Here is a 72,089-nt window from a genome sequence, read left to right on the forward strand (position 1 = left end):
ATTACCATTATGAAAATATTTATTAATTATCATTTCGAATTAATAATGAGAAATATTGTCATTAATAAATTATCAGTAATTAAGTATTAGCAGTAATTATTATAAGAAATTATTTTTCTGATTTAATAATGAACAATATTGTCACTAATTAATTATTATCAATGAGTAATTATTATTAATAATTAGTAGCTGTAATTAATTAATTAGATTAGTAGTTAACAGTAATTAATAGCACAACTTTTTTTTAGGAAATGATTGAAAGTAGGAGCTTACCACTTTTCACAACTCTATATGGTGGTGGGCTCCACTCTGCATGTTAGTGGGCTCTTTTCTTGACCTACCACTAATCAGAATTTGACACATGTCTAGTGGGCTCTATTCTTAAACTACCACTATTCAGATTTTGACAAGTATCTATTTTATTTAAATCTTTGAAATGACAGGTGTTTGAATGTAAGTGGGCCACATGTCTGACTGGGGGAGACTTTGGCCTGATTTCATTATTTTAATATATATATATATTAGATGTCAGATATCCCAAGTACCCAACAAGTTTGGGCCCTAACTGAGGGCATCATAGTTCAAAAGTTGTTGGGTCCATGATGGAACCTAAAAAGTTGGAATTAAGGATATGATGGAGGAGAAGATGGATCATCAAGCATTCAAGCCCAATTATTTTGGGAATATTTTACTGTTATTGCACAAATACAATGAATGAGCTCAGGGTCTGTTATGCGGTGGATATGAGATGGACTCCGCTCCTCCCTTAAATGGAATTAAGATAAATTTTGATGCCTCAATGAAGATGGTGTGCGGTGCGTATGGCTGCTGCTGCATCATGAGAGATTTTACAGGCAAAATCTTGATGGCAAAGATGGGCCAAATTGATAATAGTGGCACAAAAGTGGGCAGCTCTACAAGCCCACAAACTTGATCTCCAAGTCCCTCATGCCCACCACATTATATCATTGAAGGCAATAGATTAGTAGTCATGGAAGCCCTCCAAGATAAAAGTTGAGCATCCATGCAAATGCTTTAAGATTGCAAGTCCATATATATTGCCATTAATTTCATCATATCTGTGCAAATTGCCCTATCCATTCTTGAACCCGTTTATGTATCCCTGATTTCAAACCCAATTTAAACCCGTCTAACTTTTTCTATCAATTTCCCAAACCCGTCCCGTCCCAAACCTGTTAAGCCCGTCCCACCCATTAAACCCCTTGACCAAAGGGTTTTCTACTAAAAAAAAAGTTTCTTAATGCTTATGGTATGACTTAAACCATTAAGCCATCTCACATCTCGTGTTATTTAATGGAATAAAATAGATGTTATTAACTTTTGTGTTCATCAAAACAATCAAAACATATATATGATTAGAAATTCCAACTAAAAATTAAAAGAAATAATATTTAAAATTAGAATTTTATAACTAAATGAAATAAACAATCTATCAAATCCAAATTTACATAAAATGATGATTTTAATCCTAAGAAATTTATGCAAATAAAATATTAATAATAGAATAATTATCTAAGTACTTAAAATTTATAAATTTGCGCATAATGTATAATATAATAGGTTCATATTTATGCATTCCGGGTATTGGATATCGGATACCCTAAAGTCAAAACCCAAACCCTATAGAGTTTTAATCTAAAATCCTAAACCTGTTCCAAACCCTATAGAATTTTGATAAACAGGTCCTATTAGGGTTGGGACGGATCGAATACCCAAAAATTTACATGGAATTGCCATCCCTACCTAGAGAGAAGGGAACTGCGGTGGTGATTGATTTTGCTGGGATGGGTTTTTTTTTTTGAGAGCTGTTGCTTGAGGAATTCCCCGGACCCGGAGACCTTAGTCTTATTCTCTCTCGCGTGTAATTTAATTGGTATTTTTTTTTCTTTGGTTCGGGTTTTGCTTCTTTCCTTGTTTTTTACCACTTATCAAAATATATATTTAAATGCCAAATGCAGGAGGTATATATCTGTACTTAATTCACCACTCCCAAAACCCAGATATTAGGGCTAGAATTGGGTATCGCCTTTTTCTATTTGAAAATACAAAATAACATCCATCTACTAGAGGGAGTTTTAACGCCCTCCCACTTGGGTATCGCCCAAGTTAGCATTTTATACTGGTTTAGGCTTGGGCATTCGGGCTGGGCCAATTCAAAATTTTAACAAAAGTCCGACCCGAGACCACCAAATTGTATCCCTAATAATAGTAAATCTATGGGCCGCCCATGGCACCCTCTGTCGGAATACGTAGCTACGGTTGGTATGTGGAAGAGGTACCTCGCCAAAGACTTTTTTTTTTTCGTTGACAATTCTTAGTTCTTGCCTTCTTGGCAAAAACACAGCAGTAATGAGCTCAAGTATGAAAAGAAGATAGAAGACGCTTTTGAAAGGGTGAGAGCCTCAGCCCGTGGGCCTTGGCCCGAGATGTATGAAAGCAATGTCTCTCTTTAAGAGAAAAATAGATGTTGATGAGGAAGGAGCTTTGGGATTTTGGTCATGAGGAATTTGAAGCAAAGTCATGGGATTAGATTGGATTTCGGGTCTTGGCCCGGGTGGGGGACGACCTTGCTCCAAAGGGCTGTCAGTGGGCTGAGTTCACCCGACAGACCGAATCCAACCCTATTGTGTAATTCTTGGGCGGTCCCAGCTCTATTTTGAGGCCCAATAACAAATTAATAATTGGGTTGATACTGGGTTTACTATGTCCGGATATGATGAGTGATTGAGGTACCCAACCAGCAACCACCAATAGGATACATAAACGATGAAGCTCCAAATATGATCACGTTCCTGCCCTGGAGAATTTAACGTTCTTTTAGTTTGTTTTGGGGGCGTTTGGGATGACATTTTTGGTGCTCCCGTTTACAGTCATTGTCTGTTGTGTAAGGCCTTTTGACTTCATTGTACCGAAATTATGTTTGAATTTTGATTGGACAGATTTGTTTTCAAGCATTTCTCCCCATGCCATCGGGTTATTTTCAAACATTTGTATCTTCCCAAATTTGATAACTTGCCATGTATAGCTTCAAGAAAGAGAAATTAAAGTGAGAAACCCAGTTGGATAACAAATGGTCAATAGATTGCGGTGGGGAAGTTATAAGATGCTGAGGCTAATATGGTCTGAGCATATATATACATAATTAACAAGGTAATTGGACTTCTTTTTTGAATTTCCGATTTCTAAATAGTTTTCACTTTTCACATGATAGGCTGATAGCATCATCAGAATTAAGTTTGCTGAGATAGAACTTTTACAGGGTCAGGGAGAAAAAATATCAATAATCTTATCTGTGAACAGGTTGAGCAATAAAAGAGCTAGCAGAGCTTATGAAAGATTCAAAACATGTGCTTCTACTTTATTAATAGCTTTGCAAATACACTTGTTTAATAGGCAGCTCTTCCACCACCACCAGCAGCCTGAATTGACCAGAGCTGCACTCTATTTATTACGGACATACAAATTTCTCAGTTCAAATTTAAAGCAAGACTACATCGATCTGCATGAGAGGAACTAACCATGTCACTAAGATATCTACTTAGAGAGCTTAATGAAAGCTATATGAGATGTATTGGACACTTTAGTGAGAGTGCCAAGTTCAGGAGCCAGCAAGCATTTGGAGGCTGTAGAAGAAACCTAAGCACCCACAGTCCTTGTTACACTTGTCCCTACACTCAGCCAGATTCATTGGACCATCTCCCTCTGTGTACTCATTCAGGAAATGCTCAACACCCACAATTTTGTAATAATTATTTACATTGGCTCTGGATTTGCAGGGAGGAAGAGCGGGGAGTGCACAAATTTTGCTCCACCATGTCAAGCCAAGAGGCGTGGGACAAGCTACACATTGATCATCCTCACAGACTCCGAGTGATCCACATCTGGTAGGCAGCTTACACTCGCTCATGCTCCCATCTCTGTCAAAGAGGGTGAATGTTACTTCCCAAGCACCCCAGTCGACCTTGTCACTGTAGGTGTAGATCTTAAGATTACCATCCGATTCCACTCGAAGCATTGAGTAGGTGGCATTGTATTTTGGTCTGGCCCAGATACGACTCGACACTGACGAGGAGTTGATCATGGCATAATCAAATTTTAAATCAAAAGCATAAGCTTCCTCTGTTTCAGGTTCACTGTTGAACTTTACATAGGCCAGGGGGTCATGCCCGTTCCCCAACTCATCGTAGTAGTAAAGCAACGGCTTTGGGGAGTTATTATTCTTGAGATACAGAGCAACTCTGTTCTGCTCCAGCACAAGGCTGTATGGTCCTTGGGATCCATCAACACTGGACACACGGCTAACAATCCTTGTGGATCCACCAAGTCGTAGCTCCTGGCCTACCAGAAGTGTATCAGTTGGATGGTCGAAGCTTTGCCATACAAACCTACCTTGCTTATCGTGTAGGACTATGTTGCCACTTGGGAGTAGCTTGAAGCCGACAACACCTTTGTTAGCGGTGGCAGTCTGCCAGACCACCCGGCCATCGGCATCGGCCAGGACGAGATTGCCGTCGCGGCCAAATGTAAGAGAAGCGTTTTCGCGTACAGGGTTGCCACGATTGGCTTCCCAGACCCAACGCATGATGGACTCAGAACGACGAGTACCCATTCGGAGAGCAAGGGTGAAGTCATCAGGGGTGGTGTTGTAGAAGCAAAGTTGAAAAGGAAACGTGAAGACATCTAATACACGATAGCTTGCGTCATATTCTACTACGTACTCACCAAATTCGCCTTGGTTGACATACTTGAAGGTCTTTGATGGGGAACAGTGGCTTGAACTTGAAGTAGGAAGAAGGGAAGGATGAGGAATAGGAAGAAGATGGAGAGAGGTGGGACTGAAACTGACGCTGATGAACACAGCATTCTCGCTTGCTTATCCTTGCATTGTTGCTCAATTTGCAGTGTTAGTAGTGTTAGAGAGGAGGACCAAGGAAGATGTATATATATATATAGGCCAACAAAAACTCAAAGTAAGCCTCTTGTGACGGGCCGCCGTCGGCTGCTTATGTGGGGACCGAATCCAGTAGGCACAACAAATTTGAAGGTGCTCTTGAAAAGTAAAAAAGGTGGGCCAGTAGGTGGCTCACCGAATTTACAATCGGTGACCCACCGAGCTGAGCCCGCCATATTGAACGGTGGCACACCGTTCTGTTCGGTGGCAACCATTTTATTGTTTGCTTAATTATGAAAGAAAAATTTTAAAAACCCCATTATACCCCTAAGCTCAAGTATAAATAGGGGTTAGTTAAAAATATACTCCATTTCATTTCAGTGTATGGTGAAGTGTGTTGAGAGTAGTATTGTGTTTTGGTGTATTGAGTGTCGAGTACGGGTGTGATTTCAGTGAAATTATTTTTATATTTTTTCCTGTTTATAGTAAGAAGGAAGCTCTGAGCTACTGGCCGTAGACGTAGGCATTTTGGCCGAATCACGTAAATCTGGTGTTCTCTCTTTCTTGTTCTATTTTTCTATTGCTATCTACTTTTTATTTTCTTTTTGTGCACGTACAGATTACATTATTTCCGCTGTGCAATACCAACAATTGCTATCAGAGCCACACGGTTCTGTTCTGGGATTTTGCCAAAATCTTTATTTGTTGTTCTGGTATTGCACGTGTTGAATATGGCGAGTTCGAGCTCTACCCGGTTCGACATATTGAAATTCAACGGATCCAACTATGCAATTTGGAAGCTGAAGATGCATGCTGTGTTGGTGAAAGAAGATTGTGCAATTGCCATAGAAGGAAAAAAGAAGAAGCCTGCTGATATGAAAGACGAAGATTTTGAGAAGAAAAACCAGATAGCCATGGCTGATATTCTTCTTGCTTTAGAAGATTCGGTTTTATTCAACGTGTCCAAGGAAACCACTACCAAAGGTTTATGGGACAAGTTGCAGAATCTCTACGAGGGAAAATCAATGTCCAACAAAATCTTTCTCCAACGACAACTCTACAATCTGAGGATGAAGAACGGAGCCTCTTTGCAAGTATACTTGAATGAGTTCAACACTCTACTAAGCATATTAGCAGTTGTAGAGGTACGTATTGATGACGAAGAAAATGTTGCTCTTTTGCTTTGTTCTATGCCACACTCTTGGGATAGTTTGATAATGAATTTGAGCAATACTAAAGATCTGTCATTAGAATTTACTATTTCTATGTTGCTTACAGAAGAATCTCGTAGAAAAGTTGGTGAGAATTCTTCAAGTGATGCAATGATGGTACGAGATAGATCGAATGAGAGAAACGACTCTATCAAAAATCAAACGAGATCCAAGTCAAGAGGCAACAAGAAAGGACTCAAGTGTTGGATTTGTGGTAAGAAGGGGCACCTTCGAAAAGATTGTTGGCAATCCAAAGTTGAGCAAAATCGGCCCAACTCTAACAAAGATCCGGCTTCAAATAATTCCCAAGGAAACATCGCAGAAGGAAGTAATTCATCAGAAGATGGTGAGGTACTGTCTATTGATTCTTGTGAAAATTTAAAGCATAACTGGATATTAGATTCTAGTGCTTCTTTCCATATGAAGCCATGCAGAGATTGGTTCTACACATACCAATCGTGCAATGGTGGGACTATTTACATGGGTGATAATAGCACATGCAAAATAGTGGGAATTGGAGATGTTAGAATTACTATGTTTGACGGCATCACTCGTACAATCTCTGGTGTACGGTATGTTCCTGAACTATGAAAGAGTCTCCTGTCACTAGGAAAGTTTGATGAAGACGGTTACAAGTTTTCTGGAGAAAATGGCCAATTGAAGATCAGTAAAGGAGCTATGGTAATTGCAAAAGGCAAATTACAAGAGAAGCTATACCACTTGATCAGGGATACCATGGTCGGCGATGCCATCGTTGCAAATGTTGTGCTCGATTCTATCATGATTTGGCACAAACGTTCGGGTCATATGAGCAAGTAAGGACGTAAGGTACTTCTTGATCAAAATCTACTTCTTGGTTTAAAATCTACTTATTTGAATTTTTGTGAAAATTGTTTATTTGGGAAACACCATAGAGCTAGTTTTCACAAGTCTAAAGCTAGGAGTAGAGAGGTATTAGATCTAATACGCTTTGATACGTGGGAAGCTACTACGGAATCTCTTGGAGGTTCATTATACTTTGTCTCTTTTATTGATGATTTCTCCAAGAAAGTATGGGTTTATTTACTCCAACGGAAGAGTGATACTTTTTCCTATTTCAAGAAGTTCAAAGCTCTAGTTGAAAATCAAAAGGGGAAAAGAATTAAGTGTCTAAGAACCGACAATGGGAAAGAATGTACCTTAAAAGAATTTGAAGGATTTTGCAATGAGCATGGCATTCTGAGATAGTATATGGTTCCACGAACTCTGTAACAAAATGGAGTTGCTGAACAGATGAATCGTACACTTATGGATCGAGCTAGAAGCATGTTGAGTGCAGCTGGGCAGAAGCAGTACTTTTGGGCAGAAGCAGTCAATACGGCATGTTACCTAGTAAATCACTCTCCCACTACGGCACTTGATTGCAAAATTCCAGAAGAGGTATGGTCAGGAAACCCTGTTGATTATTCTTTCCTACGTACATTTGGTTGTTATGCTTATGTTTGGATTTCTAAGGAGCAAAGGACCAAGCTAGAGGCAAGGTCCAAAAGTGTATTTTTATTGGCTATGCAGAAGGTACAAAGGGATACAGATTATGGGATCCTACTGCCCACAAGATAGTTATTAACCGAGATGTTGTCTTCAATGAAGATTCGATGCAGAAAGAATCAAGTTCTAAGACAACAGAGAAAGTTGAAGTGGAATCTTTTCAAAAGATTCAAAAGCAACAAATTGATACAATTGTTGATGTACCTGAAGAGCACATTGAAAATTTTGAAGGAGAGACTCACGATGATCAAGGTCGATCAAGGAGAGCTACAAGACCTCTTGTTTGGCTTCAGGATTATGTAACAGCTTATTCTTGCATTACAGAAGAGCATGAGCCTTGTTCATACCAGGAAGCATGCAAATGTCCAAATGCTCTTCATTGGCAAATGGCAATAGAGGAAAAAATGGAAGCTCTGAAGAAAAAATAAAACTTGGGACTTAGTCAAACTACCTAAGAATCGAAATGTTATTGGTTGTAGATGGGTGTACAAACTCAAAAAGGATACTAGCGGGAATATCAAAAGATACAAAGCTCGACTAGTTGTAAAAGGATATGCTTAGAGATCAGGTATCGACTTCAATGAAATATTTTCTTCGGTTGTTCGATTAAGTATTATTCGTATTCTTTTGAGTATGGCTGCAATACTTGACTTGGAGCTGGAGCAGTTAGATGTTAAAACTGCATTCTTGCATGGTAATCTTGAAGAAGAGATTTATATGACTCAACTTGAAGGCTTTGTCGAGAATGACAAAAAGAATCTGGTTTGTCAGCTAACCAAATCACTTTACGGTCTAAAACAGGCGTCAAAGTGTTGGTATAAGCGATTTGATTCCTTCATTGTGAGCTTGGGCTTTAGCAAATGTGGAGCAGATCATTGTGCCTACACATACTTTGGTAATGATCACTTCATCATTTTGTTATTATATGTTGATGACGTGCTAGTTGTAGGTACTAATAAAGGAAGTATCTCAACACTGAAAGCTCGTTTAGCTAGGGAGTTTGACATGAAGGACTTGGGGCTGGTTAATCAGATTCTTGGGATGATGTATATAGGGACAGAAAGAACAGGAAAGTCTGGATAACTCAAAAGAGTTGTGTTCAAAGGGTCTTACGGTGCTTCAACATGCAAGATTCCAAACCAGTCAGTATCCCATTTTCTGTTGGTTGCAAGTTGTCTTCAGAACAATCACCTAGCACAGAAGCTGAGAAGACAGAAATGTCCCACATACCACATTCATCAGCAGTAGGGAGCCTTATGTTTTCCATGGTGTACACCAGACCAGACATTGCACAAGTAGTGGGAGCAGTCAGTAAGTTTATGGAAAATCCAGGAAGAGATCATTGAACTGCGGTGAAGAGAGTCCTTCGGTATTTGAAGGGTACTTCTGAAATCTCTATTTGTTATAGTGGCCAAAGCTTAAAACTAATTGGTTATGTGGATGCAGACTATGCAGGAGATCGCGATAATAGAAAATCAACTACTGGTTATGTGTTTTCTTTAGCTAATGGTGTAGTGAGCTGGGCATCAAAATTACAATCTGTAGTAGCCTTATCTACAATAGAAGCAGAATATATGTCAGCTACACAAGCATGAAAAGAAAGTATTTGGCTAAAGAGATTGCTTGAAGAATTCCACATCAAGAAAGAAGTGGTGACTATTCATTGTGACAATCAAAGTGCATTACACTTAGCAAGAAATCTTGTCTTTCATGCATGGACTAAACACATTGATGTACAGTACCACTTTGTTCGTGAGGTAGTTGAAGATGGGCAGATCTCGTTACAGAAGATCCACACTAACAACAACGTTGCTGATATATTGACAAAGCCGGTGATGAGAGAGAAGTTCATCTGGTGCAGAACTTCTCTGGGACTTGAAGCCACATAGCAAGAGATGATCGGTAGCTATTCTCGAGCAAGTTTTTTCACTATGAAAATTGTCTTCAAGTGGGAAAATGTTGAAAAGTAAAAAAGGTGGGCCAATCGGTGGCCCATCGAGCTGAGCCCACCATTTTGAATGGTGGCACACCTTCTGTTCGGTGGCACATCATTTTATTGTTTTCTTAATTATGAAGAAAATAAAAAAAAACCCATTATACCCCTAAGCTCAAGTATAAATAGGGGTCCCTCCTATGTTAGTTAAAAACATACTCCATTTCATTTTGGTGTATAGTATATGCAGTGTGTTGAGAGGAGTATTGTGTTTGGGTGTATTGAGTGTCGGGTACGGGTGTGATTTCGGTGAAGTCATTTTTGTATTTTCTCCTGTTTATGGTAAGAAGGAAGCTCCGAACTGCTGCCCGTGGACGTAGGCATTTTGGCCGAACCACATAAATCTGGTGTTCTCTCTTTCTTGTTCTCTTTTTTTATTGCTATCTGCTTTTTATTTTCTTTCTATGCAGGGTACAGATTACATTATTTCCGATGTGCAATTCCAACACTCATTTACAACGTGAGTGCTTTGTTGCTCAATTTGCTTTGTCTTTAATCTTTTTCAACGATAGGCCGGGTAAAGGGATAAACAATACATGCTTGAATTGGCTAAACAATGAGCTGCTATGTAAGCTCTGATCTCTATTAATTCTTGCTAAATAAGCTCTGCAGCCAACAATAAAATTAAGTTGTGCAATCAATCGCCGAGGAAGGAGACGAATCTATCTCCGACAGAGCTTTTATGATTTATCCGTTCTCGGTTGGCGAAGCCTCATTCCCCATATTTTTTTTCTCTCGGCTACAATTTGCACCAACCAACCGGTTTGTAACAAGTGTTCTCTTCGCCGCGCCTTCAAGTGCCAATCACCATGCCTACAGCCGCCACTCCAGCGTCCAAATGTGTGCCATGGGTGGGCTATGCATGTACTTTTGTATGGGGTATTGCCAATGGCACTATTGTAATACTGTAGTATTCTTTTTCACATTTTTGATGTTTCTTATTGTTACTCCCCAAAAGCTTAACGTACTCTTTGAGGGGAGGTAGGTAGTCGAGTGAGTTCATAAGCGTGTAAAGGTTAAGCACGAGATCCCCTCAACATTGTATTGTGTGCTTGTGCTTGCCACTGATTATTGCAATACAAATAGCCTTTTGCTAATTCGTGTTCCATCTTATTGCCTTTTTCTGTGTGTTTGCTTTGTTGCGTAGGCTTACTCGCCCCTTTCGAGTGCCGCACGGGGCCCCAACAATTATCCCCGTGACAGTTGGTATCAGAGTAAGAGTTCCTCTTAAGCCATTCGACCCGCGACGTGAGTGACAACATGAAGCACAACAAGGACATTGTGGTGGAGATCGAGCATGGACTCTCCACAGCCCATGAGGCTGATGATGTACTTGCCGATGACATCGGCAAGGACAAGGAACCGAAGCCCAACAAACGTGAGAAATCTTCCAACAAGCATGCAGCCGTTGAGTTGCGCATGCTACATTACGAAGCCACCGTAGGTGAGATGCGAGACTCGATAGACGAGTTGCATCAAAACATGGAAGCCATGGACAACACACTGGTCGAGATTGAAGGTCGCTTGAGTGGAGTCGTGGACAAGGTCCGAGACATAATCAATGGCACGCTCAAGCAAATTTGCAACACTGTGCGCCAACAAGAAGCAAGCTCCTCCAACTCGCAGGTCCAAGACAGGCTTGATCATTTTCAAGCCTAGCTCGATGAGATGAAGAACGAGTGGGCAATGTGGAGAAGAAGCACCTCCACATCAATAGTCGTCCAGGCTCAGCTAGATGAAATGAAAGCGGAGTATGCCTCAATGAAGTCTGCCGCATGTTCCTCCTCCGACACCCAAGCTCAATTAGAGGAGCTCAAAGCAGAATGTGCAATCGTGAAGAGGGCCATCGCTAATCCAACTAGCACTTCCTTTACACATACCCCCTCCCACATCAAGATTAGGGAGCCAACCCCCTATTCGGGAACCCACAATGCAAGAGAGCTTGACAACTTCCTATGGCAAATGGAACAGTACCTTGTCGCCGTCAATGTGACTGATGAAATGACTAAGGTACGTATTGCTACTATGTATTTGACTGATGTCACTATGTTGTGGTGGCACAGAAGGTGTGTTGATATAGAACGTGGTACGTGTGTTATCCGTACCTGGGCTGACTTTAAAAGAGAGCTAAAGAGACAGTTCTACCTAGAGAATGTGGAATACCTTGCTCGTCACAAGATGATGACTCTCAAGCACGGCGACTCCCTCCATGACTATGTCAAAGAGTTTTTAGCCCTCACATTAGAAGTCACCGATATGTCAAACAATGACTTATTGTTCAACTTCATGGATGGTCTAAAGCCCTGAGCCGAGCTCGAGCTCCAACGACGCAATGTTCAGGACCTTGCCTCCGCCATGGCCGTGGCCAAACAACTTAGTGAACAAAGATTGTCGGATGACGAAGGATGCAGACCAGCCAGCCTGCGTACCACACATTTGAGTGGGGGAGATAGACAACCTAGTCCCCCGAAAGAGAAGCCACCCTTCAACCACAAACCAGTCGAGCACTACAAGGGGAAGTAGCCACAAGGAAGTCAAAACTACTACAACAACAGATATCAAGGGAGACCAAGCCGTCCTCCCATTTGCTACATTTGTGGGGAGGAGCACTTCACCAGGAATTGCCCAAAGTGAGCAAAGCTGAATGCCCTCATTGCCAAGCTAAGTGATGATGAGTAGAGTGATGGGGAACGGAGTACCCAGGCGCCAAGACTGGGTGCCCTCCAACTTTTCAATTCCATGAAAAAGAAAGGGGCTACCTCTAAACAGCCCTCCTCAGTCAAAAGAGGACTAAGGTATGTTGATGTAACCATTGGCGGGAGGCCAACCAGGGCCCTAGTTGACACAGGGGCCACTCACAATTTCATATCCATTGCAGAGGCCAAGAGACTAAACTTGGCCATTTCCAAAGAGCCTGGCTGGCTCAAAGCAATTAACACAGGTGCCAAACCTATTGAAGGCATGGCCCGCCGAGTAAGACTACAACTCGGTACCTGGGATGGAGAGATTGTCCTCTCTATCGTCCACATAGATGATTTCAATATTGTCCTTGGAATGGACTTCATGATACAGGCCAAAGCTGCACCGGCGCCTCACCTCGACACCCTGATGATCTTGGACGAGCAATCACCTTGCATGGTTAACATGATCGGCACCGCCAGCACCAAGAAGAAGCACGTCTCTGCCTTACAACTCCAACACCACCCTCCACCATTGTTGGCCGAGAGATCTACAACTACCACCATTGTAACAGGAAGTGATCGCAACAACTCTAGGAAGAAGTCAGCGTCAGTGCTAGTGCCGCCACAACAACAGCAGTGGAAGCCACCGTTGCAGCAGAAGCCGCACACACCCACAACTGGTGGGCCCAACAGAAGACCCAAGGCCGCATCAAACTTTGCCCACACCTACTACCACAACCATCAGGGAGAACGAGTACCACCCAAGCCATCTAGGGACCTCATTCACATCATCCCTCAAGATAAATTCCGTAGTAGACTTATGAGTCACCCTTAAAAATGCATGGGAACCAATACCCTAACAATCCAAAATACCATTTTGACCTAGCCTTGGCCACCAACTTTCCTACCACCATCAGGAACAAGTCAAAATCCTACCTTGAAGCAACCAAGCAGGGACAACTTAGGGATTGGCCATAGGTTTTCCCACCATCAAGAACATCCACTAGCAATCTACCCAACCTACTATCAGGGCCTTGGAAGAAACCCGGTTCGTAGAGCAGTCGAAGAACCTTCTTTCACCAACAACAAGTTCAAGCCTCAAACAGAAGATAGTCTTCGAGGATGAAGACTGAATTGAGTGGGGGAGACTGTAACAAGTGTTCTCTTCGCCGCGCCTTCAAGTGCCAATCACCATGCCTACAGCCGCCACTCCAGTGTCCAAATGTGTGCCATGGGTGGGCTATGCATGTACTTTTGTATGGGGGATTGCCAATGGCACTATTGTAATACTATAGTATTCTTTTTCACATTTTTTATGTTTCTTATTGTCACTCCCCCAAAAGCTTAACGTACTCTTTGAGGGGAGGTAGGTAGTCGAGTGAGTTCATAAGCGTGTAAAGGTTAAGCACGAGATCCCCTCGACACTGTATTGTGTGCTTGTGCTTGCCACTGATTATTACAATACAAATAGCCTTTTGCTAATTCGCGTTCCAGCTTATTGTCTTTTTCTGTGTGTTTACTTTGTTGCATAGACTTACTCGCCCCTTTCGAGTGCCGCACGGGCCCCAACAATTATTCCCGTGACAGGTTGGCACCTTGCGCCTAAACCCCCACGTTGTCGATTATAAACTCCCAAAATATCTAAATTAAATTCTCTCTAGCAAATGGGTTCACATCAATGCGAGTCAATGTGTGCTTACTGGTCCATACTCTTTCATTGGACCACCATCCGAGACAAATTTCAATATTCAAATCGAAAGCTTTTAAAAATGACAAAATGAGCTTGCGTACTCTCAAACTAACCAAGGGTAATTATGAGTCATAGATGAGGTGCCATAGGGCGAGTTGGTAAAGCCTCCTGCTGGGATAGGTATCCTCTTGGTCAAGGTGGGCATACTTTGTAAGGCAGTTCGGACATTGATTGTCAAGTAAATCACTCAAACCGCAAGAAAGAGGGATTAGAGAATATGGGGTGAGTAATCTAGCAAGGTCGTTCTGATGCTTTAGTACTCAATAGGTAGATACGAGTTAGAAATCAATAAAGTAGAGAGTTACAATGCATTTTATCGCGCATACCCTATGTCATTGCAGCAGGTGCCTTTATATAGGCATTGTTTGGCATAGGCTTCAAACACTGCATCCGAGATTTTCAGGAGGTCGTGTCTTATCGGTTCGAAATTCTCAGAGGTAACCGTTATGCATGCTGACCATCCTCTGGAACATTCGATACGCAGGCCAACTTCTGAGAAACCTACGAGTGTCAGGATATGCATGCCGAATTTGTCGGTAAGCACATCTCGCAGGTCATTGACTGGTCCTCAGCCAAGTCGGGAAGCCCTCGAAAGAGGTCGCGCCTCGCGACGAGGTCACTTCGGATGGTGACGAGGTGCTATAGGTCAGCCATGGACAAGGTGTTGCAAGGTGACCTAAGTTGTGGTCGAGGTCGTCAGGTCGAGGCAAAAATGAATTACGATCTAGGACTCCAAACCATCACTTAGGTGCTGCCTGGGTGTCGTCCAGTTGTTTTGGGATGCCATGTGCCATGAGGTTATTGGAGAGCCAAATTTGCCCTCATCAATTGCTCCTCACTCCTGAGCTGAGGGTAGTTCGGCGAAGGGAGTAGATTGTTCTTTTGGCCCAGAATGACTATTTGATGAGCTCAAGGAGAAGTGGAACAGGTACCTCGAGGACGTCTACCTTATTAGAGATGCGACCATCAAGGGGTTCTACAATCAGACTAAGTACCTCAAGAGCAAAACTCATCATGTCATCCTCAAGAACGGGTTCTGTGTGACTGTTTTATCAGGTCGCTCCACCTAGGTAGACTTCGACGCAATGTCCCTCGAGCTGGTTCTCAAAAGAGTAGACAATGAGTTTGATGTGAAGCCTAAAACCGAGGTGGAGGTCTACTGTTAAGAGATCAATCAAGTTTGCGTCTGTCATGGTGCTGAAAGCGAACTAGTATTTCCTTTGTTTCTCTTTCTTGTGTTGAATTAGTCTTCCTTCCTTCACTTCTTTTTCTCTTTCTTCTTCTGCACACTGATGAGGCTGAGGCTGAACAGTATGTACCTGACCTGTCTGCACACCAATGGGGCTGAACGCAAACTACTTTTTTATTCCCCCCATGCCAAAGAGGCAACTGGGTCTTATGTTGCCCACGTTGAAGAGGCGATTGGGTCTTAAGTTTCCCATGCCAAAGAGGCAAGTGGGTCTTATTCATATTTAGTGCTGAGGTCACTATTTGTTCGGCGCTATGGCCCTTGGGCTCTAAGAGCGACTCACATTCCACTCCCTGTAATATTATTTAGCCAGTGTGTGGCCTGACCTCTCCGTGTAAGTGGGTGGTCATTCTATAGTAACTTCTCATATGGTTGCTTCTACATCATCCCGTGTGATTATCTTCCTAGGTGAGTGCTTGCAAGACCACAACGTGCATGCTTTGCCCCCCCCTGTGAGGGTTGTTGATACATAAAGTTGTTGTCGGCGTGAGTCGGTAGTTTAGGGCCACGACTGCACTGCATCAGCATCATAGTGACGCTGATCATCCACTCCTACAAGAAGCCACTAGGAGCTCGACTTGCGAAGGCAGCACTACTGACTTTTGGTTGCCAGCTCGCACGAGAGCCATGGAAGGCTCAACCTGGAAGGGCACCCATGCAGTCCGGTGGCCGCTGACTCCCGCAGGAGCCACCAAGAGCTCGAATTGCAAAGGTGACCTCGCGAAATGGGGCTGATGAGAACTCGTCCTAGCTGACTGTTGTTGATGATGAGCTGAGGTCGTTCTGTTGTTGTCTACATCAGCCTTCTCCCATGCTCAGATCTAGAAATTCATGCTTCATCTCATAGAACTGTCACACTTCAATCCCGACGGGAACCGCTAATGGCTCTACCGTGGGGAGAGGGGGCGTTCACATGCGATAGTGTTGTATTTATCTGGGGCACTGAGAATGCTAGGTTCGGTCTGAACTTGTCTAATTATCACAGAGGAGTTCTCAAGGTTCATCACGGATGCTCTTGCCTCCAGTAATTGATTCTTGTTTTTGATGTTGGTACTGCTAAAAAATGTCATTGATTCAATAAAAACAAGAATTAGAAGGTGAAAACTTAGCAATCCAAAATTGAGAATTAAGTTTTTTTGAAGGTGAGAACTTAGCTTTTTGTTGCAATTCTTGCATACGATGCCAATTGATCATGCACGATCTAGATGCTCCTAGTTGTAAGGTAGCTCGGATGTCGGTTGCCAAGTGTATTGTTCAAACTGCAATAAAGAGGGACTAGAGAACCTGGGGTGACTAACCTAGCGAGGTCACTCTGATGCTTAAGTTAGTACTCAGTAGGTAGATATGAGTTGGAAATCAATAAAGTAGAGAGCTAGAGTGCACTTTATCGCGCGTATCCTGTGTCATTGGGGTTGGTGCCTTCATATAGGCATTGTTTGGCATAGGCTTCATGCACTACATCCGACATTTCCGGGAGGTCGTGCCTTACCGGTCTGAAATCCTCAGATGTAACCGCTATGCACGTTGACCATCCTCTGGAACATTCAGTATGCAGGCCAACTTTCGAAAAACCTGGAAGTGTTGTGATATGCATGTCGAATTTGATGGTGAGCACATCTCGCAAGTCACCGCCTCATCGTCAGTCAGGTTGGCAAGACCTTGAGGAATGTCGCGCTTCGTGTCGAGGTCATTTCGGCTAGTGACGAGGTGCTACAGTTTGCCCTGGACAAGGTGCTACAAGCCGACCTAAGTTGTGGTTGAGGCCGCCAGGTCGGTGGTAAAGGCATGTCGCCAAGTCAAGGCGAAAATGAACTACGATATGGGACTCCAAACCATCGCTTAAGTGGCGTCTGAGTGTCGTCCAGCTATTTCGGGATGCCAAGTGTCATGAGGTTATTGGAGAGCCAAATTCACCCTCATCAATAAGCAACCAAGCACATGTAAAAATACAGGGCCCTTTTACTTGGTTAATAACCAAACGAATTGAATGCAAATTGATGAGGGCGGATTTGACCCTCCAATGACATTGTGACACCTGGCACCTCACGCCAACTAAGTGTAGCCTAGCAACTTAGACAAATCAGCACTTACAGGCAACTCGCCACAAGCAACTCGCCACAGGCAACTCACCACAGGCAGCTCGCCACTAGGCAGCTCGCCACTGGGCAGCCCGCCACAGGTAGCTCGCCACAAGCTCACCATCATGTAGCTTGGCACCTCAGAACAATTAGGTGACACCCGAGACCACTTTGGCAACAACTTGCCTTTGCTAAGTTGATGGTGTCCCACTGGGCACAACCTGGCCCTGGCACGAGCTGGCAGCCTGGCCCTGACACGAGCTGGCAGTCTGGCCTTGGCACGAGTTGGCATCCTGGCCCTGGCACGAGCTAGCGGCCTAGCCTAGGCACCGACCTGGCGGCTTGACACAGGCGCCAACCTAACAACCTCGAGGAGCACACCTCCATACTTTGTATCCCATAGGACCATACTTTGTAATGGCTATATTAATTCACTAACTCCCCGGTTCAGATGGGAAGGGACCGTCTTACTGATGGATGGCATTTTTCCCACCTAACACGCAAGCAGGTCCCATCACTCCAATATATAAAGACCTCACCCCGTAGGGGCAAAGGTATGCGAAAAAGGCTGAAGGAAGAGGTGGTAACCCCTACTCTTCAGCTCTCTCACTCTCTTATATCATTTTCATCTCTACAACTAAGTGTTGACTTAGCCATCAGAGTGACCTTGCCTGGTAAACACCCCCGGGTTCTCTGACTCAGTTCTTGCAGGTCCCTCAACTCCTGCCGTCTACAAAGAGAAGCAAATCATCCCCTATAGGGAGCGGTCGGGTTGCACTATACTAGGGAACTCGGCATCAAGGTAGCTCACTACCTGACAGCTCATCAACGTAGCCCACCTCCAAGCAACTCATCAAGATAGCCCACCTCCAAGCAGCTCATCAAGCTCATCAAAGTAGCTCACCACAAGGCAGCTCGCCACCAGGGAGCTCCACTTTAACCTTTGAGTCACAGGTCACTTGGGAGTAAACGAGATGACGAGGTACTTAGCCAAAAAATTGGCACATCACGAAAAAAATATCGACACGTGACCAGAATCGGTTACATCACAAATGAGTCTTGTAATCCGGTTCCCATTTATATTCACCTGAACTGCTACATATTTGATATATAATGTATATATTTGTATTTTCACTTCTTCAAACGGAGTCTTACGTTTAATTTGGAAATAGTACAAATATAAATATATACAATACAAATATATACAAAATATAATTTTTATATTTTTATTTGTACTCTTTCCAAACAGAGCCTTAAAGATTATCGGAAGAAAGTTTTTTTTCGGGGCTCCTTTGAATAGTAGGTCTATATTCTTGCAATGGGCCGGTCTGTAAGCCATGGACCCCTGTCTCTCCAGCGTCAAGATTCCCCTTTACTTTTTAAGTTGGACTTTGATGTATGGTTATAATCCGTTATCAAGATATAGGTCCAATGGGCAAGCCCGTAGTATTGCCCAATATACACAGGCTGTTTTTATAGGACTTTTTAAATAGGCTTTTTTCGAAGTACTCGTTTGATAAACATTTCTTGGAAAAGCACTTAAAAACTGTTTGGTAAAGTGCTTTTTTTGGGCTGCTTTTTTCTCATGAAAAAAGTTTTTATTGAAGAATATTGCATGGTTCAAAATGGGCTCTTATCACGATAAAGACAGTCTTACCCTCCATTGCATATAAAACTAGGAAGGACATATAAACACCAATTTATGCCCATAACAGCATTTCTTATCTCCCGAACAAATTGACAACTCCATGGATGTTGTCATAAGGGTTTCATGTCGTCTATTTGATCCCAAAGTCCATTTATTGAACCTAATTACATCCTGTTTGTTAAGGTTCAGTTTGGAAAGAGTAGTATAAATGCAAATATGCAGAATACAAAATTTTGTATTTTGTATTATTTTGTATAATATTCGTATTTATATTCTTTCCAAACTGAGCCTAAAATAATTATAAAAAACAACAAAAATATAAATCTGTTGTTATCATTAAAAGATAAATTTTTGTATGAATGAAGTTCAACACATTAGGTATTGAATATCATACCAAGAGCTCGAATTGCAGAGGCGACCTCGCGAAATGGGGCTGATGAGAACTTGTCTTGGCTGACTGCTATTGAGGATGAGCTGAGGTTGTTCTGTCGTTGTCTACATTCCCCCATGCTCAGATCTAGAAATTCATGATTTATCTCATAAAACTGTCACACTTCAATCCCAGTGGAAACAATTAATGACTCTACCGTGGGGAGAGGGGCGTTCACATGCGGTAGCAGTGTATTTATCTGGGGCACTGGGAATGTTGGGTTCGGCCTGAATTTATCTAATTGTCACAGGGGATTTCTCAAGGTTCATCACGGATGCTCTTGCCCCCAGTAATTGATTCTTGTTTTTGATGTTGGTACTGTTAAAAAATGTCATTGATTCAATAAAACCAAGAAATAGAAGGTGAAAACTTAACAATCTAGAATTGAGAGTTCAGTTTTTTTGAAGGTGAGAACTTAGCTTTTTGTTGCGGTTCCTACAGACGACGCTAATTGATCGTGCATGATCTGGATGCTCCTAGTTGTAAGGTAACTCGGACGTCAGTTGCCAAGTGGACCGTTCGAATTGCAAGAAAGAGGGACTAGAGAATCCGGGGTGACTAACCCAACGAGGTCACTCTGATGCTTAAGTTAGTACTCAGTAGGTAGATACGAGCTGGAAATCAATAAAGTAGAGAGCTAGAATGCACTTTATCGTGCGGACCCTTTGTCATTGGGGTTGGTGCCTTTATATAGGCACTGTTTGGCTTAGGCTTCATGCACTACATTCGAGATTTTCGATAGGTCGTTCCTTACCAGTCTGAAATCCTCGGAGGTAACCACAATGCACGTTGACCATCCTCTGGAACATTCAGTACACGGGCCAACTACCGAGAAACCTGGAAGTGTCAGGATATGCATGCCGAATTTGTTGGCGAGCACATTTCGTAGGTTACTGCCTGGTCCTCAGTCAAGTCAGCAAGTCCTCGAGGGAGGTCGCGCCTCGCGTCGATGTCAATTTGACTGGTGACAAGGTGCTACAGGTCGGCTCTGGACAAGGTGCTACAAGCCGACGTAAGTTGTGGTTGAGGTTGCCAGGTCGGTGGTAAAGGCAAGTCGCCAAGTCAGGGTAAAGACGAACTACAATCTGGGACTCCAAACCATCGCTTAAGTGGCGTCTGAATGTCGTCTAACTTTTTCGTGATGCCATATGTCATGATGTTATTGGATGGCCAAATTCACCTCATCAATAAGCAACCAAGCACATGTAAAAATACAGGGCTCTTTTACTTGGTTAATAACCAAACGAATTGAATGCAAATGAGTCTCGTAATCCGGTTCCCATTTACATTCACTTGAACTGCTGCACATTTGATATATAACGCATATATTTGTATTTGCACTTCTTGAAACGGAGTCTTATGTTTAATTTGAAAATAATACAAATACAAATATATACAATATAAATGCATATAAAATAATACAAAATATAATTTATATTTATACTCTTTCCAAACAGAGCCTTAAAGATTACCGGAAGAAAGTTTTTTTTCGGGGTTCCTTTGACTAGTAGGTCTATATTCTTGTAATGGGCCAGTCTGCAAGCCATGGGCCCTTGTCTCTCCAGCGTCAAGATTCCCCTTTACTTTATAAGTTGGACTTTGATGTATGGTTAAAATCCGTTATCCAATGGGCAAGCCCGTAGTATTGCCCAATATACACTTAGGCTGTTTTGGTAGGACTTTTTAAATAGGCTTTTTAGAAGTATCTTTTGATAAACATTTCTTGGAAAAGCACTTAAAAACTGTTTGGTAAAGTGCTTTTTTGGGCTGCTTTTGCTCATGAAAAAAGTTTTTATTGAAGAATATTGCATGGTTCAAAACGGGCTCTTATCACGATAAAGACAGTCTTACCCTCCATTGCATATAAAACTAGGAAGCACATATAAACCCCAATTTATGCCCATGACAGCATTTCTTATCTCCCAAACAAATTGACAACTCCATGGATGTTGTCATAAGGGTTTCATGTCGTCTATTTGATCCGAAAGTCCATTTATTCAACCTAATTACATCCTGTTTGTTTGGAAAGAGTAGTATAAATGCAAATATGTAGAATACAAAACTTTGTATTTTGTATTATTTTGTATAATATTCGTATTTATATTCTTTCCAAACTGAGCCTAAGTAATTATTAAAAAAAAATAACAAAAATATAAATCTGTTGTTATCATTAAAAGGTAAACTTTTATATGAATGAAGTTCAACACATTAGGTAAGGAATATCATACCAAGGTCCGATCCAGTCCAATGTGAGTCCATTATAAATGGACTAGGTCCAATTCAATCCAATGAATGTTTTGGATCGGTCCAATTCAATGTCTGGACCGCCCAATCTGTTCATATTTATTTTGATTTAGATTGGTTTCAATTCAAACCGGTCCATTGACACATATATTCTTATTTTATATCAATGGATCAGATATTGATTTAATCCAACCCAAACCAATATAAATTTATTACGGACGGACCAGGTCCAATCCAATCTAATAAATATTTTAGACTGGATTAGTCCAATCCAATATGTCTTGTTGGTCCGTCCAATCCATCCAATTTGATTTTGGACTGAACGAGGTCCAATCCAATCTAATAAATATTTTGGACTGGATTAATCCAATCCAATATGTCTCGTTGGTCTGTCCAATCCGTTCAAATTGATTTTGGACTGGATGGGGTCCAATCCAAAATCGGTCCATTGACACCCTTAATTCAAACCTGGTTCTTGCTTTCCGCAGTTGCAGGTTGAGAAAGAAATGAAAGAGTGGGGAAAAAGATGGGATGAGGGTTTTCTCTTGATGAGGGGCACTTTAAGGCTATATTTGGCTTGAAGGAAAAAGTAAGAAAAGGAAAGGAAAGGCAAGAAAACCTTTAGAAACCTTGTATAGGTTTTGATATCTTTCCCTTTCTTTCCCAATCTTTTCATTTAAACCAAACATAGCCTTAATGATCTTTGCAAGGAGTGAAAATTAATATTAAACGCTTCATGAAAATGAAAGAAGCAAGAAGTTGTCCCTTGACTGCTTGTTTGATATCTTTCGGTGTTGCTTTTTACCAATGTTGTGCTTGGTTGCAATGCAATTTTATTTGCACTAATACAAATTTATGGGAGTGCAAATGCAAAAAAAATGTAAATTGTGGTTTAATTTTGTTTTAGATTTTACTTTAATATGCTCTAGTTCTTATTTTATTTCATTTGTACTACAACCAAACATAATAAGATAAAATTTTGAAACAAAAATAAATCAAAATTTTCATAGAAATCATTTACACCATCATAGTTTTGCATCAGTGTAAATAATTTTGCACTGCAACCAAACACAGCCTTGTGTTTTCAGGGTGTGCTTTTGGTTTCTTAAGCACAACTAGTCGGGACCCTGCTTTGTTAAGAAAAATTGAAATAGGAGGAGTCTATAAAATTAAAGTAGAAGTATAAATAAACATGGGCCAAGTTGATCCCAACCTCAAACTTAGTACCCCACCATGGTGATGGAGCTATAAATGGTAACCTCATCCTTGTCCTTGCTTGGAATGGGGATTTCCAAATTCCCCCCCCCCCCCCACCCACCCAACACACACAGACCACTGTTTGGCTTTTCCTTCAATTTGACGAATCATTGTCATAAAGGATTGAAACTTGACTAAGTTCTTTTTTTTGGTAAATTCATCTAAAAGCCCTAATATTTTTGTCTTTTCAATCGGGGTGAGTTCAGGGTCAAGACTAAGGGTGGACAAATACCACCCAAATTCACCTAGGTCTAAGATCTCTCTCTCCCCTAATAAACGTATGGGAGGATGATAATTCTTGGCATTTAAATTGTTGGAATGTCAAATATTGGTGGGAGTCACCCATAATTGTTTTTTTTTTTTTTTTCTGATATGAACAAAAAATCAAACATTAAAGAAAAAGAAGATAAAACAGTATACCGTCCCTTGTTTGAGTGTGTGCGTATATGTATAAATTTCTAGTTGGTAAGTTGGGGGCTGTGTGATGCATGGCCTTTAGTAGGTGAAATTGAAGCAAAAAATAAAAAATAAACCCTTTGTGTGTAACTCAAGCATTATTTTTGCATGATTTAATTAAATTTTAAATGCTATTTTGTTTATAGGTCGGGTTGGGCTTAAGCAAAGCTTGAAATATTAAGCCCAATCTCGACCTTGAAATTTGTGAGCCTGATGTATGCCTAGGCTTGGGTTAAGCAAAAAAATCAAAGTAAAAGAAGAATAAGTCAGTGAATTTTTAAGTAATTTAATGGAGTTATTAAGAGGAAAAGGAGTTAATGCCTTGATCAACGAAGAGAGAGAATCAAAAGAAACTAATGGGAAAGAGAAGAGAATCTGGATCTATATATATTAAAGTGCAACACTTGCCATATGGTTGTTTTAGAATGCTCCGTCCCCAGTCCTGAATTCAAGTATCCCACCCATTATCCAACAGGGCTAGAAATCCTAATCCCATTCTCGCCCCTTTAGATAAAAAAGAATCCTCAAAGCCGACTAATTGTAAAGAAAAAAAAAAAAGAATTCACTGACGTATAATAACTTGGTCGTACTCATATTAGATCCGTGGGGCATATCCAGAATTGAAGTTTCAGTTATGTCTCGCTGGATGTTGTCCTAATCCATTCATAACTCTACCAACAAAAATGGATTTGTATAGAAGTAGAATCTGGGACCCATTGATACCTCCATCAACCAACAAAGTGGTTTAGGAATTAGGATAAATACAACTACCTCCCGAAAGGTGGGCTCTTATCCATAATTATCAATTCATGGAGCTGTTATTCAATCGGGTCTATCTTACAGAATTAAACCGACCAAACTGATTTATATCAATTCTGGTTATGTTGCTTTGAGTCGCAATTATGAATCACGTCAGGGCCGGCTATTACTGTTTCAAGTCTCTTTTTCTATCACTAGAGTTGTAAAATGGGTCGTGTTGGACTGGTATCGTATGCCCTATATACAGTCTGTGCAAAGTGCAGACTGTGTCTCCTTTCCTTAGGATATTTTGGGGGATCAGCTCAGCATGGCCTACAGTTTAAGCCCGTGCCGTGGGCTTGTGTATCGGCCAAACCAGGTTAGAAATGTCCAAACTTTTTTTTTTTTGATATTTTGATATTTTTTAATTTTTTTTTTGTTAAGTAAAACTAAAATACTTAATTTTTCTTTAGAAACAAATTGAAAAAAAATAAAGAAATCTAAGAAAGAAATGAAAAAAAATACTTACCGAAATACAAGATGCACAACAAATTGAAAAAAAATAAGAATTTTATTTCATTTAAAATATAAAAAAAATATAAATTGAAAATAAAAAATTACATTGTTGAAAAAATAACAAATAATCTAAATAAAATAAAATAAACTACTCCATCTCCTTGACTTTAATCATCTTCTTCATCAGGTGTAGTAGTGTCATGACCTTCTTTGTTTTGTAATTTATCCTCAACATTTAGCAAATATTTAAAATAAAGTAAATGTCTTTTTCTTGTTTCTCATGGAAGATCAAATGTCTGCCTAAGTGGCTAATACCACCATTGCTATTGAAACTAAAGTCGATCTTACATTTTTGGCAAACAACTCTTTTTTCCTTCCCCTCAACATCCTTTATTTTAAATACTTTCCAAATCAGGCTACTTAGGGATGGCCACGAGCCGAGCTTCTCACGACCTATTTGATCTTGGCTCGTGAAATGCTTAGCTCAACTCGGTTAAAACCAAGCTTCGAGCCGAGCTCGAGCCTAATATATAGGAAATCGAGTCGAGCTCAAGCCTAGTGAAGCTCGGCTCATGAGGCTCGCGAGCCTACTCGAGCCTAGTATAATACATAAATATTTTTATATGCATACATATACATATACATATAAATGTATATATAATAAATAATTTTTATTATATAATAATATTATTATTTTTTTATGTATAATAGTAAATAATGTTTATAATTCTTATTTTTTTGTATGTAAAATAAAAATGCTTTTTTATATGTATATATTTATTTTTATATGTATAATAATAAATAATTTTAACAGTTCTCAATTTTTTGTATGTATAATAAAGAAAGTATTTTTATTGTTTAGAAAAAAACTTGGCTTGCAATCAAGCTCAAGCTAAGCTGAGCTCGAACTTGCGAGCTTTGAACCAAGCCAAACTTGAGCAGATCAAGTCTCTAGCTCGAATCAAGCTTAGCTCATATACATATAAAAATAAATACATATATATATAAAATAATTTTTATTATATATAATAATATTTTATATATAGTATTTTTATTTTTTACGTATAATTGTAAGTGATGTTTATAATTCTTATTTTTTGGTATATAAAATAAAAACGTTTTTTATATGTATATATTTATTTTTATATTTATAAAAAATAAAATTAATATAACTATACTTACCCGGATGACTTGATTACCTGTTCAGAATCTCGACTTGATTTCAACTGTTGAAGCCTCAAAGTCCAAAGCCTCCTAAATTGCTAAGTGTATGACACTATGACAGTATGAGATGAGAGATTGAGAATAAAGAATTGAGAAAAGAATTCAGAATTATTGAAATGGTGTGATGAGAATGGTGAAGGATTGGGCTATTTATAAGAATTGAAAATAATTCAATTGCCCAAAACACACTAAAAGCTAGCCATTTCTTAATTATTGGGAGGGGTATTTTGGTCATTATAAAGTCATTTATCACTTTACCCAAATGTCCCCAAAGTCCCAAACTAGCTATTGTATTATAGGATATAACTGTTAGAGGGCCATTATTGTGTTTTTGTTCCCCCAAAGCCAAAATACATAAATACCCCCCTATATAGCCACTTATAGGCTTATAGTTGTTGATTGATGGGGTATTTTTGTAAAAACCCCTACACAAGCTAAAACTAGCCATTTAGGGGTTCACCCAAGGGCCCCAACAGCTAGTTTTCTTGGACGGGCTACACTTGGCCCGTTATAGGCCTGCGGGCTGGGCTGTTCTATGCTGTGCCATGGGCTGTGCTGGCACAACACATAGATTCATGCCATGTCGTGCCAGCCCATAGACCTAAAACCCCCGACCCAACACAGCCCACATGATCGTGCCATGCCTGGCACGGCCTATGTGACATCGTGCTGGGCCACGGGCAGCACGACTCGATTTACAGTTTTACCGATCATATAGTTAAGACTTAATATAATGATCAGCTAGTTTTCTTGTAGTTTTTGTTATATTTATTTTATAATAAGTAATAGATGTGAAGTATAATCGGGTCTAATCGGCTTACAAAAAAAAAAAAAAAAAAGAAAATCGGGTCTAATCCGGTTAGATAGAACTATCCCACTTAATAATTGGTCCGACTCTGTGAACTTGATAAATAAGAATGGCATTAGATCTGTCTTAACAAGTTGAGCAACAAGAGCTAGTTTATGAATCTATGCCGAGTTAGCTCAAAGGTAAGCAGTTATTAGGCAGATTAATAATCTAGGGATATGTCCATATATAATTCAATCAACCTCCCATATATGGTAACCATCATTCAGAGATTCAGACATGAAAGTTTCATAACATCTGCTTCTATTTTATTAATAGATTTCCAAATAAACTTATTTAATAGGTAGCTCCATCAGCAGCAGCATTGGAGTTACTAGAGGTGCACTCTATTTATTATGGACACCCAAATTAGCTTCGGTTCAAGAGAGGAAGTAATGAGATCACTCACTAAGATCTACTTAGAGATCTTAATGAAAGCTACATGAGATGAGTTGGACACTTTACTGAGAGTGCCGAGTTCAGGAGCCAGCAAGCATTTGGAGGATTCTTCCTTGTAGAAGAAACCTAAGCACCCACATTCCTTGTTACACTTATCCCTAAACTTAGCTTGATTCATTGGACCATCTCCCTCTATGTACTCATTCAGGAAATGCTCAACAACCACAATTTTATAATAATTTTACATTGGCTTTAGCCTTTCAGAGAGGAAGAACGGGGTGCACAACTTTTGCTTCACCATGTCAAGCTACGAGGCTTAGGACATATGCTACACATTGCTCATCCTCACAAACTCCGAATGATCCACATCTCGCAGGCAGCTTACACTCGCCCATCCTCCCGTTTCTGTCAAAGAGGGTGAATGTTACTTCCCAAGCATCCCACTCAATCTTGTCATAGTAGGTGTAGATCCTCAGATTACCATCCTATTCCAATCAAAGCATAGAATAGGTGCTATTGTATTTTGGTCTAGCCCAGAAGTGAGTTGAATCATCAGAGGTATTGATCATGGAAGCTTCAAATTTTAAATCAAAAGCAAAGGCTTCATCTGTTTCAGGTTCACTGTTGAACTTTACATAGGCCAGGGACTGTTGTCCGTTCCCAAACTCATCGTAGTTGTAAAGCAAGGGCTTTGGGGAGTTCTTATTCTTAAGATACAAAGCAACTCTTTTCTGCTCCATCACAAATCTATATGGTCCTTGGGATCCATCAACACTAGACACACGGTTAACGATCTTGGCGGGTCCGCCGAGTTGAAGCTCTTGACCTACCAAAAGCGTATCAGTTCAGCAAACCAGGACGACAGAAATATCCATGACGGCAAAAAAGTCACTGAGGGCCTGCAATGAGCCCATAATCCATTATAGGCTTGCGATGAGCTTAAAGTCATGCAGACTTGTGATGGACTAAAGAACCATTGCATGACTACAACAAGCCAAAGTCATTCATGACAAGACATTTAGCAAATTGAATGAACAACGCTAGATTAGCTCTGACTGTGCAATGCTAATACAAGAGACTCATAAGGGGAAGTAGCACACATATATCATGAGAATTCTTGGACGAAAGGAAAATTCATTCTAGAAAGATCTTGCACGACACGTGGTGAACCCCTATTAGTATCCTCTTAACAACTGACACTGAATCAAAAATCTCCTTTCTAAATAGGAATCAAACCCCTTTTGACCCCTTCCTTTCAGGACCTCAAGGTCTCTCCTTATAAAAATGGGAATAAACCGTCATCAACACACGACTCTATCAACTCTGAGACCTCTGTTTACCTTTGCTGCTCAATAACATTCAACCTTTCTTCGTCGAAACTGATGATGATGAATACAGCATTATTGTGTCAGCCTATGGCCCTCCCTTCCTTATATTTGTTTTGTTTTGTCTGTTCAATTGTTAGAGAGGAGGCCCAAGGCTGCAGGTCTATATATAGGCGACCAAAGCTTCAGATTTTAGTCTGGAAAAAGCTTTGAACAAGTAAAAACTAGCTAGCAATTCTCTTGTATTGATGGGCCGTCATCGGCTTCTCATAAGGTCGAAGGAAAATGGGCATTAATTAAGAAAAGCAAAGCAGTAATTGATTTTGACAGTCCAGCTGCTCAAGGATAGGGGTGTCAATTGGACTGGATTTGGTCCAATCCGATCCAGTGCAATGTGAGTCCATTATAAATGGACTAGGTCCAATCCAATCCAATGAATGTTTTGGACCAATTTGGGCTGGTCCAGTTCAATGTCTGGACCGTCTAATCTATTCAAATTCATTTTGATTTAGATTGATTTCAGCCCAAACTTGGTCCATTGACACATATATTCTTATCTTATATTAATGGACCAAACATTGGCTTAATCTAACCCAATCCAATATAAATTTGTTACGGATGGACCATGTCCAATCCAATTTAATAAATATTTTGGATTGGATTGGTCCAATCCAATGTTTTATTAGTCCATCCAATCCATCCAAATTGATTTTGGACTGGACGGGGTTCAATCCAAAACCAGTACATAATCACCCTTACTCATGGAATAGGAAAAAAACTTGCTGACAGTCAAGAAGCTGTTTGGTAAGGCTCCATATAAATAAATGTATCTCAAAATATCTAGATTTGGGTCTTACAGTACTTGACAAATTAGACAAGCAACGCATTTTGGTGATTAATGAAAAGGAAGAAAGTGTTATTTTATATATGCTCTATCTATGGGTGATTCACTGATGCCATTAGTTTATATAGACTATCAAAGAGATGGGCACTCTCTAGTTCTCTATTCTTTTTGTTGGTTCAGTTAATTCCAAAACTGTGTCTATGTAATTAATTGATTCTTATTTCCTACTAAGCTTAGGGCATTAATTCAAGATGAATATATATTTGATTGGTGGTCATAGTAATTAGTTAGAAATGCACATATTAAAATAATTAATATTGTTTAATTACCCTTTGGTTTACAATGCTGATTTGGGCAAGACCATGACATTATTTGCAAAAACACGAGAAAAATATTAAATAAATATAGTGCTGCATCTGACCATATCTCTTGCTTCTTTTAAGGGATACCTTTACCACATAATGTTGAAACTTGTAAATGATCTCACATCGAAGCAACGACCAATGTCTTCTCTGGAGTTTAGAAAAAAAAATACTAAATTGATTAACATTGGTGATATTCTATATTCACAATTGAAAAATCTTCTCATTTTAAACTCTGTTTGATTTTACTTCTAAAAAATATTTCTTTTAATAAGTGCTTCTTTTAAGAGCTGTGACCACACATTAAGTGGTTATTAAGTGCTTATATGTGTTTGGTAAAAAAGTGAGGAAGAAGTATTTTTTAAAAAAAAGCACTTCTTAAAAAATTGACCTAAAGGTTGCTTTTTTTTCAGCACTTCTTGGAGAAGTGCTTCTTCCAATCAAATGGGATGAGTCCCTGTTAATTTTTTAATACCCAAAATATCCCCGCACAAGGGTTTTCTTCCCTTTCCTCCCATTTGAACACAACAAACCAAGGAGTGACGCCTTCGATTTCCAGTCCACCAACAACAATTAATGGTGGGGAAAAACGACCAGCAGACCTGTTGTTTTGCCCTTTTCTGTGTTTTTTGTGAAGTTTTTCTTCGATTTGAAGCTATTTTCTTGGGTTTTTTAAGTTTGAAACTCCCCTCTTCTTTGTGTTTGTAGATATGCTTTTAGACTAGTTCAACGGCGACAATCCCACCGTCCAGTCGCTGGCAACAAGAAGGATAGTTCGCCCAAACTCCTCCCCTCCATGTTTGGTGTTCTTTTGGATTTTTTTGGATGATTATTTGTTTGATTTGAATTTTTTTGGTTTCAAATGAGAAATCCAAAATTTTCTTGCTTTTTTTTTTTTTTTTTTTGCATTGTCTATGAATTGGTTCCTAGTAGGATTTTTTGGGCATTCTTTTTGTTAAAAATCATGAAAAAAAATTTCTGAAGTTGGATGAATATTTGGTGATGTTAAATTCTCTCTTTGGTGAATCACTGCTATTTCATTTTTCTCCCTTAAAAATACAGTATTCTATACATTCTACAGGTTGCCACTAGATACATAGATTTCTGTCAATTTAAAATAGGGTCATTTGTTGAAACATCTTGTGAAGTTTTTTATCATTGCTGAAGCCTCCCCTGAAGTTTGATAACTGCAATCACCTCCCCTAAAATTTTTGACGTAGTTGCAAATAGGCCCCCTGTTAAATTCCTCTAACAAGAGGTATGGAAATGTCCAAAATACCTATGCAGTTACTTTTGATCAAAATGTTTATCTTCCAATTTTCTTCATATCAATCACTATCCTAAGCCTCTCCAACTCTTTTCTAAAATTGATTTATTTTCAAAATTTGCCCTTCATATCAATCCCTCAAAGATAAAAGCTACAATTTTAAACTCTCTTTTCTTTGTTGTTTATAAAGTTTGTATTATTTTCCTATAGAAATCAGTCTCAGTAGTAAACCTACATGGATATTTAGGGCATGTCATGCCTCTTATTAGAAGATTTTCATAGATAAGATATACTTGCAAGTTGCAACTATGTCAAAAACTTTAGGGGAGATAATTAATTAGAATTACCAAACTTTATAGTAACTTTCAGCCATTTACCCTTTAAAATATATGTTTTTGTTTAATGTATGACAATATAAACCAAGAATTTGGACCTCCGACGTTTTATTTTCGTAAAATTCTGTCTTATATCGGCTTAGAGGCTGAACCGCTATTCCACTGGATCAATGTACGTATCAGCAGATCATCAACTTGTGTCATCATAACAATAAATTAAAAAATTTGAAAATAATAAATAATATAAACTCCTGGTAACATGTTAAGCGGGTAAGATGGATCAATTGTTCAATTGTCCAGATGATGGGTATTTGACTTAGTCAACAGTCTTTTATAATATAGCACTATAGCAGGTTACAGGTTGACCCAAACCGAAATCATGATCGGGTCACTGGTTCAACTGGCTGGGTCTTGGTTGTTGAAAACACTGTTGCCTCCTTAAGTGAGTGCAAATCCATGTTTCCCAACTTTTTACTATTTATTTTTACAGTTTTTTTTTTTGAGTAAATTGCTGAAATCTCCCCTGAAGTTTTCTACCGTTGTTGAAACCTCTCCTGAAGTTTAGTAATTGCAATCACCTCCCCTGAACTTTCTAATACAGTTGCAAGTAGAATCCCTCTAGTAGAATCTTCTAAAAAAATGCATGGAAATGTCTAAAATACCCATGCAGTTACCACTGAGTTTGATTTCTACAGGAGGAGAAAAACAATAAGGACTTTATGAACAACAAAAACAAAGAATTTAAAGTTGCAGCTTTACTTTTGAGTGATTGATATGAAGGGCAAATTTCGAAAAAAAAAATCAATTTCTGAAGAGATTTGAAAAGATTTGAGGTAGTGATTCATATGAAGAGAAAATTTGGAAAATAATCATTTTTATCAAAAGTAACTGTGTCGGTATTTTAGACATTTTCATGCCTGTTTTCAGAAAATTCTACTAGAAAGGGTCTACGTGCAACAATGCCAAAAAGTTTAAGAGAGGTATTATCAATTACCAAACTTAAGAGGAGGTTTCAGCAAAAATCAGAAATTTAAGAGGAGGTTTCAACAATTTACCCTTTTATTTTTAAGACATGACAATTATGGTATCTCTCTCAAAATATTAATTTTTTGGGTTTAATTATAATATCAAAAAAAAAAAAAACTTGTACTCAATCAACCAATATCATAAAAGTGATAACCAATTAGGTGGTTATTTATCAAATTCACAGGTGGTTTTCATTGTTCAATGTTCTTGAGGTATCATGTATTTCCAGCAGTATAGATTTTTTTTTTATTTTTATTATATGTTTAGTGCCCTAATTATATGAAATTTCAATAATATTTTTAGGCAAAACCTAGGTTATAGGGTTATTGGAATTGTAGAAGTTTTGCAGCGTAGCTTGGCTGACGTTTAGAGCTGGGTTGGGCCTAACATTTTATCACTGCCCTTCAGTGGTAGGTCCCCATTGTTGCAATGGGCCAAGTGGCAAGTTATGGACCCCAGACCCCTCTTTGGGTCCTCTGTTCAGAGTCAAGATTCCCCTTATATTATATGTAGTTGCTTATTTTTGATAACGTGGCAGCACCTTGATGTGTAGTTGCCATCGTTACCAAGATCTAGGCCCAAAGTGCTATAAATAGAAACCTATTTAATGTTGCCCAGCTCAGTGGACTTCGAAATATTTAGTCTGGCCCAATATGCACTTAGACCAGGCTGTTTCTACACATCAGTGACCATTTTAGTCTACCCTTGTACCCTATGCTGTTTAGCGGGCTGTAAAACTAATGATAAAAATCTATGCCAGTAATAAAAAAAAAAAGACCTACAACCATTTAAATTTTTATTGTAGGCCCTCACTAGCGTGGGACATTATCATTGATATCACAGCCTGGTGAACAGCCACCGTGTTGTGTTCAACTAATTCCAATTTCTACTTACCATGGACTAAACCTAGACGAACCTGGCCCAACTCATATTGGTACCATGGACTAAACCTAGAATTAAAGCTTCACTCATGTCTTGCAGCTGGATATGAACTTCCCAAATAAATCCCATGGAAAAAGCCCAATCCATTAATACCCCTGCCGACAAAAAGGATTTATATAAATGTAAAATTGGCCTGGACCAAATTGATACCTCCACCAACCAACAAAGTGGTCTAGGGTATATACAAGTAATACAACTACTTCAGGAAGGTGGGCTCTTGTCTGTAGTATAATTATTTAATTCATGGATTTAACAATTCCAAGGTTGTCGACATTTCTTCTTATATCTTTTCTATTTTGATAAAACCCAAAACCCATTGCATCACATGCATAATCATATGTCACAAACCTTAAGACATTTATTTATTTTTACATACAGATACACAATCCATCATCTATCTAGTTAGATATCTTGATATAACCCACATGAGAGGGATTTGAGACCTTAGCTAGAGTGCCAAGTTCAGGAACCACCAAGCATGTAGAGGATTCCTCCTTATAAAAGAAGCCCAAGCAGCCACAGTCCTTGCTACACTTATCCTTGCAGTCAGCCAGCTTCGTGGGTCCATCTCCCTCGTAATACTTGTTCATCCAGTGTTCAACCCCATCCACTTTGTAGTAATCCACCTTGGCTCCGGCCTTGCACGGCGGGAGAGCTGGCGGTGCACAACTCTTGCTCCAACCTATCAACCCCTGCGGCCTAGGGCAAGCCACGCACTGGTCGTCCTCACAAACTCCTAACGACCCACATTTGCTAGGCCACTGGCACTCGCTCTCTCGCCTAGTGTTGTCGAAGATGTCCACGTTTCTGTCGAAGAGGGCGAGAGATAACTCCCACGCATGAAATCTGGAAAGATCATAGTAAGTGTGAACCCTGAGGTTGCCGTCCCACTCCAATCGAAGTATCGACAAGGTGCTATTGTATTTGGGTGTTGCCAAGATGATATTAATCACATGAACGGTGGAGTTATCGACATCAATATCCAATCTTAGCTCATACTCTCTCACCTTAAATGTGGGAGAACTAGTAAAGGCTACCTTCGTCAGAGACCCATCTTGAACTCCCAAATCTTCAGAGGTATAATAGAGAATTGGGTTGGCCGAATTGTTGCTCTTCAAATACAGAGCCAATCGCTTCTCCTCCAAGACTAAACTGTAAGGCCCTTCTGAGTTATCTTCAATAGACGCACGGCTAACCAGCTTATTGGGTCCGCCAGGGCGCAGTAGCTGGCCGATGAAGAGAGTGTCGGTGGGGTGGTCGAAGCTCTGCCACACAAATCTACGTCGTCTGTCAAGTAAGACCAAGTTGCCGTTGGGATGCACTTGGAGGTCAACAACGCCCTTGTTGGCAGTACCAGTCTGCCAAGCAATCCGACCATCAGCGTCGGCCAGGACGAGATTGCCGTCGGTGCCAAATGTGAGAGTGGCTCCCTCGCCAACAGGGTTGCCACGGTTTGCTTCCCAGACCCAGCGCATGGGCTCGCCTTCTGTATTTACACCCATTCTCATCGCTAGGGTATACTTGTGAGGAACGCTGGTGTAGAAGCAGAGAGCGAAGGGCGAGGGTGCGGCGAGCGGTAAGAGACGATAGTCTGCATAATATTCTACGTAGTGTTGACCGAATTCGCCTTCATTGACGAACTTGAATGTTTTGGAAGGAGGAACGATGGCTTGAGCCAGGAAAAAGAGGAGGAAGATGAGAAGGAAGAAGATGGAGATTGGTGATGAAGAAGACATTGTTGCTTGCTTTGCTCCTGGTCGGTGTAGGCTGCTGCTGCTGCTCGATTTGAATTTATTAAAGGAGGTCAAGTGGCTCTACACAGATAAGAGTAGACTCCCAGTTAGAATTAATGGCTCCACGCTGGTTTTAAGATGGATAATGGAAAAGCAAAATCTGGCAATATTTGACTTTGACTTTGACGAGATGTGCACGCATTATTTTCAGAAGTGCTTTAGCAGTTTATGAATTCCGATTGCAATTTTGCAAAAACAAGGAGCGGCCACACACTTCGCAAAACAAGTAGTCAAGTAGTTTAAGCACAGGAGAGGTGATTAGGTATGTAATAATATACAGAAAAAGCATGCCACATGGATGATCTAAATTTGACACGTGGTGATAAACCATATATATGGACGGTAATAATTAACCCTCGATGGGGAAGGATTGGCTATTTGCTTATTTATAAAAAAAAGGCAAATATTTTAAACTTGATAAATTATACCATTAAGGTATGTTTGATTTGAAGGAAAAAGTATGGAAAGAAAAAAAAAAAAAAAATTAGAGAAGCCTTGTATAGATTTTTCTACATTTCTCTTCTTTTTCCTACTTTTTCCTTCAAACCAAATATGGCTTAGAGTATCCTTAAATTATCTTACAATTGATTAGTTATATCCTTGCCATTAGTGTTTAGTAATGTTTTCTCAAAATTCATACACATGACACCACGACACCACTTTCCCTGTTTCTTCTCTTCTTCGAAAAACTCAATCTTCCCTTCACTTCCCTGGTGCAAAATAACTCCTTAGGCAATCGTCACACCGGCAAGAAGTTTCCCTAACTCTTTGTCGTTCCTCATTGCCAACGAAACATGCCTTGGGATAATTCTGTTCTTTCTTATTGTCCAGTGCTGCATTACCAGCCAACTCCAACACCTAAACTCAACAAAACACAATAAATGGCACTCTCTTTCATTCCAATTTCCTGTGTACCTTGGGATTTTGAAGAAGAATTAGGGGGAAAAAGCAGGAAGTGAAGAAATCACCAGGATTCAATGAAAATCCCATCAAACACATTTATGGTTATGCAAAGAAACAAAACCAAGAGGACAATTAATTAAATAGTAAGGATAATTTAAGAAATTTATCTAAAAAATTAACTTTGTGTATTTGAAAGCTTAGTGTGCATGACAGGTTACAGTAGATGCGGGGCTAAAAATGTAATTACAGTCAACATTCCTTTAATTTTTCGGGAAGAAGATGCATGGATGGAAAACTAAAGATGCGCTTTCACATTTTGAATTGTTAAAATAAAATGTCCAAGCTCTCAATGTTTTTTCTGTATCTAGTAGTGTTAATTTTGATATGGATATGGTACATACGATACAATGGCATACGTTTGGATGCTTTTAGTTTTAAACCTAGATTTATTCTAACAGTCAAATTTTTTCACCTATCCAGAGATAGGTGGAGTATGGACAGGCCCGTTGTGCAAATCTATAATATTTCAAAAGGTCAATTATCTTCACTCTATGCATTAATGCCGCCCATGAATTGGCATTAATTCTAAACTGACACCTATCCCAATAATACTTTGGACCTATGAATTCTAACTTGGGCTGAACCGTCATTCTCCATTTTTATTATTGTGCTAAGGCAGTGTTGAAATAGAGAATAATGGCCTTAATTAGATGTATTGGTGTGGCCCTCCAACACATAAGCTGGGGCCATAGCAATACATCAAAGGCTTTGATGTTGGGAATATCTCTCTTTAATTTATCATTCATGGGAGATATTCCTGTTATACAGCGGTGCTGTTATGTGGATAAGAATGTTGGAACAGTTTGTGGGTGTTCTGATTCTAATCTATACTTGTCACTTGTCCAAGCATCAGTCCGTTTCTGTTGTGATATGGATAAAAATAAAAGGCAACAACAGTTGCAATTATGTGACAAGGATAGATCAAAAACTATGTAGCTGAGTGATAGAGTCATATTAGTTGCAACTTGCAAGTATACAACATGATTGAGGGGTGTAATACAACATAAATGTTTTTTTTTTTTTTCTTGTTTTTAATATCACCATGTAGGTGAAAAAACAAAAACATGTTGCTAAACTTTCTTTTGTTTTCAAAGAAAAAATAAGTTGATTTTGTTTTAAAAAGAGTACCATTCAAATAATGGTTTTTAAAACCAAAACAAATTCTGTGGTGTATAATTTATATGATTTATAAAATGATACTCAATAACCAGATCAAAACATGTTTTTGAAGCCACAAATTTAAGAACATGTTTTTAATTTCAGTTTCGAAAATAAAGAATACATACACAACCAAGAAAATGTTTGAGTTTTTTTTTTTTTTTGAGAAAATTTGTTTTCAAACCAAGTGATTTTGATATGTTTTTTAAATTAAAAAAAAAAAAAAACAAAAACAAAACAATTAATGTTGCATAACGTCCCCTTACGGGGTGTTTCGCCGATGAGTGAGTAGGTGTATTTGTTTTTTAAAACAAAACAATTACTACATAGGGTTGCAAGTTGGGGACCCAATTTGATGAATTTACATTGCATTGAGTTCAGGCATTTCAGCTGGGCCCATTTAACTTTTACCAAACTCCCAACTATGGGTGCAACTTGGGCAGGCATGATCAAGCCTAAACCGATCCGATCCACAATTTTTACACACTAGACTTGGATTTTTTTATTCTCAGGCTAGGTAGCCTGAGCCAACCCACCTTATCCCAATTTAGACCCTGTCAAAATTAAAATCAATTCGGATGGGTTGGACAGACCAATAAGACATTGAATTGGACTAGTCTAGACTTAATGGTCCAAAGTATTTATTACATAGGGTTTGATCCAGACTATCTGTAATGGATTTATATTTAGAGTTGCCAATGGGTCAGGTCAGACCCAATGCAATCAGACCCATTGGGGCGGTTCTGGTTTCAAAACTTGTCCTGATGGGTCGGTCAGGTTCTTAAAAAATTCCCAATTACTATTGGGTCAAAACTAGGTCCACCTTGTCCTGAACCAATTTGGACCTGACCCGACCCCTATAATTATTTTTAGCAGGGTTTTCATTGTATTTTAGTTTTCAAATGGGTTTTATTACATTTTTTAGAAAGGGTTATTATTTGCATACATATCAAAATCGGGTCCATCAAGTTGGACCCAATTGTCCCAAGAACTGATCGGTTCAGTTCTGGGTCTAGAATTATAGACCCTATAGGGTCTGGGTCGGTTCCGGGTCAACAAGGTCTATCGGTGTCGGGACCAGTTCTACCTAGTTCCAATCCATTGACAGCCCTATTTATATTGGATTGGGTTAGATGAACCAATATCTGGTCCATTGATAGAAAATAAGAATACCAGTCTCAATGGACCAAGTTTGGATTGGGAAGATCTAAATCCAAACCAATTTGAACATATAAAATAGTCCAGAGATTGAATTCGACTAGTCCAAAATGGTCCAAAGTATTTATTGGATTAAAATGGGCCTGGTCCATTTGTAATGGACTCATATTGAACATGCTTTATATCATATTGTGTTATTTTATTTACATAAACATTATAAAAGGACATACAATATATATTACATAAAATTTAATTAGTTTTAGCCTTAAAGCTTAACCTGGGCCCAACCCATGATCACCCCAGGGAAGAGCCTATAATGGTGGACAAAGCACCTAATCCAAATGTTATAGTGGGCTATATGATGAATGTTGCCCAAAGTAGATGATATGGAGCTAAATGGCGTTCAAGGTGCACTAATGAGAAGACCAATTAAGGTTGGTAGGATATGCACGGGGGTGGATACGAATTGAGCTTTTCACAAGATATATGAGTTTGAATCATGAAAATGTGAACTTGGTTCAGATTAAATTGAACTTTGAGCCCAATATATATGTAATCTCATTTACTAATCGAGTCAAATTCGAGTCTAATAAAACTTAAGAACCTAATTGAGCTTATATTATATATAATATTTATAATTTTGTATAAAAATAATAATAATTTTTTATATGTATTGATGAGGGACGATCTTCCCTCAAATTTCATCTTAACACATGATGACACAAACGCTTTATTGTCACGGGGGTAGTTCTACAGCGGAAGAACCCGTGCAGCATCCTGACCAAGGCAGGCTAGAACAAGCCTTTGTAACGCATAGAGGCTAGGAGTTGCCCGATGGGATGGCTCCACCAAAGTCAGTAGCATTGGATCATGACCTCAAGTCCAATGGCCGGGGCACTCTCCTGGCTTAGACCGGTCCATGGGAGGCGCCGCTTACGTGCTAAAGGGGGACAACCATAATGGAAGGCGACCATGCACCGATGGGGTGACTTGGCACCAATGTGATGGGTCTCCTATGAGCCGATGATGACAGGCCGCTTGGGCCGGAACACACCCATGCGCCAAGGGCAACGGGGTAGCTCACTTAGCTTGGGCAAGGGACTGGCGTGGTGAAGGGACGTGCTTGAGCCAAGCCCGCATGACAAGCCTCCCTTGAGTATTGGTAGCATAGTGCCGGTCCAACATTGTCCCCATGAGCAAGTGTGCGCCCATGAGGAATCCTGGTAGCCATGCTAGCCGTTAACCAGGTCTGCCCCACAATGGGATGATGGTCTAGGAGTGCCAAGGTTAGGCACCCAAGGAGGTCGACCACCCCTCCTCAAAGAGTACGTTAAGCTTCTGGAGGTCTGCCTGAAGATGACATCAATTCTCTCAAAAATCTTATAGGCGAAAATGACGGGCATGTCCCTAACGTAAGCCTGCCAAGCGTAGACAAGGCTAAGCCTGTGTCAGACCGTCACAGGCTCCCCCACTCAATCCATTGTCGACCTCGACAATGGTCTTCATGTGAATGCACGTGTGTGTCCCGCGCCATCCACTTCTCCACCAGTTCTTGGGCTCACCTGGTCAACCCGGGTCTTGCCTATGTTGATGTCCATTTATGGGGACGGAACCATTTCACCATGCCGGCCTGCCTAGACTTCACCCCTCCAATGTTGAGGTTACTCAAACCGCGCAATGGCTATGTCGTTGATTTGTGAAAGAAGGGCTCTCGAAGAAATGTGTGTGGTGCTTCACAGAGGTCCGCCCCATGTATCATCTTACCTCAAGGCTCAACCGTCTTCTTGGTAGCTTTTTAGTGATGCTACCGAACACGCTGATAGGTCTACTCCTCATGTTGGCGATGACCTGGGTACCCTTTCACCATGCTGGCCTGCAGACTTCACCTCGCCCTGTGCGGGTTACTCAAACCTAGCCATGGCTTATGCTCTCCTGGCCCTCGAAACTACGCTTCACCTCGCCAACTCGGGCTACATCTTCACTCCGAGGGGGCCCCACTGCTACTGCCTCAAGGAGACTTGACCGCAATCTGTGCAAGTGTGCCCATGAGTTGCCGAACATGCACTCGCCTTGTGATGAGCTTCTGCTGCTGCAAGTGTTCAACTAGAAAACTAAGCATGTCCACCTGAAACTTTGCTGGTGTAAGGCCGCCATGCTCCAACAGCTAGCGTAACTACATTCCTAATAAGGCCCACGCACCTGCCCCCGCATGAGAACAACAACCAATGCGTCTGCACCCACAAGGGAAGTTGTTTTAGGGTCATTGGAATGGGAACGCGAACCTTGAATGGCCTCTTGCTAGGCCTGATAAACAATCTGCTCAAACAGTGTACCCACATTCCTATCAAGGCTCACGCGTCTGCCCCCGCATGAGGACAGCAACCAATGCGTCTGCAACCACAAGGGAAGTTGTTTTAGTGTCATTGGAATGGGGACACAAACACTGAAATGGCCTCTTTCCAGGCCTGGTCTGAATTCTGCTCGATCATGGGTGGAAGTGCCTAGGGACCGCACCCCACAAAATGCTGCTTGTCGAAATGACCACTTCAACTGGCTCTGGGCTAATCTGCTGAAAACTAACTGCGGCTACAATTGGCCAACTTGCTCTGATACCAATTGTCACAGGGGTAGTTCTACAGCGGAAGAACCCGTGCGGCGTCCTGGCCAAGGTAGGCCAGAACAAGCCTTTATAACGCATAGAGGCTAGGAGTTGCCCGATGGGATGGCTCCACCAAAGCCAGTAGCACTGGATCATGACCTCAAGTCCAATGGTTGGGGCACTCTCCTGGCTCAGACCGGTCCATGGGAGGCGCCGCTTACGTGCTAAAGGGGGACAACCATAATGGAAGGCGACCATGCACCGATGGGGTGACTTGGCACCGATATGATGGGTCTCCTGTGAGCCGATGATGACAGGCACCTGTGTGCCATGATGATAGGCAACCGCTTGGGCCGGAACACACCCGTGCGCCAAGGGCAACGGGGTAGCTCACTCAGCTTGGGCAAGGGACTGGCGTGGTGAAGGGACGTGCTTGAGCCAAGCCCGCATGCCAAGTCTCTCTTGAGTATCGATAGCACAGTGCCGGTCCAACACTGTCCCCATGAGCAAGCGTGTGCCCATGAGGAACCCTGGTAGCCATGCTAGCCGTTAACCAGGGCCGCCCCACAAGGGGATGATGGTCTAGGAGTGCCAAGGTTAGGCACCCAAGGAGGTCGACCACCCCTCCTCAAAGAGTACGTTAAGCTTCTGGTGGTCTGCCTGAAGATGACATCAGTTCTCCCAAAAATCTTACTGGCAAAAATGATGAATATATCCCTAACATAAGCCTGCCAAGCGTAGACAAGACTAAACCTGTGTCAAACCGTCACATTATGGCACCTTGTCACCGCACGTAACGTGACCACGCTTGTACAACAATTCAGATCTTTATCAACAACACAAACCGTAAGGTTCAAGTAAAATCCAACCTCCAAACTAGAATGGATCCACGGATGTACTCCCAACCTCATCACCTGATGATTGCACCCGACCTAGGTCCCAGGTACCACCAACATGAAAGACATCTTTGACCTTAATGCACCTTCGACCTACATGATGAGCTCCCCCTTATCTCCCTCAACACGAAAAGTTCAACTTGGGCAACCTGGAAATTCTAGAAACCCACTTCCCCACTTTGGATACAAGATGAATGTAGATCGCGGAAGTGTGACATGAATGTGCCTCGAGGATGACAGGCATGCCACCATCAACCGCTTAGACGTGCATACTAAGGCCTACCGCCTAACTCGCCTCTCACGCCATGTTTAAGCCGAGCCATGAGCCCTATATAAAGGTAAGTTGCCACTGTCTAAGAGCGCCACATAATCGTTTTTTCCTACACTTGCTTCCTTTTTCACCTCAGACAGCTCGGCATCTACTAACCTAATCATTAGATATTATAGACCGAGGCATCCACCTAACCCCTCTAACTTGTTTTTTAAGTTCTCATTACCAGGGTCTACCCCTAGTTTGAGGTCATCAGTATCAGAATGGATCAACACTTTTGATCTTCGTCATGTACAATTTTTTATATGAAGCTCTTGATTCACTATTGAGCACAAGCTGAACCAAATTTGAATGTCTAGACATTTAAGTCAACGAAAATTTAACTTCATATCTCTATCTTGAATCGAGCTCAAACTCAAACTCAAATCTAATATCTTTTTACCAAGCCATTCGGCTCAAATCTACCATGAGTTAAGATAAAACATGTTTTGACTTTATCCTTTAATTATTGGAGGTGCTAATGTAACTTTGTATGAGATGAGGGTTATATATGTACAATGAATGTCACCCTGATTTTGAAAATCAAGGACTTGTTTTAAAGTTAAGGAAGAAGAATTGGTAGATTCAATATATCTTTGGACATGGCTAACAACAACAATTTGAAAATGTTAAAGTGAATAATATGCACTTATGAAAATGATAGCTTGGTCGCTTTTTTTGATACAATAGGGGGAAACGACGAAAAAACACTAAAGCAGAGAAAACAAAAACTACACCCAAGAGAAACTAAAAGAAGGCATGTCGCTTGGTAAAATGACCCCAAGCATCAAAGAAACAAATGTGACATAATACTTGTTCTAATCTAGGACTCGATACATTAGTTGAGCGACCCAAGCTTACCTACCGATCCGCTGCAAAATTTGCTTCCCTTAAGGCATGAGATTAGGAGATGACCAGGTGGAAGCAGCTACAAACATGGAAGCATTCATCAATGAAGTTCTTGATATTCCAAGGAGCTATTATACAGTGATGAAGGCAATCTATGATAATACGAGAATCCCCTTCAATAATGAATTTGTGTTGAGGAAACTTAACCGCTATAGTATGGGCATCGAGAGCAGCCCAAGCCTCAACTTCATTTATCAAACATGTGAATATATCCCTACAACTGATCCAAAGAGTCTAACCATAAATGTCTCTTAAAATGGCCCCAATAGCACATCTACCATCTGGTTTCTTAGAAGCATCAAAATTAATCTTCACTATATGCAATTCCATTTAATTATCTTATCATCACTTCCCTTTGGTCTATTAGAAAAAATAGGTTGACAACAATTTATATACTCTTCAAAGTCCCTTTTAGCTTTTCCAATGACCTAATCGATAGGAGGGGCTTTATTATGGAAAATTTTGTTATTTCACCTCTTCCAAATATTCCACAACATTATACTAGTTTTCTCAGGGATTAAATTATCATTCAAACTGTTAGGGGGAGCCACTACTCTATCCCACCACTCCTCTATGCTTTTTGATAAAGAGGGTGTGGGCTTCGTGTCACAAAAGTTTAGCCACACCTACCTTACCTTATCACAACTATGGAGGAGGTGTTTTAGGTCTTCTTCATTTCCGTAAAATGGGCATTCCACTACATCAATAAGCCCTAATTTTTTTAGTCTTTGTTTTGTCAATAGCTTATTATTCAACACTAAATATAGAAAGTAGTGTATCTTTGGAGGGCTTCTTAGGTTCCAAATTTTATTGAGTCTCTTAATTCTGTCATTGCCGTTTGAATTTCCTTCCAATACATAGTATGCCGAGTTAATGGAGTATTCACCATTTAGGTTGAGTTTCCAGATCATTCTAGATGGTATAGGAATAGCCCCGATTTGATTCCGTTATTGTGGGCTGACCTTATCAATAATCTTTTCTTTATTCCATGTTTTTTAGTCAATGATAAACTCACTAACCTTACATTGATGATCTGTCTGGGGGTTTGTATCCTCATTGGCTAAGGTATCATTACCCATCCACACATCTGTCAAAAAATTCATAGATTTCCCATTTCCTAACTTCCACCCAATTCCTTTCTTTAGAATGTCTCTAAAATGGAGAAAACTCCTCCATGCCCAAGAAATTGATTTCTTCGATTTAATTTGCCAAAAATCCTTGTTTTTGATACACTTGTCTTTGATTAGTTGCACCCATAAATTCTTGGGTTGCGTAAGTATTTTCCACCCTAGCTTGGCAATACTTACTTCATTCACCCATTTTAGGTTTTTTAAACCCCATCCTCTATTTCTTCTTGATTTACATATTATTTCCCATTTCACTAAGTGGATTCCTCTCTTGTTATCCCGGTTCCATAGAAAGTATTTTTTGCTTTTTCTCATTATCATCTATCACATTTCTTGGGAGTCTGAATAAATGTGTTAATCATCTCATAGGCAACCAATATGTTACCAGTGATTTGTCGCCTTGGCACGAAAGCACTTTGAAAAGGGGAAATAATGTCTCCTAAAATAGGTTTTAGTCTATTAATCAAGATTTTCGCTATGATTTTGTATATCGCGTTGCATAGGCTAATTGGTCGGAATTTATCCACTATGTCAAAGCTGTCAACTTTTGGGATGAGAGCTATGAATGTTTTATCAACACCTCCGATCATTTTCCTTGAGTGAAAGAAAGCTTTAACCTTGTCTTCTACTGAATTACCAATGATTGTCTTGTACTATTTTTAAAAAATAGTACATTTAAGCCATCTTGTCTAGGAGATTTGGAATCTCCCACAGAGTGGATTGCATTCCAAATTTCTTCTGAAGACATCTCCCTAATTAAGGCAAACCTCCATATTACTTGTGTGGCCTCTATTAAACCTCTCCATAAACTTTTCAAAACAGATCTTTTATCTCCTCCATGCCTTCAATGTAGTTCCCATTACTGTTTTTTATTTTGTGAATCCTATTTCTGCTCCTCTTAGTGAGGGTTAGGGTTGAAGTGTTAAAAGAACTTAGTATTTTTGTTCCCACACTTTAACCAATCAATTTTCGTTTTTTGAGCCCAGAACTTAAGCTTGGTCGCTTATTGAATCCTGTATTGGTGGCACCCATTGAATTGTCTATACAAAAACAAGTTAAAAAAAAGATATAGGGGAGAAGTCTTCCTTTTTCTTTTTGGGTGTTTTGTCGTACTATTTTTTTTATCTTGAGGCCCATCTAATTAGGTAGTGTTTTATTTTATATTTTTAAGCATATCGGAAGCAAATTTGTAAGAATTTAGAAACATCCTACAATCATGGATCTTCTCTTGAAAGTTGGCATTTCATTAAAAAAGTTGAAAAGACTTAGAGAATTGTAATTATATTCAACCAATCACGGATTCTCTCTCTCTCAATCAAAGTAGCATCTAATCACTTCAGTAGTGAAGTGGGAGTCATTCCCTGTTCTCTTGGGAACTATTTCTTATCATAGGCTTTTCCTAAGAATTAATAGATCCAGCCCCCTCTCTTAATCATTAATTTTTTCCCATTCTTGTCACAAAAAAGATTTCATTTTTTTGGAAAAAAAGCATTTGATTTGTAATAATATTTTCTCTATCCATTTCTATTGACCATTCAATTTTATTATAAAAAGAATGAACAAGATTGAGAATGGAACCAAAACATGACCTCAATATCTAATTAATTGTATTCAACCTTCTAACCCCATCATGCATGACTATTAACAAAGTTGATTGGACCACAGTAGACGCACAGTTCTTGATGACCAACAGAAAAGGTGCCAGTTGGGTACGTAGTTGAATTGAGGATCGGCAAATAAATCTACCATGGTTGTCAATTTAAGACCAATTTGCCAACTTTTGAGTAATCCAAGGCAGACCACAGTCTTGGTGGTTGCCACGGTTGGGTTCCATCCATCACATCATCTACACCGAACTTGGGTGGGTTTGTTTTGGTTAAAGACCACGCATGTTCACTTAGATTTTTTTTTTTAAAGCCCGTAGGCTAATAATTAATTTATTGTATAAGGTAAACATAGATATTATAATTATTCATGTTTTTTTGAAAAAAAAAAAAAAAAGAAATATTAGTTAAGGGTCTCAACACATGGGTCTCCAAATCCGGGCTTAAATGTTCATGATGATATCAAAATATTATGAAAAATAGAAAGGGTCAATATAAGCCCAGCTTCAACATGATGAAATATTAAAAATTCTCTTATGTCTCCTCATGAAACCATTTTATGTCTTAATTTTCTGTATTAAAATCTATCGTTACACTTTAGTAAATTCATTTTTATTCTCTTCCCTCTCTCCTCTCTCTAATAGTTGTTTGTAACATCTCCCCTCCCCCCCCCCATTAAATCCTTATTTACTATTGAAATTCTTTGGAAATCTTTTGACTCTATCTATACCATATATAAAAGTATGAATGTAGTGGGGAAGTTTTTTTGGATTAAAATTATCCTCTATTTCTGTCTGAGAAAGGATATAAAAGTTACTTTATTATAGCTTTAATGTCAGATTTAATGGCTACTAAAATGCCCGTATTTGTATATTTAATCCATTTCTAATTGTAAAGGTTGAAAATGTACATCCAATTATTACTTTCCACCTCATTTAATGTCCTCTAGTTAAGTCTTATACTTAAGGTATTAAATCCTATTTTCTCTTATTAAATACTATATTTTTAAGTTATTTCCACTAATAAATGCTACTAATTAGATCTATGTCAATATTTTTAACTGTATAAATCCATATATTTTAAATTTGACTAAAAAACAAAACCATTCTTTATCCAAGTGGTGGTTAATCAATTCAACCATCTGAATCAAATTGATCAATCTATAAAATCATAGTTAGGTAATAAAATTTTTAAAATAAAAATAAATATAAAAATTACAAAAAATTTTAGAAAAATTAGACATATTTATGTAATCAAATTATTTTTATTGATAATGAAAATGAAATCATAATTTAGAATTAGCCAAAAATGAAATATAAAAGTTAATAAATAGTTCAACTTTTGGGTTAAATTATTAAACTTTAACGTCATAAATAATTAATAAAAATTAATAAAATATAAAAATACAAAAATAAAAAATGCATACATTTTGCGAAAAAAAAGCATTCAGACACATGTATAATATCATATATTTATCATAATAAACAAAAAGTAAGTCTAAAATATTAGAATTAGTTTTACACAAAAAATAACTATAGTAAAAATTGAACACATCTATAATTCTATATTTACACTAGTATTAAAAATATGAATAAGATTGTGGAATTTTGTTTTGACTAAAATACTCATTTTGTTTTGAGCTACTACTTTTCCCCACATTCAATCCACTCTATTTAAACCTTACATGTTTTTCATAAATGAGCAAAAAAATAAAGCATTACAAAATGAAGAATCTAGCCAAGCAATAGGGGTGCACATGGATCGGATCGGATCCGATCTTTTTGTCAAATTCAAATATCCTCAATCTAGATCTTTGGATCGGGTCCAATTAAACAATATAATCCAACCAAAACTGGATTGAATTTGGATCATTCCCTATCTGATATAAATATATATATATATATATATATATATATTTGTGTGTATGTGTGTGTTATTTATTTATTTATAAATACATTATTTATATTGAATTTTGTAAATTTGTTATATTTTTATTTTCTTTTAATATTTTATTATTTTTTAAATAATTAAATTGGAATGGATCAGATCCAAATATCTAACTTCCTCATCGGATTCGTATTTAAATCCATGTTTATGAGATGCGATCAGATCTGTTGTTAATAGTATTGGATCAGATTCGGATATACCCTTATTTGAATATGATCCAATCCGTTTACATCCCTACCAAGCAAGTAGGCTTGCCAATGATACCTGAAACTTCACAACTCAATCCAATTATCACTTATTTCGATGAGGTGTTTATGTAATCAGATTTAGATTTTGAAATCTACATCCAATTAATAATAAAAATATAAAATATAAAAATAAAAAATACATAAAAATCTATAAAAAAAAATTGGATATATTATTTCTATCATTATCATCATCTAGAACTATCACGTGCAAAAGCACGTGCATGCTAGCCAAATAAAACATGGGTATAAATTAAGATGAAATTGGGTCTGAGGTTAAGGGCCAACACTAGACTAACCTTGAACATATACGTTGGCCTGGAACCAAATTGATGTCAAAACCTAAATTTATCAGTCCAATCATAACCAAATTTCCATTCAACCTCATTCATGTGCATGGGCTTGTTTGATAGTAAATGAAAAAGTGAAAGAAAATAATTTACAGCCAAAAAGTGATTCTATCCAACTGAAAGAATCTAGTAGGACTTAATAAAAGTAAGTAACGGAGCAAGCCTTCTATTCTGCAATTCTGCATCAACGTCAAGCAAGATTTAGGTGGGTTCACCATCAACTACCATATAAGTTGATAGCAACTGTATATACTTTAAATAATCAATGTTAATAGATTTTAGGAGCTTAATAAATAAAATTTCATTAGATAAAATAATGAAAATAATCATATGAGGTATTGATTTTAATATGGAGAATGTATCAGGGATCCCATAGCTTTTCTTGAATGAAGGATGTGAATCATAGGATTGTCGAAGGCAGAACTCATATCTACGCAGATTAGGATGGGTTCGTCAAGATCCTGGCGATGTCTCATCTAATAATACTGTAAAACTGAAAATTTCAATCATGAGTGGTTGCTTAATGCTTATCGTGGAAAATTTGAGTAGATCTTGAGAGAAGCTGAAACTCACATCGGCTGTATTTTTTTTCTGAAATTTTATAATTCCCTGTGAATGAGTGTATCAATAATATCTGCTATTTTTTTGTTATAAAATATAATTTTTATATTTTTTTTTTGTGTTTTTCTATGATTTCTGGGTTGAAATATATACTTATTTTGAATTTTTATCAATTATGTATTTTATGAAATTTCCACTTTTTTGTTGAAATATATATAATTTTATCATTTTCTTATGTTTTCTTCAAATTTTTTTAGCTAAAATTTCTATAAGTTCCAGCCTTTTATGTTTGTGTTTGGAAGATATGGTGGCGTGGTTGAGAGGAGCTAGGGATCCCATAGCTTTTCTTATGTACCCCTTATTGATCATTGCTGTTTTCAGTTTTCAAATATATATATATATATATAAGCTTATAATAAACTAATTGGACAAGTTGATCAGAAACGAGACCTGCTGGTAGATGTTGGAAGCAATAACAGCAAGATTTATTTAGGATACATTGTGTATGAAGAAGTATTAAATTAACAGAGAACTGTAGCTGTAAGCTGCCACAGATCGAGTTGCATGGCTTATTCTTAGCCTATATTACTGGGAACCCATATCCAAAGTCGAAATATAATCCTTGGAGCAATATCTACTTGGAAATCTTGATGAAGGCTACATGATGGGTATTGGACACCTTAGTCATGGTGCCTAGTTCAGGAGCCAGCAAACACTTGGACGATTCTTCCCTGTAAAAGAAGCCTAAGCACCCACAGTCCTTGTTACACTTATCTCTACACTGAGCAACACTCATGGGGCCATCTCCCTCTGTGTATGCGTTCATGAAATGCTCAACGCCCACAACTTTGTAATAGTCCACATTGGCCCCGCCTTTGCAAGGAGGGAGCGTTGGAGGTGCACAATCCTTGGCGCTCCAACCCAAGAAGCCCTGTGGCCTTGGACAAGCCACACATTGATCGTCCTCGCAAACTCCCATTGATCCACACCTCGTCGGGATCCTGCACTCACTCTCATCCCCTTCGTCTCTGCCGAAGAGGGTATATGTCACTTCCCATGGACCCCAATCCACCTTGTCGTAGAAGGTGTAGATCCTGAGGTTTCCATCAAACCCAACTCGAAGAAATGAGTAGGTGGTGTTGTATTTGGGTCTGGACAAGATGAAAGTACCAAAGCTGGGGGAGTTGATCATGTCGAACCCATATCTCAACTCAAAAGCAAAGGCTGTGTCCGATTCGGGAGCACTTGTGAAGTTTAGATGCGCCAAGGCGCCTCGTCCATCCCCAAACTCGTCAGACTGGTAGTATAGCAAGGGCTTGCCTGAATTCTTACTCTTGTAGTACATAACCAGCACTCTGCCCTCCATGCCATAGCTGTAAGGTCCTTCAGAGCCATCCTTGGCGGAGACGCGACTAACAAGCTTGGTGGGACCGCCGAGGCGCAGCGACTGACCTACTAAAAGCGTGTCGGTTGGGTGGTCAAAGCTCTGCCAGACGAACCCACCACGCTTGTCATGCAGGACCAAGTTACCATTTGGGAGCAGCTTGAGGCCAGTGACACCCTTGTTGGCGGTGCCAGTCTGCCAAGCCACCCGGCCATCGGCGTGGGCGAGGATGAGGTTGCCATCGCGGCCAAACGTTAGAGTAGCATTCTCGCCAACTGGGTTTCCACGGTTGGCCTCCCAAACCCAACGCATGATCGACTCGGTGTGTCGATCACCCATTCGCAAGGCAAGGGTGAAGGCATTAGGGGTGGTGTTGTAGAAGCAAAGAGTGAACGGGAATTGAACAATGCTCAAGGGGCGATAGTCTGCAAGGTACTCTACAGAAAATTCACCCAGATCACCTTGATTGACGAATTTGAATGTTTTGGAAGGGGGAACACTAGCTTCAGCTATAAAGGAAAAGATGAGGAAGAAGAAGAAGAAGAATGGGAGTGATTTTGAAGGTGAAGAGGACGTTTTCATTTTGTTGCCGATCGAGTGTTGTGTCGGAGAAGAGAGCTAGCTAAGGAATGTCTACTTATAATAAGGGACCAGATCAATGTAGATCATCTAGATTACTTTTACTTCTGTAGGCGCTGAAAACGGATTGCACGCGTTTAATTTCTTCCTTCGACTGCTTTTATGACAAATCGACCATCACAGAACCTCAAAAAACAAATAAATAAATAAATAAACGATCGAAAATCTGACTTTTGACAAATTGAAGATCCACATCATCTTTGATCTTATCTTCTATTCCTTTCAGAAATGAATCGAAGTATGCATTATCATGATGTAGGACAAAGGCAATAATATTAGCAGAATAGTGCACACAGTGTATATATAATAGTTTGTCGGTAGAAGGTGAGAAGAGGTTTTAATTTGTATGAAGGATTGATTCATCCAATGGCTCCATCCGGTGGCCGGACTATATATCAGGTGGGGTCAGTTGAATTGTCTGGATGGATAAAACGATAACTTGCATGCATTTGTAGAGATGAGAATGAGATGGGGTCAACTGAAGATTATACGTTATGTTATATGGGCCCCATTACATACAAGTAGCATCCCTTGATGAAGTCGTTGTGGGCTTGTGGCCATGGTTCAATCCTTCAATAGTCAAAAACAATTAATTCGTACTATGTAAACCAGCAGCGGAACCTGGGGTTTTGAAGATATTAGTTATATACGTCAAAATTGACAATAGAGCCTTTGAAACGATTGTGTGACAATCTAGATTTTTTTTCGATTTATGTTCTTAAATAGTTGCCCTAGAGATGGATTCCTTGAAGCTTCAACTGATTTGGCAGCTTTAAATGTGGATTTCTTAGTAAATTAGAATTATACAAAGTAGACTTCTACCGTTCATGTAAAGTAATTTCTCGTTTAATTTTAGTGAGGCTTGTGAATAAAAAATATGCAGAGACATTGCTACCCACAAAGACACTGCCCGCACGTACCTATGAGACACTACAGATGTACATTATGAATCTCAACAAGTTCGAATCTGCAACCCCTAAAAGTTTCTATTCACACGTACCAATAAAACGCTAAAAATCCATATACATCAGGAACATTTCTCCATGAATGGCAATTGAGATGTTCGTAATGTGCAGTGGCAGTGTTTGTTCGTAGCAGATTTGGACTCCTAGTTTTTATTTGAGCATAATCATCATATTTTTAAAGACTTAGGTGGATATATATCTGTTATTATCGGAAACCCTAGATAGTTTATAGTCCTTTTCTGGGAAAATTCCCAATTAGTATACAAGTATCATGTAGTTTGGGCCCAGTGCCACTTTGGTCACTGAATTTTAAAATGCAACAATCATGGTTTTTGAACTACTGTTGACCCAGACAGTCGGACCATTCGGCCCAGGAACTATCCAGGCAATCGGTTCCGTTTTACCCTAAACCCGATCCCAGGCCAAAAACCATTGAATCGGTCAATGACCCATTGACCCAGGTGGTTAAACTATTGACCCGTTCAATAATTTTTTGTCATTTTTATTTTTAATTATTTTTTATTTTTTTGTCAAAACGGATTGTCCATCAAACTGGATAGTCAAACCATCGACCTGAAAACTGATAGCCATAACGGTACTGTTTCTGCATCATTTTTTAAAACTATTGCGACAATTCAATACCCAAACTTTCAAAACGTGCCAGTTTATTACCTATCGTTTACCAGCCCACTAAGTGGCATTTGAAAAGACACAAATGCCCTTCGAGTGTCATCTAATTCTCTTTATCAACCATCCAAATGTTGACAAAAAATGAACAATCCCAAATCTTTGCCTCTTCTATTCCAGAAAGTTGTAGGTTACCAGAATGCCCACGAAAACATGACCCCAACTTTCTTGAGAACAAGAGGAAAGGATTTGAGATTGTTTGTTTTTTATCAATGTTTGAATGGTTGATAAAGAAAATTTGATAACACTCAATGGGCATTTGTATCTTTTCAAATGCCACTTAACAACTGATTATCGGTAGGTACTAAATTGGCACGCTTTGAAAGTTTGGGTACTGAAATGTCACGTTTTAAAGTTCAGGGACAAAAGTGACACTAGGCCCAAAGTATAGATACTAATCGGGAATTTCCCCCTTTTTTTTACTCCTTCAGACTAAGCATTCATTAACTGGTCCAAACACAACCTTAGGGCCTATTCGTTTCCTCTTAACTCTTATCTCTTAAGAGAAATCTTTTAACTTTAAGAGAAAAATGGTTGTTGGTTTCCTCTTATCTCTTATCTCTTAAAGTGCAATCATACAACTTTTTGTTTTTCAATGATTACCCCAAAAAAAGTCAAACAAAAACTCTCATATATGGGTTCAAAATGGATATTTGATCATTTTCAAAATTCAAAATTTAGAATAACATTCTCTGCACTCAGAGTTCAGAGGAAATAAAAATTCACCAATGCCAATATACCTCTTAATATAATTATTGCACTTTTAGATATCAGACTTCAAAACAAACGAACAGGGGCTTGGCGTAATGTTTTAATAAGGAACTGGGGTGTCGATGCCAAACACCAAGTACACACATGATTAATGGATAGGGTCGAAGCCCTTGCCTAAAGAAGAAAGGTCTTTTTATGCCCTTGCCTTCGCCCATGGTCGAAGCCCAATAAGTTTGCCAATCCAAGCTCACTCAAACCTACATCCAACACAGCTTAGTATTTGTTCAGGCATGTGCAGGCTCCAACAGGCTTTGTCGATTTATTTACGTTTGAACAAGTGGAATCGGGTTGGGATAGACTGCGTTTGAACTTTCTGTGATCACAATCCAAGCCCAACCCAAATTCAGGCCAAGTCTTACTCTTTAAACTCGAATGCACCTAGACCCTCAAAATTGAAGCCCAACTCTTTAAGCTTGGGTTGGGCCGCCCGGACCCAGAGTGAGCCCGACCATGGTTAACTTATTTAATGCCTATAAACGCTCCTATTCTATAATTATAAATTCGTGGAAACATATTAACAGAACTGTAAGAGGTCGTTGGGCCGTAGGCCCGTAGTATCTTTGGCTCACTTCAAATACAAAATTTTGTAGACTGCATATTGGATTTGTACTCCTTCCAAACTGAGCCTTCAGACTTGAACCTTACCAACAACAACAGGAAAGCTTGGAATTGTGTGGTTTGATTTCTGAAATGAAATTCAAGGATGTTCAGCACAAATGAACTTCTGCAAGAGTGAGCTTGAACGGATACATTTTGTCAAAACGGGACCAGACCTTTTCCAAGTCCGAATGGATCCATATTGTTTCTATATGTCCTAAAAATTAGGTTTTGTAGAAGTATTATGAAATCCATCCTTGGCATGAAATCGGATTCAGTCTTTACAAGATTATGCTAACACCGTTTCACAGCCATTTGCAAATATGTATTGAAAATATCTCGGTACTTGTATGCTTTTAGAGAGATATTTCTAATAAACAGTGGCTGTGAGGATGGTTTGAATACGGTCTTGTCAGGATTGAATCCAAGATCCATAGGCATAAACCCAGCTTTCCTGATGGACAGCAGGTCAATCGGGCCCTCCCATTTATCTGAAAGCCAGCCTGACGGGGTTGCACAAGTGCTTGGAAAGCAAAATATGTAGCTTTAAAAAAATAAAAAATAATAATAAAATTAAAAAAAATAAAAAAAAAACTCTATGTACTCCATACATGTGCACACGTGAAGAACTTATTTTATGTTATAATAAGCCTGAGCTAAAAATATAACAGAAACAAAACTACATTTTAACATACTAAACACCCTAATAATTTCCAAACCTACCCGAGTCTTAGACTGGTTTTTGATGAGGGATAGCAGGTTTAACGGTCCAACAATCTACGCTGGGCTCACACACACATATACAGAGTTGAAATGGACATGGCATGTGCCCCACTAGTAATAACTAAGGTCTAAGGGCCCATTTGGGAGGACTTTAGCTTTGATTGAATTGCTTTCACTAAACTGCTTTGAAGAAATTGCTAAAACAACTTGATTGGAAAGTTGTCTTTTCAATTAAGGCTCAGACTGAAAGGAGTATAAATTGATGGAGAAAGATTTGGTCTAACCTCTTGGCCACCCAATACGTGAAAGCAACTGAGGGTGACCTGGCAGGAGCAACAGCTCGGCACGGCAGTGCGCTCAAGGCGCGAGCTCCGAGAGGAGAAACCAGTGGTCTGAGCTCCCCAAAAGGAACCTGAACTCTCCCTTTGACCCCAAGCCTTACGAGGAGCGCAAAGGGCAACAACCCAAACTGGCCCACCCTAGGGCAGTTTGGGCCAAACTTCTATCCGACTCAAGACTTCACCTCGCACACCACTCCGCCACTTCGTCTCTAGGCTACCGAACTAAACAACCGTACCTGACACCAAAAGAGTCTGTATCCTGAGGCGGCGCACCTGACTGACTTAGGATCTGACGCTTGACAGCCGCATTTCAACGGCCACCTGCCACCGCCACCTCGAGTTACAGAGACGACTCCGACAAAGAGAGCAGTGGTGGTTGTCTACCCCAGTAGAGGTGATGACACCCGAACTGGCAGAAGTGCAGAGGTAATGATACCCAGCCTGACAGGGGCTTGGGAGTGAGTGCGCAAAGTGGTTATAAAAGGCCATCTTTCCCCCAAGAATAAAGGTACGTGATAACTTTGCGCCATCTGGTTTTTATCTTGCCTTTGAAAAAATACTAACTTGAGCTTCGGAGCACTCCCACCGGGTTCCTCCCCGGAGACTACTCATTTTCTTCCCCGTTTCAAGCACCTTTTGCTCCAGTCAGAGGCAAGATCGTTGACAGTTAGGACCGATCGGATTGTGCTCCATCAATTGGTGTCGTCTGCGGGAATGCTTCTAAAAGCCTCCCTCTAAAACTTTCATAGCACCTTTTTTCCAAGAAACCCCAACACCCATGGATTCTTCCAGTAATGCCGGACGTAGCACGGAGATGAATGCCACCGGGGAACAACTTCAAATCCCCGTGGTGTGCATCGAATAGTTCACCATCCCCCTTCCGGTGGATGGGACCCCCAGCCTGAATGCGCCACAAACAGTGGCGCCCGTGAATCTTCCCACCATGAACGTCCCCCTTCCTCCCACTGTTGGAACCACCTTTGCTGAACCAACCATTGTTCCAGTGGCAACTATCCAGAACCAGCTTGATGACCTGGTGCATGGATGCGGGCCATCCAAGCCCAAATGTAGCAGCTTCAACAACATCAAATCTACCAGCAGTAAATGTTGCACCATGTATCCCAATACCACTACCAGCAGCAGTTCCCCCAACTGCTTCAAAGTCAGCCATAGCTCCCACCTCGGCACCCCACCGTTAGGCGAGCCAAGCCCTCCCCTCAAGGCAAGCGCCCCCATTAGGAGGCTTCCCAAGCTCGGGCTTCCTAGGCTCGGAGCCCCTCTAGAACCCAGGCTTCATCCCCCGGTAGAAGAGAGAGAGCGGCTGCCCCCGCCTCGCCACACGTCGGCGAACCAGGAACCCGATCCATCAAGTCAGCATCACCTCGGTGCTCTCGGGACATACCCCTACACACCAAAAACCGATTCAGTGCCTTAGCCGCAAACTACCTCCAGCAGTCCAGGCCCATCAAGCTCGGGAGCACCGAGGCAAGCAATGCCAACATTAGGCCTTCCAAGCAGAAGAGGCGTCGTCGATGAATCCACCGAACTGCAATCCGCGTCTTGCCCGAGCTCCGAGGTGAAGAAGAAGCGAGCTCGAAAGAGGTAAAGGCTGGCCTAATCCTCTTAGTCCTTTCCCCCTGTCATCAGAACTCCTTCCAGTCCCAGATGCACCTGGCTAGGGCCAGCGAGTCCTGTATGTGTGTAGCCTTCACTACCACCTTCAGAGGAGTAGCTCGCACCTGGTACAGGAACCTGGTCCCCGAGTCGGTAAGGAGCTGGGCCCAGTTCGTGCAGGTCTTCACCATTCACTTCGTCACTAGTAAGTGGTGCCTCTGAACCGAGGAGAGCCTCCTCGGCATGGTCCAAAAGGAAGGGAAGCCCATCCGTAGCTACATCAAGCAGTTTAACGACGCTTGCCTACAGATCCCACGCTTGGACCCCGCAATTCAGCTCGCGGCGACCAAGATGGGGTGACACACAAGGAGTTCAAGTGGCACATAGTGGTCAACTAGTCTGCGACCATTGCTGAGTTCCTTAAGCTCGCGGACAAGTTCATTAGAACGGAGGAGGAGATCAACCAAAGGACTGGGGGCGGGTTTGAAAAAATAAAGAGAGAAGAACTCCCCAATCAAGGAGACAGCCAGAAGGATCCAACTCGAGCGTCAAAACCAAGCCAGTCATTCCGAGCTCCCATGGCAGGTCGAACAAACTACACACCCTTGAACACGAAGTGGGCTGAGACCTTGATGACGATCAAAGACGCCCCGTACATAAAGTGGCCACCTCGCCTAAAAGGGAACCCAAACGAGAGGAACAAAAACTTGTATTGCAGTTTCCATAGAGACCACAATCATAATACCAAACATTGTAATAATCTCCGGGACGAGATAGAGGGACTCATCCATCGCAGGTACTTAAGAAATTTTGTACAGCATAATAAAAATAGTAATAATAATAATAAGACAGGTCGGCAAGGGAAGCACGGTAAGGTTGCTCCAGAATCCAACAGCAGGCCAGCCGAACAGTTGTAGAGATAGCCTCCAGAAGAGATGCCTATTCGGGGAACCATCCACATGATAGTGGTAGGTTCGGTAGTAGCGGGTTGTACTTCGGTAGTGGCCCGGGCGTTAGTTCGCGAAGCTGCCCGAGAAGAGCAGAACCCTTCGAAGAGGCCGAAGATGGAGGAACTGATTTTCTTCACGGAAGACGATGCGCGAGGGGTCCACTACCCCCACGATGATGCGCTTGTCATAAAACTAAGGATTAGCGACTTCGAAGTCAGGCACGTGCCTGTTGATTCGGGCAGCTCGGCGCTTGACTAGCTTCAGTTGTAGAGAAGCAAGTTGAAGCCCGCAAACACTCCTCTAGTGGGCTTCAGCGGAGAGGAAGGCAGGCCCCTCAGTAAAATAACAGTACATGTGGAAGTCGACACATGGCTCTGTGCGGTCAAACTCAACTATGATTTCCTGGTGGTCGCGACACCCTCCCCATACAATGCCATAATAGGGCGGCCAATCCCTCGTGTCCTAAGGGCAGTGGTCTCCACCTACTACTTGGCAATGAAGTTTCCTACAGACTAGTGTGGGAGTAGCGCAGGGTGACCAGCTCGAGTCCCACAAGTGCTATGTTGCCGCCCTGAAGGGAAAAACCAAGGTAGCCGACGACCTCGAATTGGAGCAGCCTACGGAGCAAGGCGAAGAATGAGCTGTGCCCACAGAAGAAGCGGTCGCAATCCCAACTTCAGCTGCAGACCCAGCTTGGACGCTACAGATTGGTGCTTCCGTCCAGGAACCTCTATGATCCCGACTAGTAAGTTTCTTACTTCAAAATTTAGATATTTTTGCATGGTCCGCGACCGATATGCCCGGTATTGACCCCAGCCTTATAACTCACAAACTTAATACTGACCCTGTAGTCAGACCCATTAGACAGAAGAAATGCAACTTAGCCCCAAAACGCTGGAGGGTAGTCAATGAGGAGGTCGAAAAGCTCCTCGTAGCAGACTTTCAAAGGGAAGTCCATTACCCGACCTGGGTAGCCAACCCAATTCTGGTAAAAAAGGCAAATGGCAAGTGGCGCATGTGCATCGAATACACCGACCTGAACCGAGCTTGCCCGAAAGATTGCTTCCCCCTCCCCAGAATTGATCGCCTAGTGGATGCGACCTCGGGACATGAGTTGCTAAGCTTCTTGGACACCTACTCGGGCTACAACCAAATCAGGATGGACCAGTCCGACGAAGAAAAAACCACCTTCATAATCGACTTCGGCCTGTACTGCTACAAGGTCATGCCCTTCAGACTGAAAAATGCTGGGGCGACCTTCCAAAGACTCGTGAATAAACTGTTTCAGCCCTTAATTGGCACAAAGATAGAATATTATGTAGACGACATGGTCGTCAAGACATAGTTTTTTCATGAATTAATACAAGACTTGCACTCTGTCTTCCGAATTCTGCATCAATTTAGCATGAAACTAAACCCAAACAAGTGTGTCTTTGGTGTCACCTCAGGTAAGTTCCTAGGGTACATCATCAACCGGCGCGGTATTGAGGCCAACCTAGACAAAATAAAGGCCATCATAGACATGAGTCCACCCCAGAAGTTGAAGGAAGTCCAAAGGTTAAATGGTCGCATAGCCGCTTTGGGCCACTTTATGTCCAAGTCGGCAGACCGCTACCTGCCTTTCTTTAAGGCAATTAAAGGCAAAGAGTTCGAATGGACCCGAGACTGCCAGCTCGCATTCGACGAGCTAAAGAAATACCTCGCTAGTGTGCCGGTCTTAACCAGGCCCGAGGAGGGCGATGCCTTAGAACTGTACCTCTCGGCAAGCGATGAGGTGGTCAGTTCGGTACTAATAAAAGAAGTAGATCGGGTCTAACGACCCATCTATTATGTTAGTAAAATTTTGTAGGGCGCAGAGACGAGATACCCCGTAGATAGAAAAGTTGGATTACGCACTAATAATTGTAGCTCGGAAACTCCGCCCATATTTCTAGGCTCACACTGTCATCGTCTTGACTGACAAACCTCTGAGGCAAGTCTTACTCAAGCCCGAGGTTTTCGGTCGGCTGACGAAGTGGGCCGTCGAGTACGACCTCCAGTATAAGCCACGAACTGCTATTAAGGCCCAAGCCTTAGTAGATTTCATCGTCGAGTGCACGTTCAGCTCCGAAGTCCCCAGGCCAGTTGAGCCCGAGATCCCTAGTTCGGGTGAGCCCAGAGCTCCCAGGCCAATAGAGTCTGAACCCCGTGAGGTAGCAGCCAGGGTGGCATCTCCCCTAGTTAGGACAAACGCGAACTGGGATGAGGAGCCCTAGATCCTTCACGTAGATGTCTCCTCGAACCAACAGGGCAGCGGGGCTGGAATAGTCCTATGCGGCTCAGGTGGCACGAAATTGGAATACGCGCTACGCTTTGAGTTCACGGCATCCAACAACGAGGCAGAATACGAGGCATTGATAGCCTGGCTGGCCCTAGCGCAAGAGGTAAGAGCGAAACACATAGTTATCTGCAGCAACTCCCAGCTTGTGGTCAACCAGGTTATGGGCGAATACGAAGCACATGAGCCAACTATGATTGCCTACTTGGCGAAGGTAAAGGAGACTCTGCTCAACTTCCAGTCACACTTCATCAAGCAAATCCCGAGGTCAGAGAACACTGATGCCGACACTCTGTCCCGATTATCCAGCACCAATCACAACGCCATGAGAACGATGTACATAGAGGACTTACCTCGGCCTAGCATTCTCGAGGGGGCAGAGGAGGTCGCTCCCGTCCTTGAAGCAGAGCCAAACTGGATCGACCCACTCGCGAGCTTCTTGCTAGACGGGACCTCCCTGCAGATCGCAATGCAGCCATAAGGGTGCAGCGCCAGGCAGCCAAATACGTCATAATAGTCAAACGGTTGTACTGACGATCCTACACGCTCCCTAACCTGCGTTGTTTGCGACCTACCGAAGCCGAGCTCGTACTTCGCAACACTCATGAAGGTTTGTGCAGCGGACACTTGGGGAGCAGGGCCCTCGCCCAAAAGGCACTTTGACAAGGGTACTACTAGCCAACAATGAAGGCAGAGGCCATCGAGTTCGTCAGAAAATGCGACAAGTGTCAGAAGAATGCCAATATCCACCATCAGCCTGCCGCCGACCTCAAGTATCTCACTAGTCCATGGCCCTTTGCGCAATGGGGCATCGACCGCCTGGGGCCATTCTCGCCAGCAACAGGTGGGAGGAAGTTCCTAGTGGTGGCGGTAGATTACTCCACAAAGTGAGTAGAAGGTGAACCTCTCGCAACAGTAACAACTCAAAACGTACAGAACTTCTTTAGGAAAAACATAGTATGTCGCTTTGGGTTACCTCGGGTACTGATCTCCGACAATGGCAAGCAGTTCGAGGACATCTCCTAAGTAATGCGTGAAGTAGTTATGGTAGAGTAAAAAAGCAAAACTTTCACGTCGACAACCTGGTTCTCTGTAAGATCATGGCACCCGAGCCCAGCGTGGGAAAACTTGGACCGAATTGAGAAGGGCCCTACTGAGTAAAGAGAGAGCTCGGGGGAGCATACAAGCTCGAAACCTTAGAGGGCAAACAAGTACTCCGAGCATGGAACGTCGTTAACTTGAGATTATACTACCTATAAATCACCGAGTGAGGTGGACTATGTCGCTACCAAGGACCTCGGCGTGGGCAAGCAAAGGCAAAATGCTAGCACCAAGCTGACAAGGCAAAGCGCTAACAATGAGTTGATAAGGACCTCGGTATCTCGACAGAACAATATAAGTCAGTTTGGGCATATAGCCTTATTACGCTAATTCGCCCTAGGCCCTAATTCCAGCAATCTGACAATATAATCAGTTCAACAAAGAAGGAGAAGACAACACTTAAACCAAAAGGAGGACATTTTATTGCAGAATGCTCTGTATACATTCCAAAAAAAAAAAAACAAACAGAAGCGAGCTCACAGGCCCGGAGGTACATCTTCCTCGCCCTCGGAAGGCACTTCAATGATACCCGAAGGCCCTGCCTCATCCTCAGAATCCGGTTCACCATCAGCCGCGTTGGCCATGTCCTAAGTAATGCGTGAAGTAGTTATGGCATTGATGTCGAGCCCGAGGTACGTGTTCCTAATCATCCACCAGCTCAGTTTAAAACCCCTTCTGTACGAGCCCACCATCAAGTCGTCAAAGCACGACGAGGCGATATAATCATCGATAACCTTCTTCTTGGCATCCTCGATGCCCTGAGAAAAGATCTCAGTCCTCTCCCTAATATCCTCCTGAAAGTATTCGACCTGATGCTGCAAGTCCAGCCTCAGGTCCGCCATGTGCTTCACCACCACTTCCATGGCCTCGATGTTTCTCTGAGACCTCGCCAGCTTGGCCTGTGCAGCGTGAGAAGCCACTTCGGCAGCGCGGGAAGCCTCTTCGGCAACTCGTGCCCGCCTCAAGCTCCTTTCTGCTTGGGCCGCTAAAGCATGAATGGAGGAGTTCACCTGCCAAAAAGAAAAATAATGACAATGTTAAAAGAGTAATAGCGAGAAGGGTAATGACAAGGAGCCCGCCATGAAGTCACTAACTTACCACCATGGCATAAGAGGCAGCATGCCCGGTTATGTGGTTCAAAGGAAGCTTAGCCCATGTCGCGACCTCCTCAGGGTAAACGGCCTCCTTACTTTTTTGAAGAGCATGGTTCGGCAACAGCATGCTCTGGAACTCGTCTTGGCCTCCCGAGCCTGAAGGCCCAACCTGCGTATAAGTAGCCTCAGTGTAAGGAGCCCCTGTATAGGTAGCCTCGACGTAAGGGGCCCCTGTCGCTTCTTGTACTGGAGGGGCCATCTCGGGCTCCCTGGGCGGATCCATTGGCCAAGAGCTCGGTACCTCGGGCTCCGCATCTCGGGGCAGTTCGGCACGAGTCCGTTTGGCAACTTGCTTCCTCCTCTTCATGGCATGAAACAGGTTCCCACCGCGAGTCTTTTCTACGTCCATCGCACTTGCAAAAAGAGCTCGACGTTAGAAAAAATGAAAGAATGGAAAGCAAAACAAAGGCAAGCCTCTGAGCATGGAACCTACCCGAACTCAGGCCGGCCTAGATGATCTTGGCCTCCGTCAGATAATGGTGGAATTTTAGCCCGAGCCTGGCCTAGTCCCGAAGGCCCTTCACTGTCTCCCTATCTAGCGTAACACCGGGGTCAGGGGTAGCCAACCCCCACCCGGTTTGGAACGGCCACCCCATTGCACTTCGTACTCCGAAGTAGTCCTGCTTCCACGCGGGGACCTTGTTGGGAAGATCATATAAGAGCTTGAACCCCGGGCGAGGAGACAGGTAGTACGCCTGCCTACGCCTAGGAAGGGGACCCGCTTGCTTCTTAAGCATGAGAATAGAAGAGAAGATCTCTAGGTCCAAAGGCAAAATGTGTTCGCAAAAAAGGGAGATAGTCCCAACCAAATTGTGGATAGTCCCAACCGAAGTGGTTCATAACCTTGATGATAAGAGGGTGGAAAGGTAGGCGCAGCCTAGCGACGAGTTGCTCCCGGAATATCACGATCTCGTTAGGACCGTTTTCCCAAGGGAAGTTGCCCGAGGGTATAAAGTAAGTATACTCCCCGGGCAAGTTGAACTGGGTGATAAGGGAGTAAAGTCCCTCAAGCGCCATGGTTGAGGGCCCAAACTTGTCTAATGTCCGACCTCGACGGAAGGAGGACGCCAAACTACCCGAGGCGACTCGGCCTACGGGTTCGAACTCTTCTTCGAGCTCTACCTCGGGCTCACTAAGGTTGTCGGGGGATGCAGCTCGGTTCATGGAACCTGCATCTGACCCCTTCAAGAAGCTGTCTAAGTTGTCCGAGCTAGACATTGGGAGGAAAGAAAAACTAGGAAGAAAGTACTGACTCACCCGAAAAAGGCTAACGAACTACGGAATGTTAATGCGAGCTAAAACTTGGACACGAGCTCAAGAAAACGCAAGAGAATGGTGATGGAAAGTGACTAAGGATCCCCCACTATTTATACCCACAGTGACCAAAAACCGACGGCTCTAATCGAGGCAAGTCCAACGGCCCACGATCAAGCTGACCGCATGCCTCCTAAGACCGAGAAGTGACTGGCCGCATGTCTTTGGAAACTGAAGCAGCGTTGGCACACCTCTCTCAACATTGAAGGCAGCAATGGCGCATTTTTCAAATTTGAAATAACACCCACTGTCACGTTCCCCAGCATTAAAGGCAACAGCGACGCATTTTTTGAATTTGAAATAACGCCCGCAGTCACATCTCCCAGCATTTAAAGACGAATTGATGCATTTTCTGACTTTTTGGCACTCGAGGACTCCGAAAATCTCCTAACATACGCACACTTCGCGCCATCATTCAACCAGTTTGAAGTACGGGTCAAATCCACCCGTCACCTCGCGGACTCCCCACGCCAGGGCAAGACCCTTACTGCGAGGAGTGGGGGGCAATTGATGGAGGAAGATTTGGCTCGACCTCTTGGCCACCCAACACGTGGAAGCAACTGAGGGTGACCTGGTAGGAGCAATAGCTCGGCACGGCAGTGCGCTCAAGGCGCAAGCTCCGAGAGGAGGAACCAGCGGTCTGAGCTCCCCAAAAGGAGCCCGAATCTCCCTTTGACCCCAAGCCTTACGAGGAGCGCAAAGGGCAACAACCCAAACTGGCCCACCCTAGGGCAGTTCGGGCCACACTTCTATCCGAACTCAAGACTTCACCTCGCACACCACTCCGCCACTTCGTCTCCAGGCCGCTGAACTAAACAACCGTACCTGACACCAAAGAAGTCTGTATCCTAAGGCAGCACACCTGACTGACTTAGGATCTGACGCTTGATAGCCGCACTTCAACGGCCACCTATCACCGCCACCTCGAGTACCGCCACCTTGAGTTATAGAGACGGCTCCGACAAATAGAGCAGTGGCGGTTGTCTGCCCCAGCAGAAGTGATGACACCCGAACTAGCAGAAGTACAGAGGTAATGATACCCGACCTGACAGGAGCTTGGGAGTGAGTGCGCGAAATGGTTATGAAAGGCCCTCTTCCCCCCAAGAATAAAGGTACGTGATAACTTTGCGCCATCTGGTTTTTTTGAGAAAATACTAACTTGAGCTTTGGAGCACTCCCATCGGGTTCCTCCTCGGAGACTACTCACTCTCTTCCCCGTTTCAGACACATTTTGCTCCAGTCAGAGACAAGATCGTTGACAGATAGGACCGACCGGATTGCGCTCCATCATAAATATAAATATCTAGAGTGTAAAACCTTGTATTGTACATATTTGTATTTAAATTCTTTCCAAACTGAGCTTAAATAAAATATATTGAGGCTTTTCAGATTTTTCACCAAACATACCTTACAGGCTTTCCGTGTGGGACTTGGCTTATAAGGTTAGAAGCCGCTCCGTGAAAGCCTTTCCAAATGGGCACTAAAACAAAGATAAAAGGTATATATTCTTGTTTTACTTGGCTTAGTGAACCAATACCCTAATTGCCGATTGAGGAATCTTTTGTGCACCCGTGACAATCTCGAGCCCGGATTTGTTACCCACGAGATGTTCCCACATCTCTACCCACGAGACATGACATCTGTACATTAGGAATATCTCCCTTATTGTCATTCATGGGGAGATGTTCCCAATACATGGTGGGGGTGCTCTCATCTCTGTGGGTATGGATGTGGGTACAACTTGTGGGTAGCAGATCCCAAATCGACAATTTCTCTATCTTGTCTGTATTAATGGATGATGCAATGAATTACCTTCATGGCTATCTCAAAAATGAAAAGAAAGATAGTTTACTAAAACACCTCTATAATTTCATGGATTTGCTTAGACCTTTCCTATAATTTTCATTTTGCTAAAACACCCTATAGTTTGGAACCTATTAGTTTAATTGACCTTTCACTGAGAAGTGTTTGTTTGTCCATTTGAAAATAGTAACATGATCATCACCTAAACAGAGTGGAAAATGTTTAAGGGCATAGGCCCATGACCGTTTATTCCAAAAGTATCCATAATAATTTTCATACAAAAAATTGACCAAATAGAGCCAAATAGAATGGTTGCTCGTATCTTATTTAGGATAAAAATGGTATTTTCATTTTTTTTAATTAAAATCATTCAAATGGACATTAGGGTCAAAATTATCATTTTCCACTATCATTTAATGGAAGGTTGATTAAGCAAATTGATTATAAATTATATGGGGTGTTTTAGTGAATGATCCAAAAAACTCAATAACTACTCCAATATATTAATTATTATCATTATAAACAAGGTATCTTTTTGTCTTTTACCAATGGATATATTTGGCTTATCAAGAACGAAGCGTGGCCTAATCACCATCTTAACATAATTGTCTTTGTTTAAAAATAAATAAAAACAAACTATATTTTAGGGTTCCACTATAAACAATACCGGAAATAAATTGTTATCAATTAACCAATATTGTAAAAGTGGTAACCAATGAGGTGATTATTTATCAAATTCATGGTAGAGATTTGATTGGTAAAATCCCGCATAGGTTTTTCCTAAAGACTGCATTTGATTAGGGTGTAAATGCGAATCAACATAAAACCCTACTGTTAATTTACATTTGCACGTGTTTGTTTCTTGTGTAAAAGTGGATTGATTTAAAATTTAAATGATACACCAATTTTATTGATGTGCATTTACATCAATTCTCACTTCAAAAATCTCCAAGTGTCTAGAAAATTTTAAACCAATAAACTTACATACAAAAGATTTTTTCATTAACTAACTTTTATATAATAGATTTTTCTACTCTCAAAGAATTGAATGAATTGACTTTTATACATAGGCATCATTAACCATCACATGGGATAAATAAAAATGGAATGAGAGGATGTGACTTAGGCGTTTGTGGCACTTAGGTGACTTGGGGACCCACCTTCATAAAGTCGAATGCTGATTTATGAGAGGATGTGACATGTAGTCACAAGCCCCCACGAAGGTTCGTTGTTAGGTGACTAGTTGGTGACTTGTAGTCACCACTGCTACTATGTGTGTCTCTCTCAATCTCAGAAATGAGAAAGCATTCCTTCAATGCAAAATTTCATTATGCTCAAATGCTATGATTGGAAAATTACGAAATTAACCTTTCTGATGATAAATCTGACATCATATCTTCATTATTCCCAAATCTGTACATAATTGATTATCCTAAAACCTATAAAATTTAAAAGCAAATGTATGACTTCCCACCCTCCTATTTTCATTTCTGCATACTTTTATAGCAATTAACTGATATAGCCGACCTAAAAATAAGCTCATCTTAAATGCATTTCAACTAAATTGTAGTAGCGGAAATGGTAGGAATTATAAGGAAAATGGGTAGGAAATGACAATACGAGGGATGTTCACTAATCGAGTTTTTCATGTGTTATTCGAGTTTGGCTTGTGAAAAGTTCAATTTGGTTCCATTTAAATTAAATCAGAGTCTAATTTATAGTCTCGTTTATTAATCGAGCCGAGTTTAAGTCTTATAAAACTCAACTTGTGAGGCTCACGAGCCAAGTTCGAATAGTTATATACATATATAAGTATAATAATTATAATAATAATAATAATATATAATAAAAATATTATATATATAATAATAACTAATTATTATAATTCTTAATTTTTTAAATATCAAATAAAAAAATATTTTTTGTATATAAATTTTTATTTTTATAAAACATTTTTCTCAAATCGAGCTTGAGTCGAGTTGAACTCGAGCTTACAAGCTTTTGACTTGAGTCGAGCTCGAGCTCAAGGTTCTAACTCGAACCGAACTCAAACTCGAGCCTCGTACTGCCTTGGCAAGCCGAGCTCGAATAAGTAACTATTCGGCTTGGCTCGACTCGAATCCACCCGTAGCCATAAGAAACTATTTAAGAACAATGCATGAAAAAGGAAATATGAGACAACACAACAATAACTAGATTATGACGTAAGAAAGACATGATATCTAATCAATTGGTATCATAAAATTGGTGAATTTTCATCAAAATTCATGGAGGCTTTGATTGGTCAAAGCCTTTCAATATCATGGCTTTCTGGTATCATAGACATGTCCTAATAATTATTATAGCTAGGATATGCATTTTCTAGGTAATTTCAGAACTAAATGGCAAAAGGGGTGCTCACGATTCAATTAATTGTGAGGCTTTTTTTTTAACTAAATTGGTATTATTAGTTTTTGGAAAAATGGTAATTGAAACTGAATCGGAGCCAGTTGATTAACCATTAATTTGGTTCATCGGTTTTCAATTTTTTTTATTTTTACAATATATATTATATAAATATATGATAAAAATTATAAATATATATAATATTATATTTTAAATAATAAATAATATATAATATATTATAAATATATGTATATATATATATTTATTTATATAGTGCAATTTATTAATTTATAAAATATATATAAATATATATAAAATATATAGAAATATATGTATACCAGTTGGTTCGGTTAACCGTCGGTTTTCTATATTGGTTAACTAAAACCAAACCGACCGGTTTGGTCAATCGATTTTTCGGTTCGGTTTTTCAGTTTTTTTTCTCACCCCTAAAACAAAATGCATGTAGTGAATCAAATATGGCTGAGACCAAGGTTTTAAAAATCGGACTGGACATAGAACCATTTTAGCCACTGGTTTTTGGGTCGAACGGTTTGACTGTCTGGTTCAAATGGATGACACGTTCTGATTTAATAAATAAATAAATAAATAAATAGATAAATAAAACAAAATGGCCAAAAACCGTTGTCCAGGTTGACGAGTCGATGGTTTGATTGTTTGGGTCAATGGGTCACTAACCAAATAAACGATTTTTGGCCCAGAAACGGCTTTAGGGTGAAACAGAACTGGTTACCTGGCTGGTTTCCAGGTCAACCAGTCCAACCATCTGGTCTGGTCTGTTTTTCAAAACCACGGTTGGGACAAGGATCAGATAATGATGCATCTCTTTACCAATGCCAACATGTTTTCTAACTTATTTACTTTTGAGTATTTACATATTTTCCTTCTTTTAGTTGAACGTAGCTAGGTTGTTTCAGGCCTTCCATGTCCATTTCTTGAGGTTGAGGCCCTATTTGTTCGCAGTTCAAGTCCAAAGGTGTAAATTTTGCACCTGGTTGCAGCTTTGCACACATTTGTTTGCATCATTGATTTGCACTCTGAGTCTCAGTCTCGATCTAATAAGAAGTTTTTATTTTTTTTGTATTTTATTTGTACTCATTGATGATGCAAATTTTCCATCCCAAAAACCAATGCAAAATTTGCACCATCGTCATCACATCCCATAAATTTATACTATCTCGAAAGCAGGGAGCACTTGACTTGCATTCCTATCCATTTGCTCCCATTTACATCTCAAACAATTAAGCAAGGTAAAACCCAAAACAAACATGAGCCAAAATTTACACTATCTTCATTTGCATTAATGCAAATGACCATTAATATATGACAAGTGACAAGTGACAAGTTGCTTCTCTCCATAACCATTAAATAGACAGTTACCAACTTTAATACATTAAAGAACTCTTTTGCCTACACATTAATATATGAAAGATTGAGAGTATACAGCCTTTTAAGACAACCAATACTTGATGGATTCTATTATGCAGTACAACACACATTGTGTAAAGATTATCTTTACAACTCTAGCACTGTGAAGCTGTGCACTGACTGATACTGTTTTATTTTTCCAATTGTTGTTTCCCATGAAGATTAGCAAACACTGTAGAAAAGGAATCCTAAAAGGGGACTAGTAGAGACCCTTATTCAAGGTCAGCTTGGTTCAGTTAATTGGTTAACTAATAAAAGAAACCTTATAAAACTATTATTAAATTATTAAAAAATCCAGATGAAATCTTTCTTGAAAAAAGGACAAGTATACAATCCATTTGATACTGGAGTTGTTGGTATTGCTGATGGCTCCCTGGTTCCTATTTCTGGGAAGGGTGACATCAAGCTTTCAGATACTATGTCCCTATCATCTGTTTTGCATGTGCCTAAGCTTGATACTAACCTTCTTTCAGTCAGTAGTATTACCAAGCATATGAACTGCTCACTAACCTTCGTCCCTGACCGATGTGTTTTTCAGGACTTGGAGACGCAGAAGGTGATTGGGACTGGTCGTGAGACGAATGGGATCTATCTGCTCGGGGAGCGGTTCCGTCAGGGAGAGTCAATAGAGAAGTTATCTTTTGTTTCTCAGAGTGTGAGTCCGGTTATGCTTTAGCATAACCGATTAGGTCATTTGTCTTTTCGATCTTTGCAGAGTCTATTTCCTACTTTATTTGAGTCTATTGAGTTGTCTCAACTACAGTGTGAAAGCTGTGAGTTTGCTAAGCATTGTAGAAAGCCTTATTTATTGAGTAATAAAAAGAGTGATAATTCTTTTGATATTGTGCATATTGATGTTTGGGGGCCTTATCATATCCCTTCCATGGGTGGTTACAGATATTTTTTGTTATTTGTTGATGACCATACCTGGTTTTCTTGGGTTTATCTCATGCGTTCACGAGATGAGGTACCTTCCCTGACCCAAAATTTTCACCAAATGATTCTAACCCAGTTTGATGCCAAGATCAAAGTTCTTCGATCTGATAACGCAAAGGAATACTTTGCCAAATCATTGACATCTTATCTTCTTCATCATGGGGTTATCCACCAGAGCTCTTGCCCTCATGCACCTCAGCAGAATGGAATTGCCGAGAGGAAGAATAGGCACATTTTGGAAGTGGCTAGAAGCCTCATGTTTACTTCCAATGTCCCTATTCGCTTCTAGGGGGATGCTATCCTCACGGCGGTATACCTTATTAATCAGGAGTTGAGGGTTTATCACAGGCGGTGCAGGCAGGTTGATCCTGATCATCAGCAGTCCAAACCAGCTCCAATCTCATCTGCAGCTCCAGGTCCAGATACTTCAGTCCCAGAGCCCACAGAAACTTCCCCTACAGATGATCTTGACCTTCCAATTGCAATCCGTAAAGGGAAACGACATTGTACCATATCCACAGCCCACTGTATTTCCCACTTTTTATCCTATGATCGTCTATCTCCTACCTACAGGTCCTACTTAGCTCCATTTCCAATGTCTCTATACCAAGAACAGTGCAAGAAGCCTCATCCGTCCCTGAATGGAAAGATGCAATGCAAGTTGAGATGGATGCTCTGTTGAAGAACAACACCTGGGAGGTAGTTGATTTGCCAAAAGGAAAGAAACCAGTTGGATGCAGATGGGTATTTACGGTGAAGCATAATGCAGATGGATCTATTGAGAGGTACAAAGCTCGGTTAGTTGCAAGAGGGTTTACACAGACTTATGGCATAGATTACTTGGAGACATTTGCACCTGTAGCCAAGATGACTACTATTCGAGTTCTCTTGTCTCTTGCAGAAAGTCACACCTGACCTTTATACCAAATGGACGTGAAAAATGCCTTTCTGAATGGAGATCTGCAGGAAGAAGTTTACATACGTTTGCCTCCTGGATTCTATGATGCAAAAGTAGGTAAGAGGGTCTGCCGGCTCAACAAGGCTTTGTATGGTTTGAAACAGTCACCTAGGGCTTGGTTCGATAGATTCAAACTAGCACTTGTGAAGTTTGGATATGTACAGGCCCAGTCAGATCATACCCTATTCATCAAGAGGGTGGAGTCCTCTTTGACACTATTGGCAGTATATGTTGATGATATTGTGGTCACAGGGAATGATAGCCATGAGATTGAGTCTCTTAAACAGCTTCTTCACCAAGAATTTGAGGTGAAGGACCTTGGTGTACTTCGGTATTTTTTGGGTATTGAGGTTGCTAGATCCAAACAGGGGATCTTTATATCTCAGAGGAAATATGTCCTAGACCTGTTGGCAGAAACTGGAAAGTTAGGTGTTAAGCCTGCAGATACACCAATTGAACAGAATCACAGGATTAGTGCCGAGAGTAGGGAGCTTCTGGAAGACAAAGTTATGTTCCAGCAACTGGTAGGTAAGCTCCTATATCTCTGCCTCACTCGGCCAGATATTACCTATGTTGTTAGTGTTGTCAGCCAGTACATGCATTCTCCTAGAACCACACATCTTCTTGCGGCAAAAAGAATCTTAGCTTACTTGAAGAGATGCCCAGGTAGGGGCATACTTTTCAAGAACAACAACCACATGAAGGTGGAGGTTTATACTGATGCAGATTGGGCTGGGAGTGTTGATGACAGAAGGTCTACCTCGGGATATTGTGCCCTTGTGGGAGGAAACCTTGTCTCCTGGAGAAGTAAGAAACAAAGTGTTGTCTCCCGGTCAAGTGCTGAAGCAGAATACAGGTCCATGGCCAATGGAGTGGCTGAAATCCTATGGCTAAGATCTCTACTTGAGGAGTTGGGTATTGAGTATGAGAAGCCCCTGATGTTGTACTGTGATAATCAAGCCGCCATTAATATAGCACATAATCCAGTACAGCATGACAGAACCAAACACATTGAAGTTGACCGCCATTTTGTGCGAGAAAGGGTCTCATCTTAAGAAGTATGCCTCCCTTACATCACATCCAGTATGCAACTAGCAGACATTCTTACTAAAGTCGTATCAAG

The 72,089-nt window shown here is 40.8% G+C and overlaps 4 pseudogenes across 1 annotated transcript; all 4 read right to left on the minus strand.

Moving 5' to 3' along the window:
* Positions 1-3,426: 3,426 nt before the first annotated feature.
* On the minus strand, positions 3,427-4,884 carry LOC148877520 (epidermis-specific secreted glycoprotein EP1 pseudogene; annotated as a pseudogene).
* A 22,292-nt stretch (positions 4,885-27,176) lies between these two features.
* LOC148877521 (EP1-like glycoprotein 4 pseudogene) lies at positions 27,177-28,005 on the minus strand (annotated as a pseudogene).
* Positions 28,006-33,659: 5,654 nt separating this feature from the next.
* Positions 33,660-34,999, minus strand: LOC148877522 (epidermis-specific secreted glycoprotein EP1 pseudogene; annotated as a pseudogene).
* A 14,345-nt stretch (positions 35,000-49,344) lies between these two features.
* On the minus strand, positions 49,345-50,970 carry LOC148877523 (epidermis-specific secreted glycoprotein EP1 pseudogene; annotated as a pseudogene). The gene has a single exon (XR_016105089.1). The product of XR_016105089.1 is annotated as an epidermis-specific secreted glycoprotein EP1 pseudogene (transcript).
* Positions 50,971-72,089: the final 21,119 nt, after the last annotated feature.

This window comes from Nelumbo lutea, chromosome 1 (genome assembly GCF_056320005.1).
Source record: "Nelumbo lutea isolate HS-2025 chromosome 1, American lotus-T2T, whole genome shotgun sequence".
Classification (NCBI taxonomy): domain Eukaryota; kingdom Viridiplantae; phylum Streptophyta; class Magnoliopsida; order Proteales; family Nelumbonaceae; genus Nelumbo; species Nelumbo lutea.